Genomic DNA, 72,089 nt, shown 5'->3' with positions numbered 1-72,089 from the left:
GAGTCTACTGTATAGCTGTATTCTGCTATAAATTACTTTTTAACAAAATCATTCTAATTAACATGATTAAAGAATGTTGAGATTATGTTAGAAAAGAGGGGGCCTTGAAGAAACAGAGATTCTAATAATTAAACTTCTGGCGCACTTGGACAAAGATTGGCTAGAGTGAAGGTTTCCCAGCCTATGTTTTCCAGAGAAAAACAAAAGTATGATAGGAAAAGAATGTTCATCTTGATCCACAAGCAAAATGTAAAGTAAAAAAAAGAAATGGAAATACTATTCTTAGAAGAAAAGTCATTGAAATACCTTAATGTAATACTAAGAGACTGCTCCAGTTAGCGTATTTGAATGGGAGATCAAAAAAAAGTTGTGTAAGTTTTACATTTCTAAAGTGTTTTCCACACACAAACTGGATCTGTTTGGTGAATTACATGTACCTCTATCCACAGCAAAAGATAATCAGGGCAGCAGCAAAGCAGGCTCAACATGCACTGTGCCAGCAAAATCCTTGATCTTAAATTTAAAGAGAGAAGAAACAGACTCAAAGATGGTTGTTAAGGAATTCTGGCAGAATCTCTTCAGAGAAAGTTAATAGGTGTAATAAATGACCCAGGGCACTGGTAGGAACAAATTATATAAATAAACTTAAGAAGAAGTTATACAAAAAAGGTGGACCCAAACAAATGTGAACCTGTGAGTTACGAAAGCAAACTCAGAGGATGGCATGGCCCATTAAAAGTTGTTTGACCTACTGCACTTCTATTCTTTTGTCAGTTATAGGAGTATCCTCTTAAGCTGTCACTTTTACAAATGTAAGCAAAATAATTTTATAAAGAGATATTTTGTCTTATTAAACACTGCCCCATGTATATCGTCCAGATTTTCCTCTTAACTTAAAGGAAATGTGAATGAATATTGGAGCAGAAGGTTTACATTATAGTTTTTATTTAAATTATCATTACCATAGGCTCTTAAATCACCTAATGATTCGTTTGCTTTGCAAACCTAAAACAGAACTTTTTAAGATAAACTTTAACTTGCTACAAGTCATAAAATTATTTCCATATAAAGTCTGTTTATTAAATGTGTTAAACTGTTATATGAGCCCTTTAAATTTATGGAAAGGCAAAAAATTGCCTGGCAGGAATACCTGCAAAAGCAATATACACGAGGGAAAAAAAATCACACTATAAAAATAGAGAGTACACAAAGAATATCTGAAATAGCCAAGGCTGGAAATTGACTTACAAAGTCTAGCATGAGCCAAGATGATCTCATTTTATGTGGAGCCATCCTTAAGGACAAGATTATATTTCTAAACTTTATCTTTTAGACTTTCATTATTTTGGCTAATTCTAAGAGGAGGCATTTCAGACTTTTTCATCTCCTGATTAAAGGAATATAATGACTAATTGGGGTTCAACAGTACATAGCCCTTTTCCCCAGTTTTGGATGCAAACAAATTCCTGAATAAGACATCGTTACAAATTACCATCACTCCCAGCAAAAGATCACAAGGTTAATGTTTTAACATTTCTGGGATATACCTGCTACTTGTAGAGATTTTAGCTGCAGACAAAACCATAGCCCTCCCTGAAATGCTATGTTTAATAACAACTGACTATGGCCAGTTTAGCTTTGCAACACTTTGCAACTGGTACATTAAGCCATTAGAAAAATTATTAGTGACAAATATCTGTTTCTGTCAAATAACAAAGATTCCCTGAAGTAAAGTTGCACTGCTACATCACCCACCAGACATTATTATTTTTCCTATGGTACTTCAGTAGGAATTAACAAGAGAAACTACGTGAAGCATCCAACCTCCAAGGGGACTATCTGACAGGCCAGAAAACCTCCTTTCTTAAGTCTTTGGCTACTGTATACATATGTATAGTATATTTGTAAATATTCCTCCAAGACTTCACTGGTGCATGTCAGGGGGTTACCAGTTTCAAAGAAAATATCACTTTAGAATATTTTATGACATCTTTAGCCTGTGAATATCCAGTGATTTTTTCTTTCTTTCTTTCTTTCTGTTTATGTTTTATTTTTTTGGCCGCCTTCCTGACTAGGAATGAATATGCAGTGACTAGACACTAATTTTCTCTCCATATCTTCATAATTACAGCTGAAAGTGAAATCATTCCTAACCTCATGCTATTCACCAAGTCAAATACCCATGAGCATAAACAACACAGAAAGCAAGCTGTACAGTCATTTAGAATTTGTTTTGAAAATAGATTTTCTGCTTGATTAATTTAATTACACAAAGGAACATTATATTTTTCTGACTACCTCATTACATTGTGATGAAAATTAAAAACTTGGAAGCCTTTCAAAAAGCCTTATCTCTTTGGATACAAAAACTACCCAACATGTGATTTATCAAAAATATCTCCCATTTGTGTCACATAAATTCCAAAGGAAATAAAGACAACATTACACATGATTATCTTGATGCAGTAACTGACTTCTTCATTTTTGATGAGGAACAAAGAAAAAATATTTGTAACAGGTTCCCATCTAGCTGTTAGGGAACCTGAAGTCTAAGTGTTACCCTGAACAAAACTGCTCTTCAGCGTGGTTGTGTTTTTCTCATTACTATCATTGTTGACAGCTATAGCATGATACTGCCGAGTAAGACTTATGTATTTAAATGAAGTAATACAAGAAAAATGATGAGTTATATATATAGTTTGCACTTTGCAAACACAAATCTATTTGATATGTATGTGCTAGCCTCATCAAGGTTTCAAAAGAATAAAGTGCAGTTTAAAGATTAATTAACACCTACAACACATGTTCACTTGCTATCTTGGAAACAATCATATGATATAGATATTATCATCCCCATGTTTCAATAAGTTGACTGAAACTTAGACGTTGAGTGATTTGCCAATTATACAGCTAGTCATCAGTGCAATCAGATTTTGAACCCAGGACTTGGGATGCTCAATCCAATGTTCTTTCCACTACACCATGTTGTGTCCTTGCAAAACGCTTGATAATCATTTTGTCTGAAAGGTAATACTGAGAAAAGCTCAATATATGACTTTGGGGTACCAGTGCAGACTTCTAACTCATGAGGTTCATTGAGAGATAAGGAAGCAGCCAGGAGGGCGGCAGTAAATCCCTAAATGTCATTCAAGAGAAAACACCCAGAGCAATTAATTTTAGCCTTGGCAAAGATATATAGACTTTTGTTAGTTTCCCCTTTCTGGATTTTATTAAAAGATGGTGCATGCATAAATCAAAGAATACAGGAAGAATACAAATTGGTAAAAATAAACAACAGAAAACTAGGTAGATAAAGGAGACCAGGATTTATTTTATAAATGCAATCCTCTTCATGAAAAAATTATTTCTTCCAATTTTATGTCATATGTCAATTAAATTTTATTTTAGATTCATTTGCAGAACTAATTATTTACAGGAATATGTTATTACTTTTTAAATATATTTTATAAGCAAATATTAATGTTTGGCATGTGTGTCTGCGGCAATACAGCACAGTGCCTAACAATAGGAACTTTAGAGCCACCCTGCCTGTGATTTAATACTGACTTCTCTGCTTACCAGCTATGTAGTATTGAGTAAGTTACTTAACCTCTCTGTATCTCAATTTTCTCATTTATAAAATAAGACTGATAAAAATAGTACCTACCCCAATGCTATTGTGAGAGTTAAAATGAAATATAGATATACATATATATAGATATACATATATATACACATATAGATATATAGATATACATATATATATACATATATAGATAGATAGATAGATAGATAGATAGACAGATAGATAGAGAGAGAGAGAGTGTGTTTACAACAATAAGTACTGGTACATGGTTAAGTACTAAATATGTTAACTAAACATATTATCACATTGCTTAATAATGTGCATCTCTGTTTCAAACTAATGCCCATTTGAGATTTGAATAAACACTGATAAGATAATCATGATAATGTAAAATTATCATAACCACATTAAATATATTATTGGCCACTATAGTGTATAGTTATTTGGTTATAAGACAAATATCTATAATTAAAGACACCATTAAACCAGTTTTTCAGACACATGGAAATAAAGTATTGAGGAATGCATAACTAGGGGTATGAGCTGAAATAAAGAAAGAATAGAAAGAAAAACAGATATTATATACTTAAAGACATAGGTACATATAACATATATACACACGAAAAAAATGGCAACAATCTAGAAACAAACCTGACTACTAAAGTGAAGAGACAGTCTCCCTAACCTGGGCACACCAAAAAGATCTTGTTGACATCTTAAAACTTGTTCCTACCCAGATTCCAAAAAGCCTGAAGTTCTAATATTAAAAGACTTATCCTGTTAAATAAACTTCCCTCAATTCCTTTTCATTCCTGATTTTATTTTTATTTTTTGTTTGTATTACAAATTGACAAATTAGAGTTGTATCAATTCCTTTTTTCAAACAAAATTGTTCCTAACAGAGGTAGGCACAAACAAATTAATTCATAATAAAGTATTAATGACTGGGCAGATTCTCCTTTCTAAGAAAATGGAGAAGCAACAGGACAGAAGAGTTCAACCTTGTTTAGCGCTTCCTCTTTGCACAAGAGAGGAAGAAGAAAGGACAGACACTAAAAGGAATAAATTAGTGGGGGGCTGCTGGAAGAGCCCACAACCAGGCCTAGCTTGATTTTCCTCTATTTTTATCCTCTAGACCAGGAGTGGCAAACCTTTTCTGCAAAGGACCAGATAGTAAATATTTTAAGATTTGCAGGCCATATGGTCTCTATCACAGCTACTCAACTCTGTCACTAAAGCACAAAAGCAGCCCAAGATCATATTGAATGCATGGGAGTTGTTACGTTCCAATAAAACTTTATAAATACAGGTTGCAGGAAGATTTGGCCCAAAAGATACAGTTTGCTGACAACTTGGTATAAGCCAGTAACCACCCTAGATTTTTTTATAAACCCCTTTAACCATATTGTTCCATATAAAATTTAATTAGTAATAAAATTATATAAAAGTGTTTTGTAAAGAGGGCAAAAATAGCATATACTAATGTGTTCAACCATTTAATCCAAGTAAAATGCAAGATAAACCCACAACTCGGTTATACATATCTACATATAAACCTTATAACAAGGGTAACGTAGGCCCCAGGTGGTCTCACACTGATGTGTTGGAATTTGTGAAGGTCATCCTCTCTCAGTGTTTTCTTTTTCTAGACCACCCACCCCAACACACACAGAGATTTCTCCATTTTAACTAATAAGGAAACAAACTTAACAATATTAGGGAACCCAGAGTCAAGCTGGCATGTGACAGACCCAAACTGAAACCCAGATTGACCTGACTCCAAGGCCCATGCTGAAAAGAAACTTTGAATTATTCTCATCAATGGAAAAGGTAGCCTTCACTAGCACCCTTAAAGTGATACTGATCGCATAAGCACTTATCACAGGTAAAGGAGGTGACTATGGCAGGTTTTCACTCTGGAGGTTCTTGATAAATCTGTCTAGAATAGTATCAGGTATCTAATTATAATAGATACTGTTGGGTATTTTAAGAAAATGCAAACTGTATACATTCAACCTATATTTTTGCTACTCTAAATATTTTAAGCAATTTTTTTATTTTAGAAGTACCCAAACATAAGTTGAATACTGCTTCTTAGAGTAAGATTGTTAATATTTAACTTAAAGCTATATATTAACAAAAATATGCCATAGAGAGGAAAGGAAAAATATCTATTTAAATTTTTCTAAATATCAAAGAAAAGCACAATAGATAAATCCAATTCAAAACATTTATTGGTCTGTTAATTAAATTATAAGAAATATCTACACAAACTAAACTTATGGGGACATTCACAATGTAAATTTTATTGTTTTATTTGTTTAACTTTTGTTAGGTCCAAGGTACATATGCAGATTTGTTACATGGATAAATTGCATGTCACAGAGGTTTGGTGTACAGACAATTTTAAAAGAACAATCGGTTAAGGCAAATGGAGTTTTGAATTAAAGCACTGCTTCCTCACAAAAGAACCACTTGTGATAATTCACACAAAGAAACACATGACATCACAGTATACATTTTATTTATAAGGGATTAGTTGGTTCTATCCTAAGAATAAGTACAATGTACCTTGGATTTTCCTTAGGCTTCTGAGATTATATTATGACATTGATTTCTATATCTGTCATCACATTGTAACCTGAAAATGTATTGCCGACCTAGTATACACTATCTTGGATCTTTGAGTAGGGCTATGATAGCACTAAGATTAAAATAGGATCATCACAAAAGAATTACAGTATATTATTCGTGATCACCTACATTCTGAAAACCAATTTCAATTTTGCATCATTTCTTCTTTGATATACAGATAGTTTCTAATGACTAAATCAAGCACATTCTGCATAAGACTTTTGAAAAACATGATTGCAGGAATCTAGTAATGGCAAACTAATTAATTTGGACAAATGCTCGGCTAGAAAAGCTGAACAAAATATTTTTAAAAACATATTCCCCAAAGCATTAAAAGGTTAAAAAAAATAGTAAAGAATTACCAGACCAGTATCTGAGGATGACTGGGGACCAAGAAGATGAGCATTGCATTTGAAACTACTTATTCCCTGGGAGATTTGAAAAATCGCAGAGGGGCAGCAGAAAAGCTAAGAAACTGAACAATGCTTTTGCAAGTATCGTAGAGCTAGAAGAAGAAGGGTTAGCCATGAGGGACGCTAGCTTTCTTTTGGTTAGTGCTTGTGTGGCCTATCTGTATTTAAATTTAAATAAATTAGTATTTACATTAAATTTAGAAGTAGACTAAATGTTTCAATTTAGATAAAAATATTATAATAGAATTTTTAAATTATATGTTATAATAGACACACCTAAAGCAAATATATACAGAAAGTTGAAAGTAAAAGAATGATAAATGTTACACTATGAAACTCTAACCCAAAACATAGTGTAATTATATCAACATAAAACACAGTAGATGTGAAAGAGAAAAGCATGGCTAGAGATAAAATAGTCCATTTCTTAATGATAAAATTTCAATTTACCACTATCATTTACTTTTAAATGTATAAACACATCATATAGCCTCATGATATTAAATTAAAAATTTATAATACTACAAGAAAAAATAGACAAATCTACAACCATAATGGAAAATTCTAACAGATCAGTAAGTGTTAATACAAACAGACAACATATCAGTAAGAACTTAGATAATATGAACATATGGTTAACAAAATTTGACCTAACTCACAGACACAGAGCATCTTCTTTTTAAGCCATATAGTTCATTTTCAAGCACATATAATTCACATCCTTTTCGAGCACATATAATTCACTCATAAAAATTGACTTTCTTCTGAAGCATAAAGCAAGTTTTAATAAATTTTGAAAGACTGACATCTACAGTATCTTCTCTAATAAGGTAAAATGGATTTTAAAATTTATGGAAAAATTTTTACATTGGAAATTAATCAGTGTACCCCTAACTGTTTACAGATCCAATAAATCCCAAAAAAAATTCTAGCAGGCAATGAAGTGGAGCATGTATTTTTGTTTTTGGGGGAATTTTTATTAAGTATCTTCAGAGATTATTTCCTGCTTTATCTTCAAAAACTAGAAAGGAAGGTTCAAAGAAAAGACAGTAGTTGGCCAGGTGTGGTGGTTCATGCCTGTAATCCCAGCACTTTGAGAGGCTGAGGTGGGCAGATCACCAGAGGTCAGGTGTTCGAGGCCAGTCCGACCAACGTGGCAAAACCCTCATCTCTACTAAAAATACAAAAAGTAGCCAGATGTGGTCACACATGCCTGTAATCCCAGCTACTCAGAAGGCTGAGACAGGAGAATTGCTTAAATCCAGGAGGCGGAGGTTGCAGTGAGCCAATATCATGCTATTACACTCTAGCATGGGCAACAAGAGTGAAACTCTGTCTCTAAAGAAAAAAGAAAAGATAGTAGCTTATGTCCATAGCAAGCACCTCTCATCACAGTCCAGTACCAAGGAAAAATTCTGGCATTTTCTACATTGGCTACCGCCTCATCTGAAATCAGCACATTCCATGGAGGAAGGAGTCCTGCTTTATTGCATCTTCTATCCTAAGGTTTCATGTTGGTAAATGAGTAACTTTATCATTTGTACAAGGCTCCCTAAGACTCCTGCACCAGTTGACCAAGCCCAGGGACATAACTAAATCTGTAGATTCTGGGGCCTTGTTTTGAAAAAGACTTGCGATACACATAGGAAGAAAGGCACAAAAATAAATATTCACTTGTCTCTGAAAAAAAAAAATTCTAGCAGGCTTTTGCTATATTTTATTTTGTTTTGTAGACTTCAACAAGCTGATGCTAAATTTATGTGGAAATAATGAAGGCCAAAATTATTTTGATATCAAGATTTACATAAAACTACACTAATTAAAACAATATGGCATTGACACAAGAATGATAAAGATATCTTTGAAATAGAACAAAGATCCAAGAGACATTCATGTATGGACAGCTGATTTACAACAAATATGGCACTGCTAAACAGCACAGAAAGGATGATCATTTCAACAATTGGTGCTGAGACAATTGGGTGCCCATGTGAAGGAAAAAATAAAACTTGACCCTTACCTCACACCATATACAAAAATATGAAAGGCAAATTATATAGCTTCTAAAATAATACATTAGAAAATATATTTATGACCTTCGGGGAGAGAAAGACTTCTTAAACAAAACAGAAAAAAACATGAAAGGGTTGATGAACCAGACTACATTAAATTAGTCTACACGAAAGATCATGAAAGAATTGATATATTGCACTACATTAAAGTTCAAAACTTCCATTTTTTTTAAGACACCATAAGAGTCTCAAGTTCACAACAAATCAATGAGAGAAGGTCAGTGCAACAGTCATGTGGGCAGCAGACTTAAAACAAGTGCTTCACAATAGAGGATATCTAAATGGCTGGAAAATATGAAAGGTGTTCAACATAATTAGTAAAAAGGGAATAGAAATTGAAGCCATCGTGAGATACTACAATAACCAATAAGAATGGCCAGAATGAATGGATGGATAAAAGATTTCTATTTTATTTACTATTTTAATTATTATCTATTGAAAGTATTTGAAAGAATGTGGAACAGTGGGAACTCTAACACTAATAATAAGAGTAATGTCAGTAGAAATAATATGAAAAACAATTTATGACTATCTTTTAAAATGGAAGATATGTATGCTTTTTGACCCACTATTTCCACTTACAGATATATAACTAACAATAATGTATGCACGTGTGCTTCAAACGACATGTTCAAGGATGTTTATGGCAACATTATTCATAATATTAAAAAACTGGAAATAGCACAAATGTCAAACAACAAATGGAAAGTGATAAATTACAGTAGGTTCATACAATGAAATTCTCAAATTCTTTATTTTCTTTTTAGAAACGGGTTTTTTGCCAGGTTGCCCAAGCTGGTCTCAAACACCTGAGCTCAAGGAATCCATCCACCTGACCTCCCAAAGTGCTGAGATTACAGATGTGAGCCACCATGCCTGGCCACATATGAGCCACCACACCCAGTCAGATCCAGCCTGGCCACTATGGTGAAACCCCATCTCTACTAAAAATATAAAAATTAGATGGTCATGGTGGCACGTGCCTGTAATCCCAGCTACTCAGGAGGCTGAGGCAGAAGAATCACTTGAACCCAGGAGGTGGAGGTTGTAGTGAGACAAGATCTCAACATTGCACTCCAGCCTGGGTGACAGAGTGAGACTCTGTCTCAAAAGAAAAAAAAAAAGCAAAGATATGATTACAATATTAGTGAGGATATTAGTTAACTTTAGGAGGCATACAGGGGTCAATGACTGAAAGGAAGTGTGGAAGGGCACTTCCCAGAGGGTTATAATACTATATCTTCACCTGCATGGGTTCCATGGGTGTTTAGTTTGTAACAAATCATTAAGCTATATTTTTGTTTTATGGACTATTCTGTATGCATGCTATATTTTAGTTTAAAAGTATTTTTAAATTACTTTCTACATTAGAACTGAAATTAAAAATCAAAAAACACATATATATATATAACTATGTGAGATTGCAATCATGTGCTTGAAATGAGGAAAAAAATATTGACATGACAGAATTAGCTTTGCAAAATACTCACCAAACAATTGAAAGAAGCAAATAATAGTAATAATAGCAAATATCATAATAACAATGGCTAAGACTTATAGCACTTACTATGTGTCAGTCACTATTCCAAACAATTTAGATATATTAACTGATTTAATCTTATTAAGTCTTGTAAACATATAGAACAGAAATATCTGAATAGATTTCCCCTCTTCTAATCTGAATCACAGAAATGCTATTTATGATGACATACAAAGCACAAGAAAAACAGCTCTGAGTGTAATAGTCACCACAGCTCCCAAGGGTTCAACCTTTCCTGAAGTCATGGGTCACAACAAACAAACAAAAACACCTGTCAAGAAGTTTATGCCAATAAATCAAGAAGAGATTAGATATTTTAAGAGAGATCAAGTGTCTGTCCATCAGCTAAGGGTGGAGCCAGTCAGGAAGCATTGTCAACAAATGAGTGTATTTAGCAGAAGTTTTTTTCAAATCCAGATTATCTAATTAATCCACTCCAATGTTTGCTATCTCTTCTCATGTCTTAGAATTTTCCTTACTGTGTGGAAGTAGAATATATTTCTCTTTAATTTTTAAGATCCCAATGTACTCTTAAAATAACTTTTCCTTACATCAGCTAATATCCCATGTGAAATTAAGCTGATCCTGTAGAGTAGTAATAAAATACAACTATCAAATTCGCCATGGTCGGAAGCATGTGGTCAGGCATGTAAGACAGCACTAAATATATAGACACTATAGCATCTTTGAGTCACCGGGAAGATATTTTTTATTCTCTTTAAATTCCGAGATTAAAAACTCACTGCGAATTGGGTTTAATTTATGAAAACTTAAATATCCCATCTACTATTTGGTAAAAAATAAAATTAATTTCCTTAGATACATGGAATGGCATGGTCACCTAATTCGGAGTTGGTTGAATATTTCACTTTGCAATTCTCTATTTGGATTTGGTGTAGAGACACTACTCATTTGAACTCCTTGGCTCTCTCAATGTAGGAAATATCCACAGATATAGAAAATCATTCATCCTATAACTTTAATCACAAAATAAAGGTATGGACCTTCTACCTACCTGTAATGCCACTTACTGAGGCAAGGTGATTAGAAATCAGTCAACATATTAAAAAGTTGCTCTGCAAACTTTGACTAAAAGTTAATTAGAGAACAGTTCTGTTTCATTAAAATTTATTGAAACTATATTATTTATATAGTTTAAATATTTATGTAGTTTAAAACTCTATTATTGGGTAGGCACAGTGGCTCATGGTTGTAATCCCAGCACTTCAGGAGGTTAAGGTGGGCGGATCACCTGGGGTCAGGCGTTCAAGACCAGCCTAACCAATATGGTGAAACCCCATCTCTACCAAAAATACAAAAATTTTCTGGGCATGGTGGTGGGCACCTGTAATCCCAGCTACTCAGGAGGCTGAGACAGGAGACTCACTTGAACCCAGGAGGCGGAGGTGTCAGGGAGCCAAGATCACGCCACTGAACTACAGCCTGGGTGACAGACTGAGACTCCGTCTCAAAAACAAAAACAAAAACAAAAACAAAAACAAAAACAAACAATAACAAAAAACTCTATTATTAAATAGCAGTGATGAAAATACAAGATAAAGTCGCTTTACCAACATCTGTATTCTTAATGAATTGTATTACTTACATTAAGGACTATTAATTTTCTTTTTTTCCTTCCCTTTACTAATAGTAATACATTCATTTTCACAACAGGAGTATTGCAGTGATAAGATAAAATTCATTTTTAATGCTAAAGATGAAACAAAATTGTATTTCTTACACAGTAAGAATGATGTATGGTATGATCCAGACTTTTAAGTTATTAGACTTAAGTTAAATAGAAAAGCTTAAAATATATTTTAAGTTCACATTCATCAATTTGGCAGTGAGCTATCTTTTGTAAACCCTACTCCATATTTTTAATTAAACTTTCATTTTGAGATAATTATAGATTACATGCAGCTAAACAAAAACAACAGAGATCTTGGCCAGGCACGGTGGCTCACACCTGTAATCCCAGCACTTTGGCAGGCCGAGGTAGGCAGATCACCTGAGGTCAGAAGTTCAAGACCAGCCTGGCCAACATGGCGAAACCCCATCTCTATTAAAAATACAAAAAAATTAGCCGGTTGTGATGGTGAGTGCTTGTAATCCCAGCTATACAGGAGGCTGAGGCAAGAGAATCGCTTGAACGCGGGCAGTGGAGCTTGCAGTGAGCCGAGATTGTACCACAGCACTCCAGCCTGGGAAACAGAGTGAGACTCCACCTCAGTAAAATTTAAAGAGAAAAAAGCAAACAGAGATCTCATACACAACTACCCATTTTCTCCTAATGGGAACATTTTGCAAAACTATGGTACTATCACAACAAAGATCATAACTCCGGTATAACCAAGATACAGATTATTTCTATCACAGGGATCCCTCATGTTGCCCTTTCATGGCCACACCCACTTTCCCTTTGCCCTTCCTTCATTCTAAATCCACCACTAATCTGTTCTTCATTTCTATAATTTTGTCATTTCAAGAATGTTATTTTTTATGGAGTCATACTGTATGCAACCTTTTAGGATTAGCTTTCTACACTCAGCATAATTCTCTGGAGAATCCTCCAAGCTGCTGTGTGTATCCGTAGTCTGTTCCATTTTATTGCCAAGAAGTTATCCATGGTATAAATGTACCACAGTCTGTTCAACCATTCACCTGTTGAAGGACATCTAGGCTTTTTCCAGTTTTGGCCATTACAAATAAAGCTATGATAAACAGTCATGGAAATGTTTTTGTGTAAACATAAGATTTTATTTCTCTGGGATAAATGCCCAGGAGCACAATCTCTGAATCATGTAGCAGTTGCATGATTAGTGTTTTTAAGAAACTGCCAAATTGTTTTCCAAAGCGGCTGTACATTTTATGTTTCCACCAGCAGTGTACAAATAACCCAGTTTCTCACATTCTGGTCAGCATTTGGTGAACCCTTATATTTTTTAGTGTCAGCAACTTGCTAGTACAGAAACATTCAGACAACGTATTTGTGTAAGTAATTTCATTTCCTTATGAAATGTTCAATTATAGATAAGTAACAGATGGACAGTTCCAAAAAATTAACAAGAAAAATTGAAAGAAATAAAATCAAACCAATAAATTAGATAACAAACCAATAAATTAAATTTACTTCACATGGTTTTCTAATACAACTTTTATGGGTCAATGACTTATCTCTCACTGAAAACAAAATACTCTTGACAAGCTCATCTTCAACCACATCTTCAATTTACGGTTTTATCAACATCTTCTCTTTTGGTCAAAAGAAATCAACCTATCAGCATGAATATGGTCAAAAACAAGGTGCTATCATGTGCATTCACTTTATTTTCTTTTCTCTTCTTTCATTTCATTTTCTTTCTTTTCTTGCATGTTTATTTGCTCTCTGCTTCAGATTATTCATCAAAACCAGTTATAACCTTTCAAACACAATTGTCTGCAGAAGTATTGCTAATCATTTGAAAAGGCTCAGGAAAAAAAAATGTTGTAATTCATCTAGACTCAACTCACTACCTTAAGAAATCCATGGGATTATATGCCTATTCAGTTATTGAGGGAGTTAAATCCAGGCTTAGGTATAATAAAAGCTTGCTAAAATGCCTTTTGTCCCTTTACTGGAATACACATTCTTACATGCAAAACTGAGGAGCAGGAAGCAATCGCAGGAAGAGGAAAGATAGCAATATGAACTGAGAATAACCAGAACTTGTTCTCTTGTGTTTTGAGTTAAGCCTTTGCTTTCCATACCTTCTGAGGCAACAAATTAAACGAATGGGACTCAAGATCACAAAAAAAAGTAACTTCGTAGATTTACAGGCCGGCACAGAAGTCCATGTAGTTGCAAGGCTCCAAGCAGAAGGTTTGTGTTCATTTAAGAATGGAAAATTTTCAAGTTCTTCCAGAAGCACCATCTGTTTTACTGGCTCATCTTGGTTTGAATTATTTATTACGATAACCTCAGATTTATTGGGTTAACCTTTGGATTGCCTCCTAAAATTAACTATTTAATATTTATATTTTTTTCAGTAGGATAGGATACAAAAATTAATTTTACCATATTATTGAAAGCACCTTAAGGTCTTTATCATAACCAAAATTACAGAAGGAATTATATTGTTTATCACATTTAATAGGTTTGATCCCTATAGCTAATTAGTCCACTAGATGATGCTATGGTAGCTAAAATTTTTAAAAGATGATCTGTGCAAATTTCAAACAACTATAAAAATGTTTTTAATTTCCCACCATAGTTATCAAGGATACCTGCCTTATCAATCTGTTAGTAAGAAACGGAAAAAAAACAGAGTTCCCAAAACTAAAGCCAAGACTTTAAAAGCTGACAAACAGCTTTCTATGAATCTTCATGATCTGGTAAGTCTCAATATCTTAAGAAAAATATAAGTGACTTTTTAGAAGCAAAGTTAATGATAAACTATATGCTATGAAAGAATTAAATATAGAGACATTGGAGAAAAGGCATTTCCAAAGACAACAGAGATGTAAAGTTACATTAATCTTAGTGAGAGGTTTTTTTTTAATGGGGGAGGAAGAAAACACAATTTTTGCATATCTAAGAATTCCATTTAAATCTTCTTTTATTTTTTAGACTGGCACAACAAGTTAAAAATAGACAAATTTTAAAAAATCAGTTAAGGACCTAATTACCACACCAAACTGAGTAGTCAATTTCCACCTTCTTAAACTAAGTAGCAATGCTTGGTACCTGCAGCCCATTAACACACCTAAATCACTTCAACTGCATTTTCTCAAGCTTTGGCTTTAGGGAAGCTCCTAATTGCCTGAGGCATTAGGGAGCACTGGGTGCTACAGGGCTACAGTTCCTTCTAAATGAACGTATCAGTTCTCCATTCTCTATTTCTTTTGGTTTTGACAAGGCTGTAGGTTTTTGGTTTAAGCTTCTCCCCTACTCATACTTAATAATACTTTTTTGCTATTTAGGACCAACAAAAACTAAGAAGTGATTATTCTCCATTTTTCGTTGTTTGAAAGTGTCATTTTAATGAATATTAGCCATTTGAAAAAAGTGTAGATAAATATTTAAGTTCTCTAGTACAAAGTTACACATAAAAAAATAGAATGGAGTCCTATCAGCTTCTGAAAGCACAGAAGGCAACCTGGAAGAGATGTCCAAGTCCCACAAAATCAATTTTTTTCCTAATGGGAAACATTTCAAAGTATGAGTCATATGTAACTTATCTAGGAGTTTTGAATCTTTGAGTCTTAATCCTTTGAACCTTTATGAAGGAGAGTCTTTAAAGGAAAGCATTCCATACCTAACTACTAAAAGGCCTCTTTCAGATTAAACTATAGTATCAGTTATAGTTCTTAATATCAACTATTATAGCATTGCCATCTTGAAATTCTGTATTACTGAGAAAATTTTTCATAATTTATTTCCGGTTTTTGGGGGTTTTTTGTTTTTTTTTTTATTTTTTGAGACAGGATCTTGCTCTGTCACCCAGGCTAGAGTGTAGTGGTGTGATCTCAACTCACTGCAAACTCTGTCTCCTGGGTTCAAGTGATTCTCCTGCCTCAGCCTCCCAATTAGCTGGGACTACAGGTGTGCACTACTATGCCTGGTTAATGTTTGTATTTTTGGTAGAGATGAGGTTTTACCATGTTAGCCAGACTGGTCTCGAACTCCTGACCTCCACTGATCTGCCCATCTCTGCCTCCCAAAGTGCTAGGATTACAGGTGTGAAGGACTGTGCCTGGCCCAGAATTCACTTCTTAATTTTCAAATTAAATAGTCAATGGAAGGAAAAACATAACCCCCTCCTTTGGGTTCACTTTCAGTTTGGTGACTATTTACTAATATTTACAGCCACAGGGAAGAAAAAACACTTGGAGCCTCTCTATCATTATTTCTTTGTTATTATAATAAGCACTGCTGAATCCCTAATATATGTTGGGCACAAATGAACCCAGATAGAAAACAGGAGACCAAAGTCAGTTATCCCAACATCCACAGCTGAAGCACAACCCTGCCAAAGAGCATTGGCTCAGGAAGATGAAGAGAGCATGCGATGCACAACACTCAAATGCAATTGAATGTGGCAGACACTGAGAATTCGAGGCATCGTGTATTTAAGGATGAATAAGATACTATCCTTGTCTTCAAAAACTCCATAACTGGTCTGGTGTGATGCCTTATGCCTGTAATCCTAGTACTTTGGGAGGCAGAGGAGGGAGGAATGCTTGAGGCCAGGAATTCAAGACCAGCCTGGGCAGCATAGTGAGATTCCCATCTCTAAAATAAAAAATAAAAAAATTAGCCAGGCATGTTAGCGAGTGCCTGTAGTACTAGCTATGCAGGAGGCTGAGGTAGGAGGATCGCTGGAGTCCTGGAGTTCAAGGCTCCAGTGAGCTATGATCATGCCACTGTACTCCAGCCTGGGTAACAGAGTGAGACCTTGTCTCAAAAAAAATAACTTCATGATCTAGTTAGGAAATAGGTATTTATATAAATAACTGCAATGGCTACTATAATTGTCTATGTCATCACACCACAAGGAGGTAGGTCTGAGATGCAGTAAATATAAGACTCTCACTGCATATCTACTACACTCAAACAAAAACTGCTTAGAATTGTTTGCTGAGCACTATCTGAATACAGTGGGAACAAGAAAGCAGCCTGAGATCTTTATAAGGTCCAAATACTCAAGTTGCTATCACTCTACCTTAGGCAAGAAAACCAACATACACCGAACACTGGTGAACAGAGGGAATTAATCTCTCTAACACTGATTCTAAATCATAAATACTCTAAAAGTTGAGAATTTGTTTAAGTAGTAGTAGTCTAAGAAGGCAGTTTGAAACAGAAGCAATTTAGCTTCTATCCTCCCTACTCTACTGAAGATGCATTTTTCAGGGTCCAGAATCAGTTCTTTATTGAATGTTCAAACCTTTCTCTGGAGTTACATGATTCTCCACTTTTTGCTATGCCATTCTTTCTCCATCTCCCCCTTTCCTACCCCATCACACCAAGCCAGATGCCAAACCCTATAGCTACCATGACAGTGTATCTCACATCTACCCTTTATTTTCCATCTGCTTGTCTGTTTCAGTCACAGTTCCAAAAATGCACACCTGAAGGATTGACTGCTAAGAGATGAATGAAGGAATTATCTAGAGGTGTCAGGGATAATGAAACATGCAGGCAGTCACAACCACCTAGAGGCCTGAAGGAGCAAGATTAGGCAGTTCTGTTACTGAAACCCAATGAGGGCTGTATCCCAGGGCGATCGCCCACCTCACTGGTGCTGTGACTGCAAGAAGAAGGCAGCTACTGACAAAACCAAAGCCCAGAAGGGTAGGTGGTATGCCATGAAGAATAAATACTCCAGTCTCTTTCTTCTCCTACCTTTCAATCTTCTGGTTTTGTTTCCATTGAGCAAGCCCAGTGGAAAGCCAGAGACAATGGAACTCAAGTGACATGGCCCACAGAATTCAAAAGGGCAAAGAATAGGTCTTTAGGGGCAAAGAGAGAAGCACCAGCACATCACACTCAGAAAACACAAAGCCTCAGAATTCCTTGTCTAGATTGTTACAATTTCCTTATGGTTCTCTTTTCTCTATAGCCAGTCCTCCAGCCCATGCATTGGTTCAATAAATATTGTTTGAAGTTTTTAGTTGAAGTCACACATCAGAAAGGCATTCTCTGACCACCTTCCCATCACTCTCTATCTCTACCTATTTCATTATTCTCTTATCATTTATATCTCTCTAAAATTATTTTGTTTTGTGTTCATCTGCTTGTCATCTATTTCTCCAAAATAGCATTAAGCTCCCTTGAGCTGTGAATTGTGCTTACTGTGCTTGGTATAGATCAGGCATTCAGTTATGAATGAATAAACTAATTAATGAGTGAATGAATATATTTAAATGATCACATATGCTGGACAATGTGACAGGAGCATAATGAATCAGCCCCAGAACCTGACTGTAAGAAAGTAAAAACTAATTCATCATTTTAATGGGCATCATACAAACTTCTTTTATCTTTAGGGGTAGTTCCCAAAGATATGTATTATTGACTAGATGTAGAGTCCTCATCTTTTATCACAAGAACAAAAGGAGAGAAATCACTGGTTTCTCTGCCCTGTGGCAACCTGGACATGGACCTATGACCTCTATGACCTGTTCCCAGCCAGTCAAGTGCTTCTGCTTTAATCTCTGAAGGAGAAACAAACAGAACATATACTAATCGTATGACACCTTGTCTCAAGAATCTATCAGTGATGCCTACTAAGGTATTTTCTGTTAAGAACAAATTTCTTGGGCTGGTATTCCAGATTTTTCAGGTCTTTCTGGTATAATGTCAGAGTAATTAAGTAAGAGGTGGAGTTAGAGTTCAATGTCAGGCATGTCCAGCAAAAAACCCATGTTCTGCCCATACATCCTATTGTCTTTTCAACAAATGTTACCTGTGGCATCTAAAGAGTAAATCAGTCAAAAGGGAATTAGTTACTTGGGCAGATGTGTTTTTATTTTACCCTACAATCCAGGGACTAATATTACAGCCAAATATATATTTTAGATATATCTTTTGAAGGGGCAAAAACTGGAATCATTCCCTTTGAAATCTGGCACGAGGCAAGGGTGCCCTCTCTCACCACTCCAATTCAATACAGTATTGGAAGTTCTAGCCAAAGAATCAGGCAAGAAAAAGAAATAAAGGGTATTCAAGTAAGAAAGGAGGAAATCAAATTGTCTGTATTTGCAGATGACATGATTGTATATTTAGAGACCTCATCATCTCAGCCCAAAATCTCCTTAAACTGATAAGCAACTTCAGCAGTCTCAGGATAAAAAATCAATGTGCAGAAGTCACAAGTATTCCTATACACCAATAACAGACTAACAGCCAAATCAAGAGTGAACTCCCATTCACAATTGCTACAAAGACAATAAAATATCTAGGATTACAACTAACAAAGGATGTGAAGAACCTCTTCAAGGAGAGCTACAAACCACTGCTCAAGGAAATAAGAGAGGACACAAACAGTTGGAAGAACTGTTTGTTTCCATGCTCATGGTTAGAAAGAATCAATATAGTGAAAATGGCCATACTGCCCAAAGTAATTTATAGATTCAATGCTATCCCCATCAAGCTACCAATGACCTTCTTCACAGAAAAAAAACACCTTAAACTTCATATGGAACCAAAAGAAAGCCAGAAAAGCCAAGATAATCTTAAGCAAAAAGAACAAAGCTGAAGGCCCCAGGCTACCTGACTTCAAACTATACTACAAAGCTACAGTAATCAAAACAGCATGGTACTGGTACCAAAACAAAGATATAAACCAAGGGGACAGAACAGAAGCCTCGGAGGCAACACCACACATCTACAACCATCTGATCTTTGACAAACCTGACAAAAACAAGCAATGGGGAAAGGATTCCTTGTTTAATAAATGGTGTTGGGAAAACTGGCTAGCCATATGCAGAAAGCAGAAACTGGATGCTTTCTTGACACCTTACACTAAAATTAACCCCAGATGGATTAAAGACTTAAACGTAAGACCTAACATCATAAAAACTCTAGAAGAAAACGTAGGCAAAACCATTTGGGCCATAGGCGTAGGCAAGGACTTCATGACTAAGATGCCAAAAGCATTGGCAACAAAAGCCAAAATAGACAAATGGGATCTAATTAAACTCCACAGCTTCTGCACAGCAAAACAAACAATCATCAGAGTGAAGCAGCAACCAATAGAATGGGAAAAAAAATTTTGCAATCTACCCATCTGACAAAGGGCTAATATCCAGAATCTACAAAGAACAGATTTACAAGAAAAAAAAACAACAAACCCATTCAAAAGTGGGAGAAGGATACGAACAGACATTTTTCAAAAGAAGACATCTTTGAGGCCAACAAACATATGACAAAATGCTCATCATCACTAGTCATTAGAGAAATGCAAATCAAAACCACATTGAGGTAGCATCTCATGCCAGTTAGAATGGCAATCATCAAAAATCTGGAGACAACAGATGCTGGAGAGGATGTGGAGAAATAGGAACACTTTTAAACTGTTGGTGAGAGTGTAAATTAGTTCAACCATTATGGAAGACAGTGTGATGATTCCTCCAGGAACTAGAAATAGAAATTTCATTTGACCCAGCAATCCCATTATTGGGTATATATCCAAAGGATTATAAGTCATTCTACTATAAAGACACATGCACATGTATGTTCATTGTGGCACTGTTTACAATAGCAAAGACCTAGAACCAACCCAAATGCCCATCGATGATAGACTGGACAAGGAAAACGTGGCACATATACACCATGGAATACTATGCAGCCATAAAAAATGATGAGTTTGTGTCCTTTGTAGAGACATGGATGAACCTGGAAACCATCATTCTCAGCAAACTGACACAAGAACAGAAAATCAAACACCACATGTTCTCATTCATAGACAGGTGTTGAACAATGAGAACACATGGACACAGGAAGGGAAGCATCACACACTGATGTCTGTTGTGGGGGGCTAGGGGAGGGATAGTAGGGGGTGGGAGGTTGTGGAGGGATAACATGGAGAGAAATGCCAGATATAGGTGACGGGGGGGATGGAGGCAGCAAACCACCTTGCCATGTAAGTACCTATGCAAGAACCCTGCATGATGTGCACATGAACTTCAGAACCTAAAGTACAATTTTAAAAATTCTAATTGTGCTTTAAAAATTGAAATTTTGTTTCATTTATTATTAACATGTCTTAGCAATGCTTAACCTTAAGAAAGTTTCTTTTCATCTCCTGTAATAAAAACAAGCAACTAGAAAAATCAGCAACATTGAAAAAGTAGTGGACTTGTCTGCCTTGTTCCATGAAACTGATTTTGTGATTTTGTAAGTCTTTAAATCACAAAGTAATAAACACTATATATAAAGGTGCAAATGTTTTTGCTTTTGCTTTGGTTTTTTGAGACAGAGTCTCGCTTTGTCACCAAGGCTGGAGGGCAGTGGTGCAATCTCTGCTCACTGCAAACTCCAACTCCCGGGTTCAAGCTATTCTGCCTCAGCCTACGGAGTAGCTGGGACTACAGGTGCACACCACCATGCCCAGCCAATTTTTGTATTTTTAGTAGAGACAGGGTTTCACCATGTTGGCCAGGATGGTCTTGTTCTCTTGACCTCATGATCTGCCCACCTCAGCCTCCTGAAGTGCAGGGATCACAGGAGTGAGCCACTGTGCCTAGCCAGGTGTAAATGTTTTAATTGAACTGTTTTATTAGAAATTCATTACTAATTTATTAAAGGAGAAGTAAAGGACGTCAGATGCCTATAAATATTTTAAAAGATCTTTATAGAATGGTAGAAATCATTTCTAATAGGAGGTCACAACATTTCCAGTTCAGTTCAACCAGATGAATATAAAAATATGCATTTCTATTGGCTAGTCAATCTTTTAAGTGTACATCTGATCTGAGAAACTGTTCTTGCTTATGGAGAAGAGCAATGAACCTACAGAGGAAAAGAATACAGGATAAGAAAAGTTACATTTAAATGGGTCAAATCTTACATTATTGATGGCATAAATAAAATAATAATGACAATTCACCATGCATAGGTCTTAGTCTTATATTAGCCTTTGGTTAAGAGTCTGATTATAGATCAATATTGACCATTCAAAAAGTAATAATTTAGTAGGTGATTTAAGAGATAATATTTTTTCGTAAAGTATTTTCTATTAGTACAGAGTGCTTACACAGTACTAGTAGTAAAATAGATTATGAATAGAAAGGTAGATAATAGAAGAAAGAAATATTCAAAAAAATTAAATCAAAAGTTTTCTAATCTGATATTGAAAACAACACTAATTTTTTGGGGTGTAGTTTTCAGTATATAAAAATTGGTAAAGCTTGAGAAATATTTTAATTTACAATTTCTGCAATTTATCTCAAGACAGCAGGAAACCACTGAATGGTCCCCCAGTGTAAGGAAAGTTTAAACCATATCATTACTTACTAAGGTTGCAGAAAACACATGTTAGCAGTTTTTAATTCACCTGCTCCAGTAATTACCAGTATTGGTTTGCAACACTCCAGGATTTCTCCACTTATCTTAAAGATGTCACAAAATTGCCAAAGCAAAATTAACATACCTAATTATTAAAAATACATTTTAAGAATCTGTAAAAGAACTCAGGGAATACAGCCAAGTAAGTAATAAAATACTACAACTCCAAAATCTTTACTTATTACAGCTAAGAAAATTGAGGGCTAAATGTCAGGGAAATTACTGCTGGAATCTATAGAAAGATTATTCGCCTGATGCTATAGCTCCATCCAGTGGCAGCTAATGATGACCTAGACTAGAGGAACTCTAGCCAAAGAAGAGAGCGAATAATAGAACTCAGTGGAGAAGGGGCTTTCTTGAATGATCAGGCCCCAACCATGCTAGGACTGCCTTGTACCAATATGCATCATATTATTTCAGAATATTCAAAGACTCTCAAAGCAGGAAGACCATTTAAAATTAGGAAACGAAATCATTCAAGACACCATAGTTATGTCTACAATGTGTAAGGAATCCAGTGTAAAGTGGACCACTGTTCAGATATTTCACACTACATAAATAAGAACCCCAAGATTGACTTTTCCATTGTATATTCTTAGGTAACGTGTACATCTGAAATTAGAATCTGAGTATTTTGGCTTCATTGTGTTTTCTCTAACTGATGTCCATGACATTCCTTGTGAAATATTACTCTTAATATAATGTAAGTTCATTGAAGAAGAATCTTTGTCTGATTCCACAATTGTACCCCAGCCTCAAAACTATGTCTGTCCCATATTATGTTCTCAATAGATATTTACTGAATTGATGAAAAATGTGAATATTTTTTAAATGTGATTTTTTTTACTCTATGTTCACAAAAACCTTTGCAAATCTAATAAAAGCAAACTCTTTCTCCCAAAATATGCACATACCCAGGAGGCAGAACAAGATGGCTGAATGGAAGCCTCCAGCAATTGTCTACCACTACCTCCTACCCTCACAGGAACACGAAATTCAACAGCTATCCACACAAGAAAGTACCTTTATAAGAACCAAACATCAGGTGAGCGATCACAGTAACTGGTTTAACATCCTATCAAGGAAAGAGGCACTGAAGATGGTAGAAAGGACAGTCTTCAATCACTTACACCATCCCCCTCCCATCCCTTGCAGCTATGTAATGCAGAGAGAGACTCTGTGCATTTGGGAAAGGGAGAGCACAGTAATCATGGGACTTTGCATTAAATGTCATAGCAGCCCTGTCACAGCAGAAAGTGACAGGAGTCAGAGCTCAGCCAGCACCCACAGAGGGAGGATTTAAACCCTGCCTAGCCAGAGGGGAACTGTCCAGCCCAGCGGTCACAGCTTGAGTTCCAGCTAGCCTCACCACCATGGGGCTAAAGTGCTCTGGGGTTCTAGACAAACTTGAAAGGAAGTTTAGGCCACAAGAAGTGCAATTCCTGGGCAAGTCTTGGTGCTGTGCTAGGCTCAGAGACAGTGTACTTGGGAGCATGTGACCTAGTGAGACATTAGCCAGGGGGGCCAAGGGAATGCTTGTGTCACCTCTCCCCCAACCACAGGTAATGAAGCTCACATCTGGAGAGAGAGGGGAGAATTAAGAGAAATTTGTCTTGCAACTTGTAGACCAGCTCAGCAACACTTAAATGGGGCACCAGGCAAAGGCTTGAGGCCCCAATTCCAGGTCTTAGCTCCTGGATGACATTTCTAGATGCAGCCTGACATATTTTAAATGCTGAAGGAAAAAAACATTTACCTTGAACAGTATATCCAGTGAAAATACTTTCACACATGAAGGAGAAATAAAGCCTTTCCTAGATAAAGAAAATCTGTGAGATTTCATCAACACCAGACCTATCCTACAAGAAATGCTAAAGGAAGCCCTTTAATGTAAAAGAAAAGGATGTTAATGAGCAATAAGAAATCATCTGAAGGCACAAAACTCATTAGCAATAGTGAGTACACAGACAAGCACAGAACATTATAACACTGTAATTGTGGTATGTAAACTACTCATATCTTGAGTAGAAAGACAAAAAGATGAACCAGTAGAAAATAATGACTATGACAGCTTTTCAAGACATAGACAGCAAAATCATATATAAATAGAAACAACAAAAAATTATAAAGCATGAAGATAAAGTTACAATGTAGCGTTTTATTAGTTTTCTATTTGCTTGCTTGTTTTTGCAATCAGTGTTAAGTTGTCATCAGCTTAAAATAATGGTTCATGAGATATCATTTGCTAGCCTCATGGCAACCTCAAATCAAAAAAAACATACAACAGATATTAAAAAAATAAAAACTAAGAAATCAAAACATATCACCAGAGAAAATCACTTTTATGGAGAAGGAAGGGAAGGGAAACGGAAGGGAAAGGGAAGGGAAAGGGAAAGGAAAGGGAAAGGGAAAGGGAGGGGAAGGGAGGGGAAGGGAGGGGAGGGAAAGAAAGGGCAAACCCAAAATTAGTCAAAGAAATAATAAATATCTGAGCAGAAATATGAAATTGAAGCAAAAAAAAAAAGATCAATGAAAGAAATAGTTGTTTTTTTTGAAAAAATTAACAAAATCAACAAATCTTTACACAGACCAAGAAAAAAAAGAGAGATGACCCAAATAAATAAAATCAGAGATGAAAAAATGAGCAACTATAACTGATAGCACAGAAATTCCAAGGATCATCAGTGGTTACTATGATCATTGATCATAGTATATACTAGTTGCCCATAAACTGTAAAACCTAGAAGACATGGATAAATTCCTGGATACCTACAACCTACCAAGATTAAACCATGAAGAAATTCAAACCTGAAATAGCCACTAATAATAAGATCAAAGATGTAAGAAACAGTCTCCCAGCAAAGAAAAGCCTGAGACCTGATGGCTTCACTGCTGAATTTTACCACACATTTAAAGAAGAACTGATACCAATCCTATTCAAATCATTCCCAAAAAATAGAGGAGGAAGGAATACTTCCAAACTCATTTTATGCAACCAACAATATCCTGATAGCAAAACCAGACAAAGACATATTAAAAAAAAAAAAAAAAGCAAACTACAGACCAATATCCCAGATGAACATTGATGCAAAAATCCTCAACAAAATACTAGCAAACCAAATTCAACAACACATTAAAAAGATCATTCATCATGCCCAAATGGGGTTTATCCCAGGGTGTAAGACTGGTTCAACATATGGAAAATGCCAACAACCAAGATTTGGAAACAACCTAAGTGTCCATCAACAGACGAGTGGATAAAGGAAATGTGGTACATACCCACAATGGAGCACTATTCCACCATTAAAAAGAGTAAGATTCTGTCATTTCCAGCAATATGTATGGAACAGGACATTATGTTAAGTGAAATAAGCCAGGCCCAAAAAGACAAACTTTGCATGTTTTCACTCATTTGTGGGAGCTAAAAATTAAAACAATTGAACGAATGAAGATAGATAGTAGAATGCTGGTTACCAGAGGCTGGGAAGAGTAGTAGGGGTGAGGAAGAAGTGGGAATGGTTAATGGGTACCAAGGTATAGAATGAATAAGAGCTAGTATTTGATAGCACAACAGGGTAACTACAGTCAACAATAATTTATTGTACATTTAAAAATAACTAAAAGAGTATAACTGGAATGTTTGTAACACAAGGAAATGATAAATGCTTGGGGTGATGGATACTCCATTTACCCTGATGTGATTATTATGCACTGTGTGCCTCAAAATATCTCATGTACCCCTTAAATATAGGTACTTCCTATGTACCCATAAAAATAACAAATAATTTTTTAAATGCACATGTAATTATTCAGTTTCAAGATTTCTTCTACTCTCTTCCACTCATGTTTATAGGCCACAGTTTAACATGTTCTGCTCTAAAAAGAACACTCAGACCACTAAGACCAATTTCATAATTAGGAAATTGACATAATTAATTGCACGCATTATTTTTGCCTGCATTGCTTCTGCTACTATCTCAGCTTCCGATCCCCTGATCTGAGAAAATCAGAGCTGGGTTTATTGATAGTGAAAGTAAAACTGTGGGAAAAAAACAAATCAGCTATACTTGAAAGTCACACTGAGCAACAAAAAACATATGAGAACAGCATAGAAAAGAAGATAAATCTGAGAACATTCAGGCTCGCATTGCCCTCTTCTGTGTTTCACAGGAAGAGCATCACAATGTTTATACTGGGATCACAGTGATTCCCAAAGTGATCACAATGATCACAGACTGAGAAAGATGAGCTTGGTCCAAGGTCTAGGGGGCCTGAAGAAGTCACTCCTGTGATTTTACCTCCCAGAAGAGCCAAGTCACTGCCCAGACACTTCCCCATAAGATATAAAGGCTGCTGCTCATAATGTTTTGTCACCAATGCAGTGTCTGGGCTCCAAGTTCTGAAACCCTTTTGCACCAGTAGTTGAATCACCACCCTTTCCTGTGCCCTATGTTTTGCAGCCTTTCCTTACCTGCATGTTTGTTGTAAAATAAAAGAACTTTCTAATTATTGCTTCCTAGGGCATTTCTCTGAGCAGACCAAACCATAGTCCACAACAACCATCACTTTAATGAAATTGAACTAATTTACTTCCAACTGTCCAAGACTCTCTACTGAACATTTTGAGCATGGAAAAATAATTTAGAAGCATTCCTGCCTTAAACAAGATATAATTCCATCTAATGAGATAGATGGGTGATAAACAAACAATTATAATACAAGAGAGAATGCCATAAGTGCTAAATAGAAGTACAAGTAACAATAAGTAGAAAGTGAATAAAGAAGCTAATCTTTCTGGTGGGCTACGAGTCCTGGGAGGAAATATTTGAACAGGGTACTGACAGTGAGGAAGATTTAAACATACAAAAAATGAGAAAGGGGGAACAAAGGAAGCATCCCAGCCAAAAACCAAAACAAAACAAAAAACAAAACAAAACAAAAAAAAAAACAAGAAAAGAGAGAGAGAAAGGAGAAAGAGAGAGAATATCAAAAATACAGAGGAACAAAATTGCCTGGAATGCTTGAGAAATAAGAAAATAGACCACCATAGCTAGTTTGGGAAATAATGCAAGGAAGTCAATGCTACACTGGACGTGGTGGCTCATGTCTGTAATCCCAGTACTTTGGGAGGCCTAGGAGGGTGGATCACCTGAGGTCAAGGGTTCAAGATCAGCCTGGCCAACATGTGGAAACCCTGTCTCTACTAAAAATACAAAAATTAGCTGGGCATGGTGGCACACACCTGTAATCCCAGCTACTCGGGAAACTGAGGCAGGGAGGCAGAGGTTACAGTGACCTGAGTTCACCCAGCTGCACTCCAACCTGGGCGACAGAGTGAGACTCTGTCCCCCCAAAAAAAGAAGTCAATGCTAGAAAACTAATTTGGGATTTAAATTCTACATCAAGAAACTTGCACTTTATGCTACAAGCGAGGGAGAAAGATAATAAATTATCAAACAGTAAAGGCGTTATTATCTGCCTATATTCTAAACAGAATAGAAATTTCTGGAACAATAGCAATGTTCTATATTTGCAGTGTCCAACATAGTCGCTAATTAGCCACATGAGTACTTGAATTGTTGCTAGTTTCACAGAGGAACTAAAGTTTTTATTGTATTTACTTATAATATATTCAAAATTAAATAGCGACATGCAGGTAGTAGCATCTCTGTTACTGTGATGATGTGAAAGATAGATTAGAGAGGTCAGAGATTATACTTGGGAGGTCAGTAAGAAAGTCATTACAATGGTCCAAAGGAGAGACAGAACTACGAAAGAATGTCTACAAGTGATATTTGTAAGGGAAACCAATAGGACTTGACAATTGATTAAAAATAGATGATGAGCAAGAAGATTGAATCAAAGATGGTTCAGAGATTCTTGACTTTGAGATATGGAGAAGAGTTGTGGCACTATGTATGCTTTCCCAAGAAAAGTAGTTGGAAAGGGAAGATCAGTTCAATTTCTTACATATCAACTTTTTTTTTGAGATGGAGTCTCACTCTGTTGCCCAGGCTGAAGTGCAGTGGGGCCATATTAGCTCACTGCAACCTCCGCCTCCCAGGTTCAAGTGATTCGTGTGCCTCAGCCTCCCGAGTAGCTGGGACTCAGACACACACCACCATGCCCAGCTAATTTTTTTGTTGTTGTATTTTTACTAGAGACAGGATTTTGCCATGTTGACCAGGCTGGTCTTGAACTCTTGACCTCAGGGGATCTGCTCACCTCAGCCTCCCAAAGTGCTAGGATTACAGGCATGAGCCGCCACACATAACTTGACATATCAAATTTGATGTACAAAACACATTTCTGCAATGATGTCTACGAGATGGTTAAAAAATCACTCTTGTATTTCAAAGAGTAAGTCATGTCTAGATTAGGTGGCCATTGTCCATGTTGTCAGACCTTTCAATATAGTCTTTAATTGTTGAATAACCTAAACAAGTAGGCATAAGAATCAAAGTAAAATCCATCAGTCTCAACTTCAATAAATCTTCCCAGACTTGTTTCTGATCCATCAGGTATAACATTTCTCAATTATTAGTTCCCCTAAATTGCTCTACGTGAATATGGCTCTCATATTCATCTATGGATTATGCTTCCATTTCAGCCTGCTTATCCTCAGCTTTATGCTTTTCAGATGTCCAGAAAGGGAACTCTACACCATAAGCTTTGATAAACATATGACTCAACCTTGGCCAGGTGCGGTGGCTCACTCCTGTAATCCCAGCACTTTGGGAGGCTGAGATGGGTGGATCACCTGAGGTCAGGAGTTCGAGATCAGGCTGACCAACATGGTGAAACTCCATCTCTACTAAAATATAAAACTTAGCCAGGCATGGTAGTGGACACCTGTAATGCCAGCTACTCAGGAATTTGAGGCAGGAGAATCACTTGAACCCAGAAGGTGGAGGTTGCAGTGAGTCAAGGTCCCAGCACCACACTCCAGCCTGGGCAACACAGCAAGACTCCATCTCAAAAATACATATATACATATATATATACACACACACACACACACACGCGCGCACGTATATATATACATATATACGTGTGTGTGTGTATATGTGTGTGTATATATATGTGTGTGTGTGTATATGTATATGTGTGTGTGTGTATATGTATATGTGTGTGTGTGTGTGTGTGTGTGTGTATATGACTCAACCTCATAACCCACCCAAGCGAAGCTCCCTGGGAATATAATCTGATTGAGTCAGGACTCCAGAATCCTACCCGAAGGAATAGATCGTTATTTACCCCCCAAATGAAAAAATCAGATAGATAAAAGAGAAAAAAGGAAAAGAAAGGACAGAAAAAAGAAGATACCTGACAACAGAAGCTTGGGCAACTTCACATTTTAAGGCAGGCACAGAATAAGAAGCAATGAAAGGAGATGAGTAGTCCCATGAGAAACACTAAGAGGAGCATAACTCAAATATTAATCAACAGAATAATTGTTCAATTAATTGTGGCATATTTATAAAATGGAAATGCCATAAAACAGTAACAACAAATACATACTTAGCCCTCTACAACAGCCTAAATGTATCTTAAAATGCAATGTCAAGAACAAAGTCAGATGGCAAGTTTTTTAGGTATGATGCCAAAAGCATAACTAATTGGCTGGGCAGGCCAGATGTGGGTGAGGGCAGTGGGGAGCTGCTTCTCCACCTCCCCATACCCACTTCCCAGCTGATTGCAGGCCCAGGTCTCGGCCCTTCTCAAATTCCTTTCTGTCTTCTTGACAGGCCCTGGGGGCAGGGGCTGGGAAAGATAGTGGTGTCTGTGGGCTCACTGCAGCCTTGGCTCAGCTGCCCCAATCCTGCCACATCACTGTTGTCTCCCCTCCACCATCAGAGCTTCTCATTTTGCGAGGACGATGTTGTTGGGGACAATATTAAAGATGAGGACAAAGATGCTCATGACATGACTCAAGGGTCAAGGTGGCAAGGCTGAGTGGAATGGAATTCCAGGGATGCATCAGCAGTGAGGTCAAATCAGGAGATAACCAAGAACAAAAACGGGTGCACTTACCAGAAACCAGGTTGACACCATGGTAAGCACGGTTTTTTTTTGTTTTTTGTTTTTTGTTTTTTGGGAAAGAAGAATGTGATCACCTGCAAGGGAAAGGTCTAGAGAAATTAAATCAACAGCTAGAAAAAAGTAAAGAAAAGAAAGAACTTGAAAAATGAAAGATAAATTTTTAAGAAAAACATAAGGAGCGGGTTCAGAAAAAGAAGAAAGAGAAAAGGCTCAAGAAATAATAAAGAAATAAAGGAACAGGAGAAAGAATATTTGCAAGAAAAAGCTAAGAAAAATATCAAGAATAGTTTTACCTTCCTTCTGTCTTTTTCCTTCCTTCTTGCCTATTAAACTCTCCACTCCTTAAAACTAAAAAAAAAAAAAAAAAAAAAAAAGTTTAAAATGCTACATAATGTGAGAAGGAGAAAGTAAAACAATAGCAAAGTGAATTACAGGGGAAAAAGGAAATAGTGGGGAAAAAGTTTAAGGGATGGTTGGAAAATGCAAAAAATAAACGTCTCTCTGCAAAGAACTAGAGTTATGCCGATGGACAACACAGAGATTTTTACAGAGGAAATTCCTATTCAGAACTAAACTTTTATAATTCAATTCGATGAAAACCAATACATAAACCCCTTCCCAAAGAAACTAAGGGTCCCCAGTGTGTGATGCTCCCCTCCCTGTGTCCATGTGTTCTCATTGTTCAACACCTGCCTATGAGTGAGAACATGTGGTATTTGATTTTCTGTTCTTGTGTCAGTTTGCTGAGAATGATGGTTTCCAGGTTCATCCAAGTCCCTACAAATGACACGAACTCGTCTGTTGGGGAGAAATAGGGGAGGGACAGTGCGGGGTGGGGAGTTGGGGAGAGATAGCATGGGGAGAAATGCCAGATATAGGTGAAGTGGAGGAAGGCAGCAAATCACACTGCCATGTGTGTATCTATGCAACAATTTTGCATGTTCCTCATATGTGCCCCAAAACTTAAAATGCAGTTAAAAAAAAAAAAAAAAAAAAAAAGAAGTAAAAACAAAAGAAACTAAGGGTCTATCAGGAAAGAAGAATGAAAGATCCATGTCAAAGCAGCCATACAGGACATCATTTCTGGCAATTAATAAAAGCAGAACAATCTTTACCTTAGAACTCTATGCAGAATACAAAGACAGTATATATAGGAAATAGCATGCTTTTACATAGAGCTATTAAATTTTAAAATTAGAATTTTTTGGCTGCTCAATTAGTGTTCAGCGTTTGATGTGATTATTGATACGTTCTGATTTTTGCATTAGTATATGGAGTCCTTAGAGCTAATTGAGGAAGACATTTTATAAATTTTAGTGTTTATAAATGTCTCAAGGCTGATCTTGGCATGTTGCTTTGCAGGATATGTAACTGAATATCTAACAATTGTACTGTGTTTGTATTTAGCTTGTATTACAGTTACACTGTAATATCAACAAAACGAAAAATAAGCACAAGCAACCAAAAGAAGAAACAATCAATTAGACTTTGAAAAAGTTAAAAATTTTTGTGCATCGAGAAAGTAGAAAGACAATGCACAGAATGAAAGAAAATAGCTGCAAATTACATATCTGATAAAAGTCTAGTAACCAGAATATACAAAGAACTTTTACAACTCAACAATAAAGACAACTTAATTTTAAAATGCTCAAAGGATTCTAATAGACATTTTTCCAAAGAAGATATACAAATGGCCAATAAGCACATGGAAAAAAATACTCAACATTTTTAGTCATTAGGAAATATCAGAACCACAATGAGTACCACTTCACATTCACTTAAATGACTATAATTTTAAAAAAAACACACATTAATTACATATGTCAGTGTGAAGGTAGAGAAATAGTAACTTTGATAAACTGCTGGAAGGAAAGCAAAATGATACAACCACTGTGGAAAGTACTTGGGTGGTTACCCAAAATGTTAAACAGATTTACCATGACCCAGCAATTCCACTCCCAAGAATGTACCTGAGAAAACTGAAAACATAATCACACAAAAACTTCACACAATTGTTCTTAGCACTATTATTCATAATACACAAATAATGCAAACAACCTAAACATCCATCAACTGATGAATGGTTAAACAAAATGTGGTACATTTATATCATGAAATACTCAGTTATAAAAAGAAATAAAGTATTGACACATGCTACAACATGGATGAATCTTGAAAATATAATGCTAAGTGAAAGAAATGAGACACAAAAGACCACATGCGATTCCACTTACAGGCGATGTCCAGAATAGGCAAATATTGACGCAGAGATTATGAAAAGAGAGGATTTGGGATGAACTGCTAATAAATGCAGGATGCTGGGGGGAGGAGATTGAAAAGTTCTAGAATTAGACAGTGGTAATAGTTGCGCAGCTTGGTGAATATACTAAAAACCATGAAGTGTACACTTTAAACTGGTGAATTTTATATCGTGCGAGGTATATATCAATTTCTAAAAAATACTGTTGAAAAAGTCAGGTCAGTGAGTACCTTTAGTGAGGCTGGTAATTGAGAAAGGGCTTTGGGAGAGCCCCAAATGGGCTTTGGGGAAGCTGAAGCAGCATTTTTTAAAATGTGGATTGTGGTTCTTTTCTTTAAAATAGTTTATTAAGCTGTGTACTTATGCTTTATGTGCAATTTTGAATGTGTCTTCTACAATAAGAAATTTTTAAGAGAGGAAAAAGGCGGAGATAGTAAACTGGCATATATTATTTCCAAAAAGAAATTAATTAAAATAGTGAAATTAACATAAAACTTCATTTCTTTGAAAATGAGATAAACTAATGTATATTTAAGGTAGTGAATTTTTATGTATACTACATACATGTATTGGTATCATAAACATATTCTTATATTTCAAATAGGTATCTTAAAAGATGTGTATTTTTGCAGAAAGGGTTGTTTAAAATTGAAATAAAACCAGAGACATAAGGATTGGATACAAACAGGAAATACTAAACTCAAAAATTTACAAACAATAGAAAGGTAACTATACACTTCCCTAAAAAGTAAAAGCAATGATAAATTAATTTATAACTGAATCAACAATTCTGTAGACTGTGAAAAAAATATCAGAAAACTAATAGTTTTATTTGAAAAAATATACACTTAAAAATTATCTGCAGTATATCCAACTTGGATTCTTTGCCCATCATTTTCTTCTTTCCCTTTCCTTCTCTGTCTCCTCCTCATCCTCTTCTTTCTTGTTTTATTGTTTAATACTCAAAGGGTGCCAAAAAGAAAAATATAATAAAGTAGAATAAAGAAAGCAATAATAAGGAATGTCGAGAGGAAAACTTTTACTTAATTTCATCATTTTTTGACATTAAGTAATGGGTACATTCATAAAAGTTTCTTGTAAATCAAATTATCTTAAATATTCTGGAAAAGTAATTGCAAAAAAAAGTACACCTAAAAATAGAGTATTATTCTTAAAACGGAAACATTCTATTACAGTTCAAATAAACATTTCTGAAGTTTGTACAATTGAGATTATTATTCTATATCTAATTTTTCTAAAAAAGGATAACTTTTGTAATATGTTTATTGGATAGATGTATTATTTTTCCCATAATTGAAAATTTTAATTTCTATCTTGGAAGGCAGTATAATGTAATAGTTATGAACTATCATTCTAGAATCAAATATTGTTTTATATTCTGACTATATTATCAATAAGCTATGTGATTTTTGGTAATTAACTTATTTGTGCTTCAGTCTCCTTATCTTTAAAAAGAACATAATAATAGTACATACAGCATTGGGTTTTTGTGAGGAATAAATGAAATAAATGTGTTTGTGTGTGGGTGGGTGTGCAGAAAGAGTTTACAGTAAAATTTCAGCACATGATGAGTAGTAGTAGAATGAGTGGTAATAATATCTATTACTTTATATATTATAAATCTTTTTCTAAAAATGTCTACTATATCTATGCGTACTAGTCCACTTTCACACTGCTATAAAGAAATATGCGAGACTGGGTAATTCATAGAAAGAGGTTTTTTTTTTTTTTTGCATTTTAGGTTTTGGGGTACATGTGAAAAACATGCAAGGTTGTTGCATACGTGCATACGTGGCAGTGTGACTTGCTGCCTTCCTCCCCTTCACCTATATGTGGCATTTCTCCCCATGCTATCTCTCCCCAACTCCCCAACGCCGCTGTCCCCCCCACACCCCCCCAACAGACCCCAGTGTATAGTGCTCCCCTCCCTGTGTCCATGTGTTCCCATTGTTCAACACCCGTCTATGAGTGAGAACATGCAATGTTTGATTTTGTGTTCTTGTGTCAGTTTGCTGAGAATGATAGTTTCCAGGTTCATCCATGTCCCTACAAAGGATGGGAACTCATCGTTTTTGATGGCTGCATAATATTCCATGGTGTATATGTGCCACATTTTTCCTGTCCAGCCTATCATCAATGGGCATTTGGGTTGGTTCCAGGTCTTTGCTATTGTAAATTGTGCCTCAATGAACATTTGTGTGCATGTGTCCTTATGATAGAACGATTTATAATCCTTTGGATATATACCCAGTAATGGGATTGCTGAGTCAAAGGGAATTTCTATTTCTAGGTCCTTGAGGAATCGCCACACTGTCTTCCACAATGGTTGAACTAATTTACACTCCCACCAACAGTGTAAAAGTGTTCCTTTGATTACTGTAGCCTTGTAGTAGAGTTTGATGTCTGGTAGTGTGATGCCTCCCGCTTTGTTCTTTTTGCTTAGAATTGACTTGGCTATGCGGGCTCTCTTCTGGTTCCATATGAAGTTTAAGGTGGTTTTTTTCCAGTTCTGTGAAGAAGGTCATTGGTAGCTTGATGGGGATAGCATTGAATCTGTATATTACTTTCAGCAGTATGGCCATTTTCACGATATTAATTCTTCCTAACCATGAACATGGAATGTTTCTCCATCTGTTTGTGTCCTCTCTTATTTTGTTGAGTAGTGGTTTGTAGTTCTCCTTGAAGAGGTCCTTTACATTCCTTGTTAGTTGTATTCCTAGGTATTTTATTCTCTTTGTAGCAATTGTGAATGGCAGTTCGTTCTTGATTTGGCTCTCTTTAAGTCTGTTATTGGTGTATAGGAACGCTTGTGATTTTTGCACATTGATTTTGTATCCTGAGACTTTGCTGAAGTTGCTTATCAGTTTCAGGAGATTTTGGGCTGAGATGATGGGGTCTTCTAGATATACAATCATGTCGTCTGCAAATAGAGACAATTTGACTTCCTCCTTTCCTAATTGAATACCCTTTATTTCTTTTTCTTGCCTGATTGCTCTGGCTAGAACTTCCAGTACTATATTGAATAGGAGTGGTGAGAGAGGGCATCCTTGTCTAGTGCCAGATTTCAAAGGGAATGCTTCCAGTTTTTGCCCATTCAGTATGATATTGGCTTTGGTTTGTCATAAATAGCTTTTATTATTTTGAGATACGTTCCGTCAATATCGAGTTTATTGAGGGTTTTTAGCAGCATAAAGGGCTGTTGAATTTTGTCAAAGGCCTTCTCTGCATCAATTGAGATAATCATGTGGTTTTTGTCTTTGGTTCTGTTTATGTGGTGTATTGCATTTATAGACTTGCGTATGTTGAACTAGCCTTGCATCCCCGGGATGAATCCTACTTGATCATGGTGGATAAGCTTTTCGATGTGCTGTTGTAATCGGCCTGCCAGTATTTTATTGAAGATTTTTGCATCTATGTTCATCATGGATATTGGCCTGAAGTTTTCTTTTCTTGTTGAGTCTCTGCCGGGTTTTGGTATCAGGATGATGTTGGTCTCATAAAATGATTTGGGAAGGATTCCCTCTTTTTGGATTATTTGGAATAGTTTCAGAAGGAATGGTACCAGTTCCTCTTTGTATGTCTGGTAGAATTTGGCTGTGAACCCATCTGGACCTGGGCTTTTTTTGGGTGGTAGGCTCTTAATTGCTGCCTCGACTTCAGACCTTGTTATTGGTCTATTCAGGGTTTCGACTTCTTCCTGGTTTAGGCTTGGGAGGAGGCAACTGTCCAGGAATTTATCCATTTCTTCCAGGTTTTCTAGTTTATGTGCATAGAGTTGTTTGTAATAATCTCTGATGATGGCTTGAATTTCTGTGGAGTCTGTGGTGATATCCCCTTTATCATTTTTTATTGCATCTATTTGGTTATTCTCTCTTTTCTTTTTTATTAATCTGGCTAGTGGTCTGTCTATTTTGTTGATCTTTTCAAAAAACCAGCTCCTGGATTTATTGATTTTTTGTAGGGTTTTTCGTGTTTCTATCTCCTTCAATTCTGCTTTGATCTTAGTTATTTCTTGTCTTCTGCTAGGTTTTGAGTTTTTTTGATCTTGCTCCTCTAGCTCTTTCAATTTTGATGATAGGGTGTCAATTTTAGTTCTCTCCTTTCTTCTCATGTGGGCACTTATTGCTATATATTTTCCTCTAGAGACTGCTTTAAATGTGTCCCAGAGATTCTGGTATGTGGTGTCTTCGTTCTCGTTGGTTTCTAAGAACATCTTTATTTCTGCCTTCATTTCATTGTTTATCCAGTCAACATTCAAGAGAAAGTTGTTCAGTTTCCATGAAGCTGTGCAGTTCTGGATTGGTTTCTGAATTCTGAGTTCTAACTTGGTTGCACTGTGGTCTGAGAGACTGTTATGGTTTCCGTTCTTTTGCATTTGCTGAGGAGTGATTTACTTCCAATTATATGGTCAATTTTAGAGTAGGTGTGATGTGGTGCTGAGAAGAATGTATATTCTGTGGATTTGGGGTGGAGAGTTCTGTAAATGTCTATTAGGTTTGCTTGTTCCAGGTCTGAGTTCAAGTCCTCGATATCCTTGTTAATTTTCTGTCTCGTTGATCTGTCTAATATTGACAATGGTGTGTTAAAGTCTCCCACTATTATTGTGTGGGAGTCTAAGTCTCTTTGTAAGTCTTTAAGAACTTTCCTTATGTATCTGGGTGCTCCTGTATTAGGTGCATATATATTTAGGATCGTTAGCTCTTCTTGTTGCATTGATCCTTTTACCATTATGCAGTGTCCTTGTCTCTTTTGATCTTTGTTGCTTTAAAGTCTATTTTATCAGAGATGAGAATTGCAACTCCTGCTTTTTTTTTGCTCTCCATTTGCTTGGTAAATCTTCCTCCATCCCTTTGTTATGAGCCTTTGTGTATCCTTGCATGTGAGATGGGTTTCCTGGATACAGCACACCGATGGGTTTTGGCTTTTTATCCAATTTGCCAGTCTGTGTCTTTTGATTGGGGCATTTAGTCCATTTACGTTTAGGGTTAATATTGTTATGTGTGAATTTGATCCTGCCATTTTGATGCTAGCCAGCTGTTTTGCCCGTTGGTTGACGTGGATTCTTCATTGTGTTGATGCTCTTTACCATTTTGTGTGTTTTTGGAGTGGCTGGTACTAGTTGTTCTTTTCTATGTGTAGTGCCTCTTTCAGGAGCTCTTGTAAAGCCAGCCTGTTGGTGATGAAATCTCTGAGTACTTGCTTGTTCACAAAGGATTTTATTTTTCCTTCACTTATGAAGCTTAGTTTGGCTGGATATGAAATTCTGGGTTGAAAGTTCTTTTCTTTAAGGATGTTGAATATCGGCCCCCACTCTCTTCTGGCTTGTAGGGTTTCTGCTGAGAGATCTGCTGTGAGTCTGATGGGCTTCCCTTTGTGGCTAACCTGACCTTTCTCTCTGGCTGCCCTTAGCATTTTCTCCTTCATTTCAACCCTGGTGAATCTGACGATTATGTGCCTTGGGGTTGCTCTTCTAGAGGAATATCTTCGTGGTGTTCTCTGTATTTCCTGGGCTTGAATATTGGCCTGCCTTGCTAGGTTGGGGAAGTTTTCCTGGATAATATCCTGAAAAGTATTTTCCAGCTTGGATTCATTCTCTTCATCACATTCAGGTACACCTATCAAATGTAGATTAGGTCTTTTCACATAGTCTCATATTTCTTGTTGACTTTGTTCATTCCTTTTTACCCTGTTTTCTCTAATCTTGCCTTCTCGTTTTATTTCATTGAATTGATCTTCGACCTCTGATATCCTTTCTTCTGCTTGGTCAATTCGGCTGTTGAAACTTGTGCATGCTTCGCGAAGCTCTCGTGTTGTGTTTTTCAGCTCCATCAATTCACTTATATTCCTCTCTAAGTTGTCCATTCTCGTTAACATTTCGTCAAATCTTTTTTCAAGGTTCTTAGTTTCTTTGCATTGGGTTAAAACATGTTCTTTTAGCTCACGGAAGTATCTTATTACCCACTTTCTGAAGGCTGATTCTGTCATTTCATCACACTCGTTCTCCATCCAGTCTTGTTCCCTTGCTGGTGAGGAGTTGTGATCCCTTGTAGGAGGAGAGGTGTTCTGGTTTTGGGTGTTTTCATCCTTTTTGCCCTGGTTTCTTCCCATCTTTGTGGATTTATCCACCTGTCGGCTTTGTAGTTGTTGACTTTCTGATTGGGTCTCTGAGTGGATGTTCTGTTTGTTGTTGATGAAGTTATTTCTGTTTCTTAGTTTTCCTTTTAATTGTCTGGTCTCTCTGCTGTAGGACTGCTGAGGTCCACTCCAGGCCCTGCTTGCCTAGGGATCACTTGCAGCTGCTGCCGAAGAGTAAAGGTTGCTACCAGTTTCTTCTTCTGCTTTGTCCCAGAAGGATACCTGCCAAATGTCAGTCTGAGCTCTCCTTTATGAGGTGACTTTTTGGATATACGGGGGTCGGGAGCTGCCTGAGCAAACAATCCTTTATATTAGCTCAGGTGCTGAGTTGTGAGTCCCATTGTTCATTCAGAGCTTCTGGGCTGGTAAATTTAAGTCTGCAGCAGCAGAACTCATAACCACCCCCTTTTTTTTTTTCAGGTGTTCTGTCCCAGGGAGTTAGGGCTTTATGAGTTTCCACTGCACTGCTGCCTTTTTTTTTCTTCAGGGCTGCCCTGCCCACAAGGAGGCAGCCTAGTCACTCTCAGCCTGCAGAGGCTTCGCTGAGCTGCTGTGGGCTCAGCCCAGCTGCTGTGTGAACTTCCCTGCAGTCCTGTTTATATGGGTGTAGTTAGAGCTGCTTCTGCAATGTTGGCCCGCCTCTGTAATCACGGACTTTCTCTGTAATAGCGGGTTGCCGCAGCAACAGCAGGCTGCCTCAGTAATGGTGGATGCCTCTCCCCCACAGAGCTGGACCGTCCTGAAACTCTCAACCCAGAGCGTTTCCAATTGCTGCTTTTTGTTTTTGTTTTTGTTTTTGTGGGGGTGGGACCAGCCGGGCCTGATCTCCTGGCTCCCTGCCTCAGAGCCTTTTATTTTTTCATTGAACCGTCGGCTCTCTACCAGGTGACCTGGTCGCCTGTTGAATAGGCGCCAGGATCTGTGTGATTTCCCATGCGGCGACCCACTGAGCCGCTGAAACCGCTTTTTTTGCCCGTGAATCTCCTGGCCTGGCTCCCTGTATCAGCTCCCCTTGCTGGCTAAGTGGGAACACAGTCCCATTTACTCTGCACCTGGAGCGGCTATGCCGGGGTGCAGGCAAAACAGCTGCACCAGCCAAAACAGCCACGCTGGTGACCTGTGGGGCTCCTCCGCCTGTGAATTTCCTTGTCTGTGGGCAATATAAATCCTTCTGGAAATGCGGCGTCCACTCACCCTCTGCACTTTCACTCGGAGCTGCAATCCTGAGCTGGATCTAACTGGCCATCTTCTGGAAAGAGGTTTAATTGTCTCACAGTTCCCCATGGCTGGGGAGGTCTCAGGAAACTTACAGTCATGGTGGAAGGTGAAGGGGAGGCAAGCACCTTCTTCACAAGGCAGCGGGAGACAGAAGAATGAAGGAGAAACTTCCAAACACTTATAAAATCATCAGATTTCGTCAGCACTCATTCACTATCATGAGAACAGCATGGGGGAAACCACCCCCATGATCCAATCACCTCCCTCCCTCCACATGTGGGGAATTGCAGGTCCCCCCATCAACACATGGGAATTACAATTTGAGATGAAATTTGGGTGGGAACACAGAGCCAACTATATCACTGTGAATGGAAAAAAAAAATCCTTCCTACCTAAGATTCTTTTTTCCAACCAAAATCCAATCCAAGAAAAAAGTATCCTTTAAATTCAAACTTATTTCCTTAGCTATTAATGCATGTTAATGCAGTTTAACATAGCTACATATTGAAAGTTATAAATATGCCAGGCTTTCTCCATGTAGAATACCATTTTTTAATCTGTCAGCTTCTGACATTAATAACACTGAGAAAGGAAGGATGAGGAAATTACTCTTTTTACTTCTTCATAACAAAAACTTAAAATTTTATTGGATAAAATCAAACACCGAACACAGACCTCTTATTTCATCCCATAATATACACAAAGCAGTAATTTTACTTGATCATTAATTCCTGATGTGCCTAGTTCTATAGTTAATTCCAATAGTCCTATATGTTCAAGCAATGCTTCCCATGTTGATTTTCTCATGTAGGTATGATCTGTTTTACTCATTGAAGCCAGAGTAGGGTTTTTTTTAATATCTGATTATGGCACTTAACTGCTTAAAATCCTTCAATGTCTGCAAATTGTTTTTGGAATAAGAAGCTAAATCCTGGATACAACCTTTAAAGCCTTATATGATTTAGTCCCAGCTTCCTTTTCAGCCTCATTGCTAATCACTGTCTCCTTCAACTGAAGGAGAGCCTTGGTCCAGTTCCCTGTATTCTCTTCGTCTGCCCCTATTCCTTACTCCTCATACACCTCCAACTCATCCTTCAAGTCTCAATTTAAATATCTCTTTCTCAAGGAGCAGGTTACATCCTCACACATTTTGTGCTTCTCCTTCATAGCACTTAACACAATTGATGTTAATTATGTGTGTGAAGGGTTTGCCAAATACGACTTACTATACTAGATTGTATACTCCATGAAAATAGCAAGCATAAACGTCTTATTTGCTATTCTGTCCCAGCATCTAATCATCTGGTACATGGTGCATACTCAATAAATATTTATACAGCACATGAATACATAAGGGAAAATCTCATATTTTTATTTCTTTGCATTCCCTTAAGTTAAAACACAAGAAATATGATGATGAATTTAAATGTCAAATAAGACACCTAACACATATACTTAGCCTAGAACTGTGCCAGACTCAGTAAATATTTATTGCTTAATATACATTGAACACATATATCACTTCTTGGTCTTTTGGCTAAGATTGGGTGTAAGATATATTGAACGATATTATTACAAGTCAATATCTGGCTATGAAGTCATAAAACATTTACTAAAAATTGATACCAATATTAAACCCTCCTGAAATAGTCCTATTGAATTTTCATAAATAAGAGGAAAACTTAAATGGAAGTTCTGTATTTTAACATCTGTTGCATTTGATTAAAACAATTCAGTAGCAATGTGACTAAAATGGCCCATATAACTGGCTTGCAATGCATGTTTGGTTCTATCTTGTATTTTGCCATGGAATTACTCTCTCCCCGACTTGCCTGTATTAATAGAAAATCCATTCTCTCTCTCTTGAGAACTACCTTTTCCGACTCTGGATCCAGTGGCTTATTAACTCTAAACGTCTGGCTGATGGAGAAAAGCTTCCTTGGCTCAGCACAGCTGTTGTTTCTTTCATTGCCACTAGATGTCATTAGTGAAACCTAATACACATTCACAATCTGATGGCGGAGGCAGGTCTATCCCCTAGCAAAATCCTTTCCAGACCCTGATCCTGTATAACTGCACACTTGAGTGTAAATGTGAGCTCTTTAATCCACTAAGATGTCCAGTTTTCTTCTCAAAGCATGAAAATCAGGCTAGAGTGGCTGAATCTAGAGAGGTTTACAGCCCTGGTGATATATTATGCCAGAACCAACTCACCATATCACCTGCAAACAAAGGGGCCCCAGTTCAAGTATTTCTCCTTGGTATGTTTTATTTATCCATACTGCGTTTGAAATTTCATTTAAAAATTTTCACACAGGCTTGGGCACAGTGGCTCATGCCTGTAATCCCAACACTATGGGAAGCCATGGTGGGCAAATCACTTGAGGTCAGGAGTTCGAGACCAGCCTGGCCGACATGGTGAAACCTCCACTCTATTAAAAATACAAAACTTAGCCAGGCGTGATGGCACATGCCTGTAATCCTACTCGGGAGGCTGAGGCAAAAGTAGCAGTGAGCTGAGATCCAGACACTGCACCCCAGCCTGGGTGACAGAGCCAGACCCTGTCTTATTAAAATTTTTTTTAATTTCTAAAAATTTTCACACAAGCTGGATTTCCAGTTTCTCTTGAATAAAACTGCAATACTGAGCTCCTATCTGGCACAGTAACACCATCTGGAGCTGAATCGCAGTAGCATCTCTCACCTCCTCCATATCAGACTGCTCAAGGCAAGCACTTTGCTGTAGTGCCCTCCACTCCACATTCTCGATGTTGGCTGTTACCTGCCACAGCCAATTGAATGTATGGTGCCTGTTCTAGGCCCGATGACTATGCAAGAACAAAAATCCAGGGTCCACCTTTTCTCACAGGTTTTCCTATGTAAGTCTGTGGTCCTTAACTGCCACTAGATGTCAGTCAAGGACACTTTTGTCCATCAGAGAGCTCTCCAGGCCCTTTTCTCCCAGAAGACTCACTGACCCCCAACCACCCAGTAACAAGCTCTGCAGACAAGACCAGACACATAATTTGCAAAGCCCAATGCAAATGGAAATTCAGGACCTTTTGTTCAAAAATCAAGAAAAAGGTGCCAGTAAAAGTACTACAGTATTAATTTTTTTCCTTTCACATTCCCTTTCTCTTCACGTATCATGGTGATTTTTACTTGCTGTTTAAAGTTGTGCTCCCTCAGGCATGGGATACTTGCTGAACAAGTACAGACCTTCACAGGTGCCCAGGGGCTCTGCCTGTGACCCTACACATGTAGCCCACGACCTCTCTGCATCCACCAAACTAACAGGCCATGCCCTAGTCAGGCAGAAAGGTCATTCTCCTCTTCCCACAGCCCCAGGGCCCCACTATCCCAACCCAGAGTAGATGGGCAACCACCAGGGAATGGAAACCTCCACGCCATAATGCAGTCAGTGTCTGAATGAGGTGGGCCAAAGACTTTCCAGCCAACTCACTCACCAAATGTACCATGAAGTTGCCAGCCTGGGGCAGGAACAGCCACCACCTTGCCCTGCCCTGAGATGCTGTGGGGCACATGTCACCCCCAAAACTCCCATATATGTGTTCAAGTCCCCATTAGGGGAAAAAAGGAACAGGAGACTGCTGCCCATGTCAGCCCCCAACACCCCTGAGGTGACCACCTTAAGCAGAAGGCACATCAGTTAATGGGGTGCAAGCAGAGAGGAAGAGGCAGGGTGAGGCCAGGGTGTGAGGGAGTAGGAAGCAGGCAGCCATGAACTCATCCTGGGGAAGTGGGAAGAGGGACCAGAAAGAAGCTGAGGCTGCACGTCCCTGACACATGCCTCATTGTTCCATTGGACTTCACTTACAAAAATATAAATTCTAAAATAAACTTCAAGGAATGTCATGACAGCAACTGCTGAGGACTAAGCCCAGGTATGGGGCCCTTCTGAACTGGGGATTCTGTGTGACTGCACTGTTCTCACACCCTAAGACCAGCCCTGTCAACAGACAGTGGGATCTGAAGAGAAGAAACTTTGAAGTCACAAAATGTTTTGTTACACCCTTCCTCCAGGGTCATGGGGGCCTACTTACCAAATGTTTCAGAACCTAGTGGGGTACTCAAGTGACTCTTCTCTGAAGAAGGAAAGCCAGTTTGATTTACTCTGTGTACCTAGCATAAGGTGGATGGCAGTTTCTTCATATATACAGCGTCCGACACAGTGGAAGAGCCCTACAACACCACTCTCGTAGTCTACCAGCTCATAGAAAACCCAGGCAAGACCTTTTGCACTGATAACAAAGCTCTCTATGACACCTGCTTCAGAACCCTAAAGTTGTCCACACCCAACTATGATGACCTGAACCACCTGGTGTCTGTCACCATGAGTGGGGTCACCACCTACCCTGCACTTTCCAGGCCAGCTGAATGCTGACCTTGGGAAACTGGCCATAAACATGATCCCTTTCCCCCACCTACACTTCTTCATGCCTGGCTTCACCCTGCTGACCAGCCCGGGCAGCCAGCAGTACCAGGCCCTGATAGTGGCTGAGCTCACTCAGCAGACGTTTGATGCCAAGAATATGCTGACTGCCTGTGCACCCCCCACAAGGCTGCTACCTAATGGCAGCTGCCATTTTCAGGGGCCACATGTCTCAGAGGAGGTGGATGAGCAAATGCTTAACAGCCAAAACTAGAACAGCAGCTACTTTGCTGATTGGATCCCCCACAATGTGAAAACAGCTTTCTGTGACATCCCACTCCCAGGGCTAAAAACGTCTGCTGCCTTCACCAGCAACAATACGGCCATCCAGGAGCTGTTCAGGAGCATTCCAAAGCAGTTCACTGCTCCACTCAGTGGACTCCATCTCATCTATGACCTCACCCATGTACCAAGGCAAGAAGGCCATGTTCAGGCACAAGGCCTTCTTGCCCTGGTACATGGGTGAGGACATAGATGAGATGGAGTCCACTGAGGCCAAGAGCAACAGGAACAACCTGGTGTCCGAGTACCAGCAGTACCAGAAGGAGGAAGAGTTTGAGGAGTGGGCCCAGGAGGAGGTGGTCTAGTAGAGCCTTCTGTTAGATGGAAGGGATATGAATTCTTTATTCAGTCCCAGTGTGTTTTATGAAAGCCATGTCTCACTGTGTGTGCACTTGCTGTGTATTCACCTGTATTCAAGCATTTTCATAGTAAAAAAGAAGAAGTTGTGTAAGTTATGTAAGTTTTGCATCACCAAGCACAGTAGTTAGGGAAAGAAAATCCTCTAAGAAATTCACACGTTTTGAAGAGGGTGATTAAATCATTAGTAAGATAAAAGAACAGCAACAATAATAAAAGTATTGATATCTTCCCTAGCAAGTGTTGCCACAGAGGAAAGCAACTCGCAGGCACATTTGTGCTCATTCAGTATTATTACTGCTCTTTTTTTTTTTTTTTTTTTTTTTGAGATGGAGTCTCACTCTGTCACCCAGGCTGGAGTGCAGTGGCATGATCTCAACTCACTACAACCTCTGCTGCCCAGGTTCAAGCAATTCTCCTGCCTCAGCCTCCCAAGTAGCTGGGATTACAGGCACCTGCCACTACGCCCTGCTAATTTTTGTATTTTTAGTAGAGATGGGGTTTCACCAACTTGGCCAGGCTGGTCTCGAGCTCCTGACCTCAAGATCCACTCGCCTTGGCCTCCCAAAGCGCTGGATTACAAATGTGAGTCACTGCGCCTGGCCATGATTACTACTCTTTGCTTTTAACTGGATCTGGTAGAAAAGAAAACTAATATAAACACATGTTCTTTCAAGTGTCTGATGAAGAAAAAAAGGAAGTATGGTATGTTTTATTATGGGAAATTATCAACTTATATTGGCCAAAATCTTCTGAAGATCACCAAGTAACAGAATAGTAAACCAGTCAAGTTATAGCTTAGTGAGGAGTCTGAGCTCTTCTTTCCCAATTGAATAGAGACTGGTAAGGAGCAGAGATAACTATTTTTTTCCATTGTTTCCCTCTTCTTTCCATCTGAGTACATTACACTGAATATTCAGTTAGATTATATCACCTGGGACTTTACCTCCTCTTTCTTCTTTCTACAGCATTATGTTAGCACATTTGATACTGAGCGTATTTCACTATGTTCCTGATTCATAATTCTATTATTTGAATTTAATGTTTTGTTGATGTCAACTTTGAGATTATCATATTTCATGCTGCAGTGTGTGTTGGTCACTGGCTCAGGTTACAGCAATAAGGATTCTAGAAAAATAGCAAAGTATATTAGTTTTATGTTTGCATAAATCACTGTGCAAACATTCAATTTTATTTTATAGTCTGTTTCTTATTCCATAATTCCCTCCCATGATGTTAATAGTTTAAATTTTAATATATGACTGCAACATACAATACACAAATGGTTTTGTTTGGCTATTTCAATAACAAGAAAACAAATTAAATAAAAATGAAAGGGAAGTTTTTGCCATCTGCTACTTTGAATAACTAGTATCAATGCATAATCGAATTGTTGTACAACTATGTGATTTTCAGCCTTTATGTTACTTATCTTTTTGTGAAAAAGTCTTTTAAAAATAGTTCTACCTTCAAAGAGCTTTGGAGTCCTCAATTCCAGGGGCTTCAGTAACTGTCTAGCCTCGTCAATTACAATGGATTCAATACACTTTAGTAAATCCCTCCTATCACCCTACTTTGAACCTCATCTTCAACTCTAACATTAACCCCAAAATACCACTCTCTGACAAGTTCTTACTTGCCAGTCCCTGACTCATCCATTAATCCTTCCTGGCCTCAAGTCCTTCCCTGCCTATACAAACCACTTGGCATATCATTTCTCTCTAACAAGTTTAATTCTCTAGAGCTTCTGTTTGATTGCATAGGAACTAATAAACAATTTGTGAATTTTTTAATTGGTCTTTGTCCTTCTGTCTTATGTATTCACTTACTGTTCACTGCAAGCTCCCAATCTAACCCTAATCTCCTCCTTCTCAGTAGATGGTCTTGCCCTAGATACCACTGAATACTTAGTGAAGTCTCAACCATCTTCTTTTTTTCATCCATGCTCAGAGGAAGAGGTATGCCTCCCCCATTTACTATTAAAGATAGTCCCTTTCTCATCATCTCAGCCTTGCCACAACCTCCCCTTCTCTCTCCTTCAAGAGCTTCCCCAAATATTTCTCTCCACCTCTCTTGTGTGTTCAACTTCTTCCCCTTACTGGGTCCGTTTTTCACATTATAAACATGCTCAACTTTGTTCACCTTAAAACCATGCAACAAAAGACACCTTCCGATCCCACAATACCTGACCCATTTCTCTAACACAGGGCTTACGTTTTACGTCTTATTTTCCCTACCTCTCTTCACCTGGTTAAATCCAACTCTTCTTTTAGATATCAGGACCTGTATCAAACGTTGGGGAAATTATGCTGACTGCCAAGCCTGATCAACTTCCATTGTCAAACACTTGCAATGAAATGTATTCCCTCTCTTTGGAGAATTGTTCTAATTTTAATTATACATAAGTTAACATGATTTATTTATTAACTTTTCTTCCCACTACTCTTTAAGCTTTCAGAGACCAGGCACCATACTCTTTTAGAACAGCGTTTTACTCTCAGTGTATTACACAGATCCTAGAATATATTTGATGTTTGACAAATATCTGTAAATGAATGGATATGTTCGTTGATTGTATTTCTTAAATCTTCTTCTGAAAGTATATTATAGTTCTTCCATTCTGCTCTGGTATGTATGTGGGTGTCCCTTAAAATTCCTGTGTTGGAAATTTACCCCCAATGCGATAGTACAGACTTTAGGAGGTGATTAAGAGGTATAATGTTTAGGAGGTGGTTAGGTCATGAGAGCTTTGCCCTCATGAACAGAATCAGTGCTTTTATGAAAGAAGTTGGAGTGAGCTGCCTTGCCCTTTTGCCATGTGAGGACACAGCAGTAAAGTGCCACTTACTGAGAAGGAGTTCTCCCCAGACACTAAATCTGCCAGTAACTTGATCATGGACTTGCCAGCCTCCAGAACTGTGAGCAATAAATTCTGTTGTTTAAAAGGTACCTTGTCTAAGGTATTTTGTCATAGCAGCAGGAATGGAGTAAGACATGTTCAGAAAAACAAATATGAGTCTTTCAGAAAAAAAACACCTAATTTTTTCTTCATATTAGTGATGCTAAAAGGCAAACAGCATGTACAGAGAGAAGAAAAAGGCTTAAGGTTGGGACGCCAACTCAGTTGTCTGCCACTGCTTAGCTTCTTACACATTGTGAGAAACAGACCTGAATTTCTTGAAGGTTCTTCTGAAACCATCTAACTTTCAGAATATTGCCCATTAATGCAATTAATGGGCTATTTCAGAAGAAAACTTTGAAAACTGTTTTATGTCTCAAAAAACATTTTGAAATTATTTGCATCTATTGAGCACCTTCTTAACAAACGCTATTTTGGCCTCTGGACTTGCTTTTAACTATGTACTAGCTCATACATGCATAGCGACCAAACATATCTGGACATGACTACTTTCAGAAGCCACAGAAAAGGTTTTCTTTACCACAGGGAAACACAGCCAGCCCTACTCTAATTACACATGGAAACTAGAGCTTTCCAATTACACATGGAAACTAGAAACATTTTTTTCTCTGGTGAAAAGACAAGGAATATGTTGTTTAAAAAAATGATGATATAATGTCCATTTCTAATGGAGAATTTTGATACTCTATTAATAATCAATTTTTCATGGATTTTCCATTAGTCTTTTTCCTAGAAGATGCAGTTATGGCTTTTTCCACAGTGGTTTAAAAATGTGTGTTTTCTAATAATCTTTTATTCCTATAATGTATCTTTCATCAAACTGTCTGCTTTGGCTTTGTTTGAAGTAAAGGATGAAAAAAATAAATAACTTGTTTATGTTTAATAGAATTTACCAAGATAAATTCCTGAAGTAAGTTTCATCTGGTATTCCTATTTCTAGAGACTTCACCACGTGGAAAGATGCTCTCAATTGATCATTAGGTAAACCTGAAGGAAAACATTTGGCTGAACATATGTAGCTGGACTTTCAAGAAAGTGTTCAATTATGTTTTAAAAAGGAATGCCACTAAGTGAAAGAGACGAAGTCCTTTTTAGAGTCCTAGTAAGTAATTGTATAAGTTCTCACTCTCAGAGGACCAATATTTACTAAGTTTCCTAATGGCATTTTGCAACAAGGCTTACTATTAAAAAAGGAGATGTACCTCAGCAAAATATTCAGGTTATAAATGTTTAGAGGATTAAGGAGATGGTAAGTGGTTAATAAAATAAGAAGATGCATAGCTAAGGAAGTAGCAAATGAAGCAGGAGCTGTTAGTGTTTTTCATAGTCACCATATAAGCCAAAGAATGTGGTTTATAATTATGATGTATGCATTGATTTGTCTAGAAAGACACATTGTGGTAAGGCCTACATCAAAATAAGATCGGAAAAACCTTTTCTAGTGGTAGCCGGCAGCTATACCTCACTAACCTACTAACAAAGGTACTAACTTCAGCTTGCCTTGGGACTCAGCCTATGTCAAACAAGGTGACTTCTTTTGAAGATTATAATTAGGCAGCATTCACCAGTTCAGCTGGCTTTTTTTTTTTTTTTTTTTGAGACAGGGTGTTGCCCTATTACCCAGGTTGGAGTGCAGTGGCATGATCTCAGCTCACTGCAACCTCCACCTCCTGGGCTCAAGCAATCCTCCCACCTCAGTCTCCCAAATAGCTGGGACTATAGGCAAGTGCCTTCATGCCCGGCCAATTTTTGTATCTTTTGTAGAGACAGGGTTTCATCATGTTGCCCAGGCTTGTCTCACACTCCTGGGCTCAAGCAATCCACATGCCTCAGCCTCCCGAAGTGCTGGGATTACAGGTGTGAGCCACCATGCCTAGCCTAACCTGATGCTTAATTACAAGTATCAAGTATGGTCGCTTCTCAAAAAATTAAGTATGGAATTATCATATGATGCAGTAATTCCACTTCCAGATATATACCCAAAAGAATTGAAAGCGGGAACTCAAACAGGTATTTGTACACTCATGTTCATAGCAGCATTATTCACAACAGCCAAAAGGTGGAAACAATCCAAATGCTCATCAGCAGACAAAGGGATAAACAAAATGTGGTATAAATATGCAATGGAATATTATACAGCCTTCAAAAGGAATGAAATTCTTTTTTTTTATTCTCCCTGTTGCTTAGCCTGTTTGTTCCTTTAAATCTGAGAACTTTTTTACTGAAATTCATTTTTTTTTATTTTTTATTATTATTATACTTTAAGTTGTGGGGTACATGTGCAGAACATACAGGTTTGTTACATAGGTATACATGTGCCATGGTGGTTTGCTACCTCCATCACCCCATCATTTACATTAGGTATTTCTCCTAATGTTAGCCCTCCCCTATCCCCCCACCCCCTGCTATCCCTCTCCTAGCCTCCCACACCACCAACAAGCCCCGGCATGTGATAGTCCCCTCTCTGTGTCCATGTGTTCTCATTGTTCAACACCCATTTATGAGTGAGAACATGCGGTGTTTGGTTTTCTGTTCTTGTGTCAGTTTGGTGAGAATAATGGTTTCCAGATTCCTCCATGTCCCTACAGAGGACATGGACTCATCCCAAAAGGAATGAAATTCTAACACACACCACAACATGGATGAACTTTAAAGACATTACACTAAGTGAAATAAGCCAGCTGTGAAAGGACATATGTCATATAATTTCACCTATATGAAGTACCTGGAGTAGTCAAGTTCATAGACACAGAAAGTGGAATGGTGGTTACTAGGACTAGGGGGTGGGAGAGAAGGGAATGGGAGTAATGATTTAGTGGGTCTATTTTCAGTTTGGGAAGATAAAAAAGTTCCGGAGATGGGTAATGGTGACTGCTACACAATAGCATCAGTGTACTCACTGCCACTAAACTGTACGCTTAAAATGGTTAAAATGTTCTTACCACTGGGTTTAGGCCCCCCAAAATGTTTGAAATTATAAATTTTACGCTATATACATTTTATAATATTTTTTTAAACTCTTAGAAACATTTGTTAACCATATAAAATTTAGAAAATTCAGATAAGCAAACAATATCATAATTTTAGAAACTTAATATAGCTGCTATTAACACTGTGGGGAAAACCCTAATATCAATCATTACGAACGTGGCATGACTATTCACATTCCTCAAGAAAAAATAGGAGGTGAAACAGTTTACAATGCCAAGTTGGAAGAAATCTTAAAAATCTTATCTTTTACATATACGGGGAGAAAAACTGCTCCAGAGGGCTTAAGGAACTTCCTCCAACTTCACAAAACTCAAAATATATCTTGACTCTTAGCTAGTGCTCATTAATGCAAAATATCTATTTTGTAAATATTTTATCCTACCTAGGAAAAATTTAATTGAGTCCTAAACAAGTTAAAGCCATCCATGGTATACAATGTGTTTTACATTTAAAGCCTTGCTGAATAAATATAAATAGTACAAGGCTATGGCTCTTTAATAATGGGCAGATAGAAAGAAGGTGGAGAGGAGGGTTTAGAAGATAAGAGAGCTTCTATTAAGTATACTAGCCCCAGAGACTATGTACATTTCAGTCAAACATTATTACTACTTTGTGCTTACGTTTCTGTTTTTACCATAATGTAGACTACTCAATCTCAGATGACTTCTTGAAATTATAAAAGGATGTGCATTTGGGTCAAACATAATTGTTACTACTTTGTTTTTTCGTTTCTGTTTTTCCCATAATATGGATTACTCAATCTCATATGGCTTCTTGAAGGTAGGAAAGCTAATCTCTGCTGTGGAAAGGGAAATTGATTAACCACATGTACATTGAGAGCCTGCCTTGTGGCTCTTACTCAATACTTCATGTGGGCTCACTGCAAGAAAAGGGAAATAACTAATCTTACCTAGAATATAACCCATGGAAGTTCAACTTGACTTGAATTTTAAATATATATCTACATATGCACACACATTTGTTTTATATGTGCACCATTCAAAGTTAGCATTTATTAACAGGATGTTTATATTATTCACATGAAGAAGAGTTCATGAGGCTTTTAGCTATGCCCACCTGCACTGCTTCCCTCGTAAATTCACCCCAACCTCTTTCTTGCCTGTATTATGGCTATTCCTCATTTACATTTCATATACCAAAGAAAGCCTAAGTCATTTGTTACTTAAAAAAAAAAAAAAACCATGATGATATTTCTTGGCAAGGCCCCAACATTATTAATTTATGAGAGAAGCCGGTAATAACTTATTCAAGAAGGGCACATGTTTTCTTCTCTGTGATCCTTGACCTCATTTGTGGCTGTGTTTCCTCCTTCCCTGAATGCTTATTATGCCCGTGATCCTAGAGGAAAAATGAGTCATCTGCTCAAACGTGAATGTTTCAGAGTATTTATTATTTGAGACCTGGCTGACTCGTGTTTATGGATTTTCCTGTTTCATTTCTGTTTTATTCAGAGTTTCCTGAGCCTGATCTTTTTCACCTCTCCCAACTTGTCCATGCTTTTACCACCAAGGAAATGTTCCTCAAACACCACTTTCCTGATGAGTGCCTATTTGTCCTTAAAGTCCAAGTTGATAAGAAGCCTCCTCATAGAAGCTCTTCACGGTCTTTCTTTCCATCTCTCATTGGGTTAATCGCATGCATATCTGTGTTCCCAGCGTGTCTTGACACAGACATCTATGGCTGCACTTTCTCCACCGTGTGGCAATGTCCTTCCACTCAGAGAGGAGAGAAGGGTGCACTCCCCTACCAGACTGTTGCTCCTCTCCCATGGAGACAAGTTTTTTGTCTCTGTATTATCTGCATGTAAGACTATGCCAAGAACTAATAGATCCTCGATTGATATTTGTTCAATGTTGATTATTTGAATTCTAACAGGTAGTCTATTATATTACTAGTGGAGTTGAGATTTAAATCTAGGCCTGTTGTATCCAAAGCCCATGATATTTCCCCTCCAACATTTAATCTATGTATCTGTTCACTAAGCCTCATTTGTTTCTTCCTACTGACCACACAACTAGAGTTCATCTTCCAGTCATATACAAACAAAAGCAAAATACGCCACTTTAAGACACTCCTAAAAATAACTCCTGCCAGTCTTGTACCATTTATTTCTCCCTTTGTTTGCTAGCTAGGTTCAGAAGACCCAATAGAGGAATCCAAGACCCTAGTAAATGACAGAACTATCAGATAGAAAAAGTCTGGGCTCCTGAGTCACCACGTGGAGGAAGCTAGGAATATCCTAGTAGAAATACTGTGTGAGCAAAAAAGAATACTGTATGTTAGTTATGAAGCTGCTAAAAATTTTGAAGCCTTTTATTCAGCAGTTAGCCTACCCCAATTAATACACCACCAGAATTACAATTTTTATAACCTTTTTCTGACTTTTAAAAGCTATATGTACACTCTAGAAAATTTTAAAATAGAAAATAATAAAGAAGAAAAATACTACTACTCAGAGATAAACATCGTTTCATATTTTTGTTACATATTATACATTTTATCAGTCTTAAGGGGCAGGGGAGGAGTTAGATATAGTAGAGAGAACAAAGAGATGTTATTTAAAAGATAGAAATAGCAATTTTCTCAAAGAAGAGTGGTATCTTTTGTTCTTTAATAAATTATTTCACTGTGAAGTGAAGTGATGGTCCCCAGGACATAATACAGTAAGCAGAAGAATGACAAAATTAAATTGTTCTGCCTAACAAGTAAAAGGATTTTGAGATTTTCTGGGCAATGAAACAGCCAAAGAGGGAAGTGAAAGCACCAGGAGCAAGAGAAATGAAAGGAGACTGGGGAGAAAAAAAATAATAAGGTCCCATCAAGGTAAGAGGAAGGCTTCAACCTAGGACAGCAATGCCAGGAAGCAGTTCTCAGTGTTGGGAATTCCCAAGAGGCACTAAAGAACAAGAATGTCTAGCATCCAGTCTTATGTTGTTTGCCATGTGTCCTGCTCTCATAATGCAAACCCTTTGCTGAGAATTCATTAAACCCTGGATGTTTAATGAATTCTCATCTATGTGAATGCTGATATGAGTAGTGTTTTAAGAAAATTAAGGGAAAGGGCAAGAAGTGAGACATAATAGAAATTAGAATCTCAGCAGGGCATCAGAGGAAGAGATGACACTGGAAAACATAAGACTGCTCCCTCCTAAATAATGTCATGTACATTTGCCCAAACTTTTCATGTCTCTTTTATAACACACTTTTAATAGCTGCCTGCTATCCCAGCATATGACCACTCCATTACTGACTTAACCCTCCATATTTGATGCACTTAGATTTATTTCAGCTTTTCACTGCTAAACATAGTTCCTCAGCAAACATCCTCACACATAAAATTTGGGTCCAGTTCCATTATTTATTGGCTTAGCCCAGGCTCTCTTTGTTTAAAGAACAAAAAGGCACTCAAATAAGTAGAAAAGAGCTTAAGTTAAAAAGTACAACTTAACATAAGGATCCAGGGTTATTGCACAAAACCTACAACCTTGGGTAATTGGCCTCATGAGGAACTGGAAATGCCAGATATAAAATCACCAGAAATTGCCATCTCTGTCACTTCCCTCAGAGTACACCCATTTTCACTTTCTGCCTGTATCTCTGTATATGAGAGATGCAATTTGTGATTCATATTTATATTAAATAAATGATACACAGATACACACTAGATTGTGATAACCAGCTCCAAATCCTTCTAAGAATCTGCTAGATGTCACACAACTAACGCAACTAGGCTATTTCCTTGTGTTCTGTGTCTTATGCTCATACCTCCTTTTCTTACACATATTCTTATTCTATGTGTTAGTCTGTGATGAGGGGAACTACTTCTTACTTCAAAGATGCACTCAGCCATTCCCTACTTATCAACACTAGAAATGATACTCACTTCTTCCACCCCATCTTTCTAACCTGAGTGCTTTGTCCATGTGGCATGATCCTTACATTTCACAAAAGAGCTTTCTTTAGTATCAGGGGGTGGTGCAGTGGCAGGGGTCTACATCTTCTCCAAAATCCTATTTGCCTTTGATGCCCACATTGGGATCTGGAGTCTGGCAGGCTCTTGACTTTATCTCTGTTCCCTACTATAATTTTTCAAGTCTATTTGTGGTTTATGGAAACATTTGCTTTGTTTTGAGTTGACCAGGTACTTCCACATATCTTCTTGTAAAACTTGTCTCACATTGCTGTTTGTTTAGACAGGATGTGTCATATCCTGAATTCATTGTGTTGTCCATTGCTAACTCTTCCCTTCCTCGTATCTAGTGGCTTTCTCTCCTCCTCAAGCTCACTGACTTGAGAGTCTTTCACTAGGGTCCAGAGAAGGGAGGCATAGGCTGGGTAGACACCACAAAAAATGTCTCTACACTGCCTTAAGATAAATCCTGGAAGTGGAATTTCTGTCTCAAGGATATGAACATGTTAAAATTTTTAGTATATATTATAAATTTCCCTCTTGAATGGTTAAACCAAGTTATGCTTCTACTGGTGTAAGATAATAGCCAACACTAGGTCCTCTTAGGAGCTGTGATTAGTAATTGGCATTTATTCAACATCACCTCTGATGAGGTCAGAGTCCTGCATTACCTTCCTCTTTCATTACGGTCATCCTTCAGGGAAAGCAATGCTGAGATAATAGCTTGGACCTTCCCAAATGTTGATCCCAGAGCTGTCTTCTTTATACTCTGCATCTGGACTGCCTTCATGTTCTTGCACAAATGCAGGTGGGCATATAGGATGCCTAGTCATTATTACCTAGAACCTGCAGTCTAAGTAGTAGTAGTTTAGTACAAATTTCACCAGAAAATCTGATGCTAGTTCCAGGTTGCACAGCTCTCTAAAAACATATAGGCATGTGTGTTAGTCCATTTTGTGTTGCTATAAAATAATACCTGACACTGGGTAATTTATAAAGATAAGGGGTTTATTTTTGGCTCACGGTGCTGCAGGCTGTACAAGAAACATGGTGCCAGCATCTGCTTTTGGTGAGTCCTCAGGAAGCTTCCAGTCATGGTAGAAGGAAAGGGGGAGCCAGCATATCATATAGAAAGAGAGAAAGCAAGAGTGGAGGGAGGTGCCACAGTTTTTAAACAACCAGATCTCACGTGAACTAATAGAATGAGAACTCACTCATTACCTTGAGGGCACCGTCAAGACATTCATGAGGGACCCCATAACCAAAACACCTCCCACTAGGCCCACCTCCAATACTCGAAGGTCACATTTCAACATGAGATTTTGAAGGGACAAACATCCAAACCATATCAGCATATGTTTTTAAATTTTTATTACTTATAATGTCTGAAGTAAGCACTAGGGGCTTAAAAGGAATGTTCTGAGAATACCCAATGTCAAATTCAGGTGATGTAGTTTTCTAAAGGCAATGTTTATAACCACTCAAAGCAATTATGCTGGAATTTTAGAGGATTGTATTTGGGATACAAGAGACCTGGTCAACTCCCACTGACATGTTCCCTAACCTGACTGAGCCTTGTCCTGGACAGGCAGAGCCAACAATCCACATCTTTATCTGTAAGAAATTAGGAAACAATACCCACTGAGCATACCCATACTGATATCTCCTTGGTTTTATATACAAAGAATGCATTGTATATACAAAGAATACGTTGTGAGAATGTATTCTTTGTACTTTTCTCAATAAATTATAGTTGTATATGAATTGGTGTCAAAGGGTCCATTTCTGCCAAGCTTTTATCAGTCTACTATTTTGTATGCATTGTCTCATCAAATCCTCATAACAACACCTTAGCAAATATTTTTATTCTTCCCATTTCACAAATGAGAAAATTGAGGGTACTTACCTGACAAATAACCAGTGTAAATTGTACAGTGGAAGTTTGTGGTTTCTGCCCATAGGCTCAATTTTCCCCTGATCATGGTATTCGCATGTGGATTTTGTTTAAAAGCAAGTTTTTCTTGTCAGTCTGTGGAATGCAGGTGTTGTGAACTCCACATTACCTTTGGGGGTGTCCATGTAAGTGAGAACAGACCAATCCATCTTCTGATCACAGAGAATGGTTCAGGGAAGGGCTCTATTAGAAGGGAGTAACTTCTTAAGCTTGATATTTCCTTTACATTTTAAGGACATTCAAACATTATAGCCACTCCTCTTTTCTCACTTAGCCCAAGAAGAGGTTTAAAGATGTATCCAGTTCTTACAGTTGAGAAGAAAATACTGGTCATATTCCTATGCCCAATACGTATGCAACTCTTTTCTCAAGGGCTAGGTCTGTGGGAACACAGAGTTCTGCTTTGCTTGGCCAGGGGTAGGCTAAGTAAACCCTTAGAGGGGTAGGATTGGCTGCAGGAAAGACTGGAGCTAGTCTAACATTGTCATGACTGGTGGCTAATCTACAACATTCTCAGGTTATTATTAAACTCACTTAAACTCTAAGATTATCCTCTACATTATCTTTCACCAGCAACAAGTGTGATGTTTTATATCTCAGCCTTATTGAGCCAGACAAGTACATGGCCCAATCAGAGCTGATTCTCAAGTTTTTGCAGGAAGAATAGGGCAGAGGGAAGGAAGGCAAGTGCTTTCCACTGGACTTGAATGGGAAAGGATTCAAGCCTGACCATTTAGGGGCTGCCAGAGGAAGGCAGGGCCAAGTCGAAGAGAAGAGTTAGGTCCTGCTGACATTGGATGAGTTCTTGAAACCAGTTTTTCCTAAAGATAACTCTATAATTTAGACTTCCAAATTGATTATCCAATACATTCTAATTTTTGCTTAAGCTGGTTTGAGTTGGATTTTTGGTCACTTCCAATAAAAAGAGTTAATACACAGAAAGTCTCAAAAGGATGTTAGTTAAAAAGGAATTAAGGTTAAAGTTATTGGAGCTTGGTGAAGTAAGCTCAGTCTTGGGATGAACTTCATGGAGAAGCTCTTACTTTGGATCAGTTAAAGGCACAATCATTTGAGAATTTGCTTGATGGGTACAATGTACATTATTCCAATGGTAGACTAAAAGCTGAGACTTCACCACTATGCAATATATCCATGTAACAAAACTGCACTTGTACCCCTTATATTTATACAAATAAAAGTTTTTTGAAAGACACACTCATTGATTACTATTGTAAACTAAGATAGCAAAATGAACAAAATAAAGTCTCTATTTGCAAGTTATTTCCTGTTATTTAGTAGGGGAGGATGAACCTGTAAAAAGATGGTTTCCATGCTAGGTGGTAGGTTCAGCAGCATAGTGTGTTATAAGGGCACATGGTAAGAGCATATGGCCCATGCATAGGTGCTGGAGGGAGGATTTGTCAGAAGATGACACCTGAACTGCTTATTGAAATGTGAATAGGGGTTAGCTATGAGGAGATGGCAGGATGGGGCTTTACAGACAAAAGGAAATTAAGCTGCTCAGACTGAGAAGTATAAAATAATATGATATTGGGAGACAGAAGGGTGCTGACTTTGGATTGCTGGTCCTTAAGGATGAGGAGGAAGCTGTGAGCATATGGTCATGTATCTAGAGCATCCGATTCACACAAGGGAGGAGTTGAAAACACACTAGAAAGTACGTGGTCATGAAACTTTAGAGAACCCTAAATGTCAAGGTAGGCAATGAAATTTGACCCTATAATAAGTGATGGGATAAAACTGAAGCAGTGCTTTCAGCAGATAATTCTATGATAAAAACAAAGTTTTAGAAAAAGTAATCTGGCAATAGTCTACAGTGTGAATTGGATGGTAAAATACCAGTGAGAAGACTAGTCCAGCTGAGAGGTAATGAATACCACTGTGAGGAAGCGAGGACTTGACCTGATGTAGTGGAAATGAAATGAGGTTGGATAAAAGAAAGAGAGTTAACTGTTAGTATTTGCTCCAATTTTATAATGTTTGGCTTAAAAGCAGGCATCACAAAAACAAATTTTCTCCTCTGTTTGTATGGTGGTGCATAGACAAATGTGTTTTTCTCTATAGAGTTCATCTAGAGCAGGGACCATGCTGGTTCTTCGTGTTTCTCTTGGTGAACAGTAGATATTTAATCAGTATTAGAGACTTTAATTGAATTTTGAAATCAGTTTTTGCTAGTTTCATTGTTTTTTATCTTCTTCAAACATGTGCCTATGTTTACTTGACAAAGTTATATTGTCTGCATTGTTATAAGAGTCCATTTAAAAATGAGTTCAATATAGCACTGGTCCAGGAAAGAGACTACATAGAAATTACATTATTGTTTACCAAAGAACCGTAGGAATATATATAGTCCCCTTTACCTGTATGAGTCTCCCAAGGTGAAAAATGAGAATATAATTTTGAAAAACATCTGGATGCTGGGATAACTGGATAGCCATATGCAGAACAATGAAACTGTATATCTTTCACCATACACAAAAATTAACAGAAAATGGATTAAAGATTTCAGTGTAAGACCTCAAACTGTAAGAATCTTAGAAGAAAACCTAGCAAACACTATTCTGAACAAATTCTTTCCTTGGGAAAGAATTTTTGGCTAAGTCCTCAAAAGCAATTGCAACAAAAACGAAAATTGACAAGTGGAGCCTAATTAAACTAAAGAGCTTGCGCACAGCGTAAATAAATAAAAGCAAATAAAACCTATCAACAGAGTAAACAGACAACCTACAGAATGGGACAAAATATTCACAATCTATGCATCTGACAAAGGTCTAATATCCAGAATCTATAAGAATCTTAAACACCTCAACAAGCAAAAAACAAACAATCTCATTAAAGAGGGGACAAAGGACATGAACAGATACTTCTCACCAGAAGACATAATGACTGCCAACAAACATATGAGAAAATGCTCAACATCACTAATCATCAGAGAAATACAAATCAAAACCATAGCATCTCACACCAGTCAAAATGCTTATTATTAAAAACTCAAAAAAAAAAAAAAACAGCAGATGCTAGTAACGCTGTGGAGTAAAGAGAATGCTTATTCACTATTGATGGAAATGTTCAGCCACTGTGGAAAGCAGTTTAAAGATTTTTCAAAGAACTAAGAGTTGAGCAACCATTCAACCCAGAAATCCCATTACTAGGTATATATCCAAAAGAAAATAAATCATTCTACCAAAAAGACACTATGCACTCATATGTCATTGCAGCACTATTCACGATAGCAAAGACATGAAATCAAACTAGATGTCCGTCAGCAGTTGATTAGATAAGGAAAATGTGGTAAATATATACCGTGGAATACTACGCAGTCATAAAAAAGAATGAAATCCTGTCCTTTGCAGCAATATGGATGCGGCTGGAGGCCATTATCCTAAGCAAATTAATGCTGGAACAGAAACCAAATACTGCAGGTTCTAATTTACAAGTGAGGGCTAAACACTGGGTATACATGGACATAAAGATGGGAACAACAGACACTGGAGGCTACTAGAGGTGGGGAGGAAGAGAGGGCAAGGGTTTGAAAAATAAACTATCGGGTACTATGCTCACTTCTTGAATGACAAGTTAATCATACCCCAAACCTTAGCATCACACAACATGATCATGTAACAAATTTATACCTGTGAATCTAAAATAAAATTTGAAAATATTTTTTAAAAAACTTGGAGACTTCAAGTTAAAAAAAAACTGAGGAGAAACTAGATATGAGTCCTAACCTCAAAAAGTACACAAGAGGGAAATGAAGATGATAATATAACAATCTAGATCATCCTCTTAAATTTAGGATTATAATATATTCTAAGGCCAGGGAATGTTATGATTTTAGGAGAAGATCCATGGTTTATCACATAAATAAGATGCTGCTCTCAAGTATATTTTCTTTTACCTAGCATCTTTTTTAATTGGGAGGTCTGTTTAAAAGGAAAACCAATGGTTTTTTTTTTTTTTTTTGTAAGCCGTGGTATAGCTAACACTAACTTCAACAATGATAACTGAAGCCAACCCCTTGGCCTTGCTACCGATAAAGATGTGAGTGCTCTGACCGCCCCCCCCCGGCATATGTCCTGTTGATTAATGCAGTTCGTGGAAGAATTGTCACTTCAGCTGATGTCTTGAGTTTCTACAGCTGATAGAATCACAGTTGTCAAATTTTAATGAACAGAAAACTTACCTGCACTATTTGTTTTACCAATTATAGACTTCATCCCTAGAGAGTCCTAATTCAATAGATCTGCAGTGAAAATCTTTCATTGATCACACACCCTAGATGCTTCTGAAGCAGGAGATCCATGGACCATGTTTTGATGATCACTTACTATTTAGGATTCAGAGTGTGAATCTGACTATGTGATATGAGTTCCCATTGAGGTGTAGTGGCACAGATTAAAAAAAAAAGATTAATTTTGCCTAATGAAAAGGGAAGGCAAAAGAAGAGTACAAGTAATCCCTAAAGAGAAGATGATATTTGACCTGTGATTTAAAAAATGAGAAGAGGGCTGGGCACAGTGGCTAATGCCTGTAATCCCAGCACTTTGGGAGGCCAAAGCAGGCAGATCGCCTGAGGTTAGGAGTTCCAGACCAGCCTGGCCAACACAGTGAAACCCCGTCTCTACCAAAAATACAATTAGCCAGGCATGGTGGAGGGCACCTGTAGTTCCAGCTACTCTGGGGACTGAGGCATGAGAATCGCTTGAATCTGGGAGGCGGAGGTTGCAGTGAGCCAAGATCATGCTACCACACTCCAGCCTGGGTGACAAGAGTGAAACTCCATCTCAAAAAAAATAGAAGATGAGAAGAAATTTTCCAACTAGGAAGGAACAAAAAGAAAAAGAACAAGGAGTAAGGAAAGTGCCTGCAGAAGAATGGCAGGTCAGATGGCAAAATATGAAACCGCAAGGATTGGGCCACCTTATACAGAGCTTTGTGTTCTGTGCTCAAAAGCGTAATTTATCTTGTGGGCTGGTGGTTCCCAAATGAAACAACTACACAAGAAATCTCCTGAGACATTTATTAAAATCCCCAGGGTCTCCAGCAGGGCTACTGTATCAAATCCCTTGAGGAGAGATCTGAGTATCTGGAATTTTAGGAAGGGTTCTCAGGCACGCTGATAAGTAACCAGTATAACTACTCCAGTATAAGTAACCAGTATAACTACTTATCAGAGTAGTTATACTTTATACTTGGAGTAGTTATACTGGCTACTTATCAGAGTACCTGAGTGCTTGACTGAGCCCTCATCTAAGGGTTCTAAGCATCTAAGTCCTTCAGAGAAGGCAGCATTTGAGAGCTGCTGTCAGGAATGATCCAGCAAGGGGAGGAAATCATAGTCAAGAGGTTCCATAGCCAGAAATAGGTCAGTGCCAGAAAATTCCCATAGAGAAAGATGTAGATGGCAAAGCTGTGAGTTAGGTAGATGAGCCGGACTATAAAAGCAGAGGGTATAGACATGAAAGGCAGTTTCTAGAAATAAAGGCAAAGAACAACAGAGAGTTGTCCTATGTGAGATGAGGCAAAGATGGATTTCTGATCTCCATGAGGTGCTGCCGAGATGGCTTAACAGTAGCCATCCTTAATCTAGCTGATGCCTTTCACCTGGAGTTGAAAAGGCACCCAGTTCAGTTAGCAGTTGAAAAGACAAAGCTAGGAAAACATCAGGAAAAAGTATCAGAGTTGGAGTTTGAACATTATGGCTCAATAGAAATGACAGAAGTAGATGGCATTGCTAGAGAGGTAAAAACGAACTTTTAGGGGACAGAGCAGATTTTTTAAAAGCATTGAATTGGCAAGAGGAGGAGGGAGTAGTGTGAACTGTCTTCATTTTGTAAATACATAGTATTTACATAATAGGATTACATAGTAGGATTCAACTGTTTCCATTAATCTAAGCCCGCGGAACTGTTCTTTAAACTACCAGTAGATGGTGCCACAGTTTTGGAAAATAATAAAGGTAAACAAAGCCAATAATGTTAAATTTAAAACCTTGTTTTATGTTAACTTAAAAAAAAAATACAATTTATAAATTTAGATTTAGAGAAGGAGACTTTGTTTCTTCTAAAGGGTTACAGCCTGCAAGGTGGCCATCTTGTAGACTGGGCAGCATGCCTCAGAGACAGGCACTTAGGAGGAGTGCTTGGAGTGGGAGCTTTATGCTTAACAGGTTGGCTAAACACATATTCAACGGGTTACAGGAAGAGCTATGAATATTCATGAGAGTTGTCCTGCCACATATTGAATGTTACATGCATATTGAACAAACATGCATGTAACATGACCTCATGTTCACTTTGGGGTGGAGACTTAACATTTAAATGTATTTACAATTAGGCCCTATAAATCAAAAGGTCTTTCCAAGGCAGGAAGGCATAAGTGCTCAATCTCTGTCAACCACCCGGAACCAGTCCATGGTCCATGGTCTTCTGATCAGGAGAAAGTTATTGAAATCAGTCTCTTGTCCAATCAGAGCTATAGCTATGGCTGGTGGAACAGGGAGTGGGGGGGTCAGAATCTGGTAGAGGTGCAAATTGTTTCAATATTGCTTATCTCGAAGCCAGTGCTTGTTTAGCTGCCAGAGAAAAAGAAAAACCTAGTTTATTATTTAAGTGTAGAGGGTGCATGAATTAATCCTTGCCTGGCATGGTCTTAGGTCCTGTTTGTATTATGGCGTAATATGGTATCTTATTGCCACAAAGAGTTTGTTCTGTCTATCTTATATCTCTATTTTAACATTAATGCTGATCAGTTGTTCTGTTTAAACCATAAAGAGAAAGGGTTTAATGAGGTGTGTCTGACTTCCCATTCCATCATGGCCAGGAACTCAGTTTTGAGGTTTTCCTGGAGTTCTCTTGGCCACAGTGGGGGTTTGTACAGTTGGTGGGGAAAGGAGGTAGGATTTTATTTAAAGCTTGTGTTAAAAATAAATAAATAAAACTTATAAGGAATGACTAGAGCCAAATTAAAATACCATATCAATACCTGAAGGTTTACCTATTGTTCAAGACTCAGATTCTCAGAATTTTATACTCCACTTTCATTTTGTGACCAATAAATTGCATAACCTAGTAGAAATGTAACAGGGGATGGTTCACATGATCATCAAAACCACAAACAACATAAAAATTCTGAATATGACTATCAGTTTTTAAATGTTCATTTGCTATGAAGAAGCTAGCTACTGTCATGGTGTGTTATGACTTTCATGAGTTCTAAGCACTTTTGCCTTCAGAGCCCCTTCTTTCATTAAAAAGATACACACACATGTACGCATGCACGCACGCACACAATTATATTTTGTGACTGCTTCGGTACACACTCCAGGCTGGATTAATTCATAATATTATCATATTTTTTCCTTCTGAATTAGAAATAAAATTCATATATTTTTGTGGGCCCCTAAAAGTATTATGGGCATTTACAATTTGCCCAATAATTAAGTTCACATAATGGATGTCTAACTACCATAAAAAATGAAACTGAAATAGAAAATTAAATAGAAAGTAAAAATAAATAGAAAGTAAAACAAGAGGGAGACAATGACTTTAAGGGCAAAATTGGCAAAATTGAAATTCCTTGGAAATTTTATGTGCTATCTTAAAATTGTATCCAAATATTACAAAAGATGTATTTTAAATTGCTTATCAGGGAAAAAGAAAAAAAACAAAATTTCTACCTTATTCATTAGTTAATAGATAAGGTAATATTACAGAGTTGACTTGTTTCTGAAAATTATTACCCAAAACTTATTGCCGAAAAGAAGCAGGATTAAGTATGTCATGAGATATTGATCAAGTGCAGTTCTAACAGGAAGTAGAACCAATTTATGGAAAAGAATATTTTTATTTTGAGAGTTCTAGCTTTCTTTTTTGTAAAGAGGGGAAGAATAGAAGCAGAAGAGACCTGCTATTATTTTCCTTAGTTTCTAATTTGGAAAAAGGAAGTATATGACTGCAACATTTGAGAGTCTAAAATTTAAGTAAGGGCCTACATGGTACAATAATAGCAATTGTAAATATAATCCAAAATCAAGAGTCGGAAAGCTGGAGAGTAGGAGGGGCTGGTAACAGGGATTCCTGGAGAAGCAAGGAGAGACATCCTAGGAAATCCTGAGAGATATAAAGTGAGATGAAGCAGTTTTAGGTGTCTGCAGACCAGGAAACATGGCTAAGGATCAAAAGTCAGGAACAGGGGCTACCCTTCTAGTGGGTGATGACTTTGAACACCACCCTTGCTGTAGAAATTGCTTAAATTAAACCTATATCCTGTGATTTTTGCTAGACCCAAGTACAAGTATTGATGGGGAATGTTTTTGCTGTTAATTTGTCCTTAATGTTTCACATATTGAAATAGTACTTTATCAAAAACTTCATGTTGTCAAATAAAAGAGTCCTCTATTCAAATTGTAATGGCATAATTTGCTTTTTTAAAAAACTCTGATTTTCTTTCAATGTTCATACTTTATAAAGATAAGGGGGGGGAGTATGTTTATTCATCAAGTTGATTTTCACCATAATGTCTATTTTTGCTGAAGAGTTTGTATCCCCTTTTTGCCCCATGAGAGATGGAGAAGGAAGGGGCTGGATTGGGAGTAAGATGTTCAACGAGCACTTTGCACCAGGAAGACAAGCAATATAGAATTATGGACCTCCAAACAATCCTGACCTTTGGCAGTTCTGCTCTGACATGAGTAAGTGTAAGGCAAGTCATATAGCATTTAACATTTGCCTTCATTCTATCTATCAAGCTTGCACTACATCCATTATGGAGAGTGAATTCCCTGACAGGCAGCCACTAAGAGAGGTAGTACAGAGTGTAGAATCAAATTGCCTGGGTTCAGATCTGGTCACTGCCACTTAATGGTTGTATAATCTTAGGCAGGTGACTTCGCTTCTCTAAGCCTCAGTGTAATTATCCACAAAATGCAGATAATGATAATACCTATGTTATAAATAATAATGAAGATTAAATGAGATAATCCATAAATAAGTTTATAGCATTTGTCATGGAATGTAAGTTCAAAGTTAGGTATTGGCTGTATTATTTGCTATTCCAAGAAACAGCACTTCAGGACACATCTGTTAAAGATGGTCAAGGCTGTGTGTGTTACACAGAAAGAGCTGAGGGCAGAGGAGTAACCCCAAGGCCTCTGCCAAAAGCCACCTGGAAGTTAAATCCGTGTTTTTGTCCAATGGCAGTGAACAAGAAATAAAAGTCAACAGCCATTTCCTCTGAAATCTGGCTTGTGATGTGACATCTGGGAATTGGCCCAACTTGTGGGTAGAAACAAACGTATCTCCCTCCTACAACCTTATACACCTACCTTTATTCTAACCCTCATTTCTACTTAATCCCCATTTCCCAAAAGTTTATACAATAATTGCCTTGTGTAAATTAGCATTGTTCAGATACAATCCTAAATAACAATGATGCACATTTGTGTTTTTATTATAGGTTTTTGTAACAATGATGAAGACATTCTATGTCCTGAAATAATAGGTGACTCTTTGATTTTAAAATTTGACCCTTGTTTTCCTTTCACAGACCACTTCTTATTTCATAGTGCATTGCTATATTATTATTTACAAAACATTCTTAGTCAATTCTTTGTTTGATTCAAAATCTTGTGAAGAATAAATTTAAGGCTTCCATAATTTAAATTCTACATGTATTCCACTGTACATAATTTGTTTCAAACAAAATGGAAAAATCCCCATCCCCAGAAGCTCATCACTCTTTCTAAGTGAGAATAGGTAATTTGGTCTGCATCCTTAAAGCAGTTCAGAGATGAAGAATCAAGGAGCATAAGAAATGAAGCCTGTCCCACAATTAGGATCCAGCTCATACTCACTGGGACTACTTGAAGAATTTTCTTAAATCCCTTGCCTCAAGCTTCTGCTTCTATCTCTTCATTTCTGCTGCACACCACCTAAATTGAAGTTGCCTAGATATTCATTCTGTAAATTATTCATTCTCTCTCTCAGTATGAGTAGCCTGGCAATGCCAGCCAAAAAAAAAAAGAACAAAACATGTCTTCAGAAATACTACGAATGTTTTAGTACAATCAAACAAACACTTTGATTTATTCATTGATTCAAAAAGATTCATTAAGTAACCTCTATCTTTCAGGCATTGTGGTAGATATTGCTTATATAGTGATGAAAAGGACAAATATAGTCCCACCTTTGTGAAGCTTACCATTTAGTTAAGAACTAAGACATGAGAAAAATAAATACACACACACACACATACACATGCACACATAATTACAGATTACAGTGATAAAAAAAGAAAAGAAAAAGAGGGACATCTGTGCTTATAACAAGGAAGCACCCAATTCATGCTGAGGAATCAGAGATAACTTCTCTAAAATAGGATATGTAATTTAAGGCCTAAGGGATGCACAGGAGTTAGCTAGGTGAAGATTTGTGGGGAAGTTATTCTAAGTAGAACATATGCAGTGTTCCTAGAACAACGAAGAGCCTGGCATATTAAGAAATTGAGAAAGTCCAATGTGGTGGAGCTTAGTGAGCATGGGAAGAATAATGTAAGATGGACTCAGCATCATGTAACTTCTCTGGATTTTTGTTAAAAATCCAGAATGTCTACTCAAAAAAGCATATTGCTATATATTATAATTTACAATGCAAATTTAAATTTTAAGTTTCAAGCAAAATTATACAAATAAGCATCTTCCTGGCATCTTCCACACTCTCCCACATACCACTCCCCTACACCCTGTCCCTGCTAACTAATGGGTACATCTTTTAAACAAATTTATCAAGTGGTCTAAACTTGGTAGAATGCTAACATGAAACCATTTTTTTCTCCTTTTAACCATGCTCTGTAAAATCTTTCTTTCCTATTTTTTAATATCTTGAGCAGATTATATAGGCTGAGGGCTACTTTCAGTTATTAATTTCTAGCCTAGTCTAATCCAATTTTTAAAACTTCAATCTCGATCCAATTTTATGTTGTTGTTCTTTTTTCTCCAGGTACCTGCCAAATTTGGTTTCAGTGATTTGGGAAGGAGAAAGGCAAAATTCGCTCATTCACTTCTCCTCACTTGCTCCTTTAATGTATTGGTAAGAGAGAGATGGGGCCCATGCTTTTCAGTTTGACATAACAGACTCTTCAGAGTCTAGCCCTTGCCAGGCAGAATTAGAATATCATGAAGAAGCAGAGCATGTTTTCCCCAGCCAGGCCTAAGCTGGAACACAGGAGAACCCTAAATTAGATAAGAATCCTACATTTTGATACTATTCTTGATTGGAATTTTTATTGGCTAAAACGAGGCCTCCTTGTGATTGAAGAAACCAGAATACTATTATACCTGCCAAATATTTCATCCAGGAAAGGAAGAGTCAATCCAAAAGCAGGTTTACAAGAAAAGAACAGAAAATAATTCGCTCACTACACAGTCCAGCTTGTTTGATAAAATTGCTGCACAAGTTATAATGTGTTTTGAAGCAGATATAAAAAAAGAGCTATGAAGTCAACAGAGAGCTGAAATTACATAGAAAGTGAAAGCCATCTGTTGACTATATCAAGTCCGGTTAAAATCCCTAGTCTGCTCAGGGTTTAAATGAAATAAATATATTAGGTAGTACAATTATTTGGACCAGTCATGAGAACTCCACACACACACACAAATGTGTTATACTTATTCCTCTTTATTTTATACTTTTCTGTTAAAAACTTAATAGAATTAGATTTTTTTTTTTAGTTTTTCCTTTTGTAATTCCTAAAAGCCTCAGATGATGCTGAAGAGTATGAGATTAACTTTAAAAGCAAAAGTTATTCTATGTTGTAGAAAGACACACATGATCAGTATATGAAGTGGTCGTGTATGTCCACTAAGCCCGACTAAGCTCTGCGAGCCTCATTTTTCCTACGTGAAATCTATTTTCTATTGCTTCTCAAAAGCAAGACAAGAAAACCTTGTCTATCTTTTAGAAGGTCCTTTACAATATATTTTATAATTTAAATCTCCTTCATTTTATTTTTTAAAATATGTATGTATTTTTTTTGAGACAGTGTCTCACTCTGTCACCCAGGCTGGAGTGCAGTGGTGCAATCACAGGTCACTGTAGCCTCGATTTCTCAGGTTCAAGTGATCCTCCTATCTCAGCCTCCCAAGTAGCTGGGATCACAGGCATGCACCACCACACCTGGCCTTTTTTTTTCCCTTTATTTTTTGTAGAGACAGGGTCTTGCTGGTTTTGGACTCCTTGGCTCAGGTGATCCTCTCACCTCAGTCTCCCGAGTGCTGGGATTACAGGTATGAACCACTGCACCTAGCCTAAATCCCCTCTAAAGAGATATGTGTTCTTTTTTTATGGTCAGAAATTCTCTTATCAAAAGAGATATAAGACCAATATCCCCTCTTCAAGGGTGGGTTTGTGACTCACCTTTAACCAACAGAAGGCAGCTCAAGTGGCATTTCATGACTTCCAAGGATAGGTCAGAAAAGACAATGCAGCTTGCATCTTATATACTGAGATACTAACTTTTGGAGCCCTGGCTCCCTTAAGGAAGCCCAAGAAACAAAAAGAGGCCATATGTAAGTATTTCAATTGACACTTCTACTAATGTCTCAGCTGACGAATAACATTAACTGCCAGACAAGTGAGTGAAGATACCGCCAGATGATTCTAGCACCCAGCCTTTGAGTCACCCCAGCCCTCAGGTCTTCTCAACTGAGACCTCAGGCTACGAGCACAGACAAGCCAGTTGAACTATGCCTTGTCCAAATTCCTGATTCACAGAATCCATGGACACAATAAAATGTTTATTATAAGCTGCTAATTCAAAGACAATAGAAATTTTGCAAAATATTGACTGGCCTGGCTAATTCCTAGAATTCACAAGCTCTAACAGTCTCTTTAACCTACAGGTCAAATTTTCCCATATATACCTGTTATGAGATGAATTGTGTCCCCCCACCCCCACCAAATTCATAGAAAGTACTAACCCCCTGTACTTCAAGTGACCTTATTTGGTAATAAGGGTTTTTGTTGTTGGTACTGGTGGTTTTTTTGTTTGTATGTTTTTGAGATGGAGTTTCACTCTTATTGCCTGGGCTTGAGTACAATGGTGCCATCTCGGCTCACTGCAACCTCTGCCTCCTAGGTTCAAGTGATTCTTATGCCTCAGCCTCACAAGTAGCTGGGATTATAGGCATGCACCATCACCATGCCTGGCTAATTTTGTATTTTTAGTAGAGACAAGATTTCATCATGTTGGTAAGGCTGGTCTCGAACTCCTAACCTCAGGTGATCCACTCACCTTTGCCTCCCAATGTGCTAGGATTACAAGCATTGGAGATAAAGTCTTTACAGAGATAATAAATCAAGATGAATTTATTAGAGTAGTCCATAATCCAATATAAAAGGGAGAAATTTGCAAACAGAAAGCTACTGAACATCAAGATAGCTGTCTATTCCAAGCCAAGAAGAGTCCTGTACAGTTCCTTCACTGACAGCCCTCAGAAGAAGCCAACCCTCCAACACCTTGACCTTGGACTTATTGCCTTCAGAACCTGATGTAATAAATTTACATATCTAAGCAACCACTTTGTGGTATTTTGTTTCAGTATCCCAAGAAAACTAATTTAGCATCCAAGCTAGGGCCAGCAGGCAGGGAGGAGTCTCAGGGGCCAGAAACAGATGGAAGTTAGAGGGAGGCAAATATCATAGAGTCACATAATCTATTGTTGGAACTGAACCAATATGTGAGTATTATCTACAGTATAGTTCTACTAAGTGGTCTGCTAACGTACTTTTCCCTGCTATGGTCAGGATCTTACTAAAGCAGCCATTCTATCCTTAACCAGTTCTGTTAGCAACTCATTTAGTAAACCAAAATCAAAATCTTTGGGATCAAACACACTGGGCTTAATCTACTTCATATAGGATGGTCACTTACATATTCTCAAACAGCTGTCTGCCTCTCCTGAGCATTCAGCAAAAGAAACGTGCTCAGGCTCTTGCATACATTCCTTAAATGATGTGATCCCATGTTCTTTCACCACCATGCTTATTCTTTTCTGAATTTGAGTCTATTTATGGCAAAACAAGAAATAAATTTCCTATCATAAAAACTATCTAGGCCAAACATGTGGCTCATGCCTGTAATCCCAGCATTATGGGAGGTCGAGGTGGGTGGATCATCTGAGGTCAGAAGTTCGAGACCAGCCTGGCTAACATGGTGAAACCCTGTCTTTACTAAGAATACAAAACTTAGCCAGGCATGGTGGTGTGCACCTGTAGTCCCAGCTACTGGGGAGGCTGAGGCACAAGAATCACTTGAACCCAGGAGGGAGAGGTTGCAGTGAGCCAAGATCATGCCACTATATTCCAGCCTGGGCAACAGTGAGACTCCATCTCAAAAACAAACAAACAAACAAAACTGTCTAGCACACCATTGGCTACTTTCTAAGGTAGTGAGTTTACTGTTACTGAAAAGAGTTTTGAAGACTCATTCAAGGATGTTATAGAGAGATTACTAAATCAAAGAAGAGATTATGCTGGTTGTCCCTAAAGATACCTTTCAGTTACATGATCTTATAAAAATGTAGACACCCGAGATTCAGTTATATTCTCTCAAGAACTGCATAATCAATGAAGGACAAAAGGGGTATACAATAAAAACTTTGATAATGGTATATTTTAGTAAGTCTTCACAGAAGAGGAAACTTGTGGAAAAAAAAAATAAGAGCATTCTGAGTAAGAAACAAGCTAGTTGTTTATCATAGGATCTCACTTACCTTCCACTTGGATAAGCTAGGTCTTTACTTAATCCTATGGCCACAGACGCTCATGAAAATATTTCTAAAAAAGCAGTTTATGAAATTAAATGTACCTGCCTGACTCTTTATATCAACATTGAAATAAGAAAGCTCACAGGAAGATTTCTTTCATATGGTTAGCCCTATGACAGTTTCATACAAACTTGTCTACAGGTCAATCTGAAATATGGTCCCTTTTAGTATAACATATTCAAACAAAGATTTTATCCTTGAATAAATAATAAAAAGGTCAAGAGAAGGTTTTCTGTGCCTGACCCAATGCACAACTCTGTCCATCTTCCTGCTATTTTCCTTGACAATGCTGCTGACCAAGAAAAGTTGTCTACAGACTGGGAATTCCTAAGACTGCATCTGCACATGAAGTTTTATTCTACAAAAGTTTTATTCTCTACAG

General features: G+C 37.5%; 1 pseudogene; it reads left to right on the top strand.

Moving 5' to 3' along the window:
• Positions 1-42,798: 42,798 nt before the first annotated feature.
• On the top strand, positions 42,799-44,697 carry LOC105706252 (tubulin beta chain-like; annotated as a pseudogene).
• The last annotated feature ends 27,392 nt before the right edge of the window (positions 44,698-72,089 follow it).

Source organism: Aotus nancymaae, unplaced genomic scaffold (genome assembly GCF_030222135.1).
Source record: "Aotus nancymaae isolate 86718 unplaced genomic scaffold, 86718_ANA_hifiasm-v0.15.2.pri h1tg000033l, whole genome shotgun sequence".
NCBI classification, from domain to species: Eukaryota; Metazoa; Chordata; class Mammalia; order Primates; family Aotidae; genus Aotus; species Aotus nancymaae.
This window is presented reverse-complemented; position numbering and strand designations above follow the sequence as displayed.